The sequence below is a fragment of the Oncorhynchus keta genome, chromosome 11 (assembly GCF_023373465.1).
Source record: "Oncorhynchus keta strain PuntledgeMale-10-30-2019 chromosome 11, Oket_V2, whole genome shotgun sequence".
In the NCBI taxonomy this organism is placed as follows: Eukaryota; Metazoa; Chordata; class Actinopteri; order Salmoniformes; family Salmonidae; genus Oncorhynchus; species Oncorhynchus keta.
In genome coordinates this window covers 44,610,755-44,682,843 of record NC_068431.1, presented here as the reverse complement: position 1 = coordinate 44,682,843, position 72,089 = coordinate 44,610,755, and the positions used below count along the sequence as shown (strand labels likewise).

At 42.6% G+C, this 72,089-nt stretch overlaps 1 protein-coding gene, 2 long non-coding RNA genes and 1 pseudogene across 5 annotated transcripts; 2 read left to right on the top strand and 2 right to left on the bottom strand.

Annotated features, from left to right (window-relative positions):
• The first annotated feature begins 15,667 nt into the window (after positions 1-15,667).
• LOC118390309 (claudin-7-B-like) lies at positions 15,668-24,149 on the top strand. Its single transcript, XM_035780750.2, has 4 exons — positions 15,668-16,189; positions 22,601-22,765; positions 22,862-22,946; positions 23,118-24,149. The coding sequence occupies exons 1-4, from the start codon at positions 15,967-15,969 to the stop codon at positions 23,275-23,277; spliced, it is 633 nt and encodes a 210-aa protein (XP_035636643.1). The 5' UTR covers positions 15,668-15,966; the 3' UTR covers positions 23,278-24,149.
• Positions 24,150-24,252: 103 nt separating this feature from the next.
• On the bottom strand, positions 24,253-30,872 carry LOC118390308 (uncharacterized). The gene is made up of 2 exons (XR_004826932.2): positions 30,044-30,872; positions 24,253-29,806 (listed from the first exon to the last, which is right to left on the bottom strand). It is a non-coding gene; the product is annotated as an uncharacterized LOC118390308 (long non-coding RNA).
• Positions 30,873-40,719: 9,847 nt separating this feature from the next.
• LOC127906191 (uncharacterized) lies at positions 40,720-42,719 on the bottom strand. Of its 3 annotated transcripts, none has more exons than XR_008060596.1 (3): positions 41,421-41,497; positions 41,008-41,197; positions 40,720-40,854 (listed from the first exon to the last, which is right to left on the bottom strand). It is a non-coding gene; the product is annotated as an uncharacterized LOC127906191 (long non-coding RNA). The 3 variants fall into 3 exon arrangements; XR_008060597.1 differs by lacking the exon at positions 40,720-40,854 and adding an exon at positions 41,809-42,719 and having other exon boundaries at positions 41,036-41,158; XR_008060595.1 differs by lacking the exon at positions 40,720-40,854 and adding an exon at positions 41,809-42,719 and having other exon boundaries at positions 41,076-41,197.
• A 9,885-nt stretch (positions 42,720-52,604) lies between these two features.
• Positions 52,605-54,120, top strand: LOC118389704 (UDP-glucuronosyltransferase 2B31-like; annotated as a pseudogene).
• The last annotated feature ends 17,969 nt before the right edge of the window (positions 54,121-72,089 follow it).

Below are 72,089 nucleotides of genomic sequence, written 5' to 3'. Positions count from 1 at the left end.
CGACTGAGTCTGCCGATAAGAATATGGTGATTGACAGAGTCGAAACCTTGGCAAGGTCGATGAAGACGGCTGCACAGTACTGTCTTTTATCGATGGCGGTTATGATATCGTTTAGTACCTTGAGTGTGGCTGAGGTGCACCCGTGACCGGCTCAGAAACCAGATTGCACAGCGGAGAAGGTACGGTGGGATTCGAGATGGTCAGTGACCTGTTTGTTGACTTGGCTTTCGAAGACCTTAGATAGGCAGGGCAGGATGGATATAGGTCTGTAACAGTTTGGGTCCAGGGTGTCTCCCTTTGAAGAGGGGGATGACTGCGGCAGCTTTCCAATCCTTGGGGATCTCAGATGATATAAAAGAGAGGTTGAACAGGCTGGTAATAGGGGTTGCGACAATGGCGGGGGATAGTTTCAGAAATAGAGGGTCCAGATTGTCAAGCCCAGCTGATTTGTACGGGTCCAGGTTTTGTAGCTCTTTCAGAACATCTGCTATCTGGATTTGGGTAAAGGAGAACCTGGAGAGGCTTGGGCGAGGAGCTAATTGGCCGAGGTTGGAGTAGCCAGGCGGAAGGCATGGCCAGCCGTTGAGAAATGCTTATTGAAGTTTTCGATAATCATGGATTTATCGGTGGTGACCGTGTTACCTAGCCTCAGTGCAGTGGGCAGCTGGGAGGAGGTGCTCTTGTTCTCCATGGACTTCACAGTGTCCCAGAACTTTTGGAGTTGGAGCTACAGGATGCAAACTTCTGCCAGAAGTAGCTGGCCTTAGCTTTTCTGACTGACTGCGTGTATTGGTTCCTGACTTCCCTGAACAGTTGCATATCGCGGGGACTATTCGATGCTATTGCAGTCCGCCACAGGATGTTTTTGTGCTGGTCGAGGGCAGTCAGGTCTGGAGTGAACCAAGGGCTGTATCTGTTCCTGGTTCTGCATTTTTGAACGGAGAATGCTTATCTAAAATGGTGAGGAAGTTACTTTTAAAGAATGACCAGGCATCCTCAACTGACGGGATGAGGTCAATGTCCTTCCATGATACCCGGGCCAGGTCGATTAGAAAGGCCTGCTCACAGAAGTGTTTGACAGTGATGAGGGTGGTCGTTTGACTGCGGCTCCGTGGCGGATACAGGCAATGAGGCAGTGATCGCTGAGATCCTGGTTGAAGACAGCGGAGGTGTATTTGGAGGGCCAGTTGGTCAGGATGACGTCTATGAGGGTACCCTTGTTTACGGAGTTAGGGTTGTACCTGTTGGGTTCCTTGATGATTTGTGTGAGATTGAGGGCATCTAGCTTAGATTGTAGGACTGCCGGGGTGTTAAGCATATCCCAGTTTAGGTCACCTAACAGAACAAACTCTGAAGCTAGATGGGGGCGATCAATTCACAAATGGTGTCCAGGGCACAGCTGGGAGCTGAGGGGGTCGGTAGCAGGCGGCAACAGTGAGAGACTTATTTCTGGAGAGAGTAATTTTCAAAATTAGTAGTTCGAACTGTTTGGGTATGGACCTGGAAAGTATGACATTACTTTGCAGGCTATCTCTGCAGTAGACTGCAACTCCTCCCCTTGGCAGTTCTATCTTGACGGAAGATGTTATAGTTGGGTATGGAAATCTCTGAATTTTTGGTGGCCTTCCTGAGCCAGGATTCAGACACGGCAAGGACATCAGGGTTAGCAGAGTGTGCTAAAGCAGTGAGTAAAACAAACTTAGGGTTGAGGCTTCTGATATTGACATGCATGAAACCAAGGCTTTTTCGATCACAGAAGTCAACAAATGAGGGTGCCTGGGAACATGCAGGGCCTGGGTTTACCTCCACATCACCCGCGGAGCAGAGAAGGAGTAGTATGAGGGTGCGGCTGAAGGCTATCAAAACTGGTCGTCTAGAGCGTTGGGGACAGAGAATAAGAGGAGCAGGTTTCTGGGCATGGTAGAATATATTCAGGGCATAATGCGTTTAGACAGGGGTATGGTGGGGTGCGGGTACAGCGGAGGTACGCCCAGGCACTGGGTGATGATGAGAGAGGTTTTATCTCTGGACATGCTGGTTGTAATGGGTGAGGTCACCGCATGTGTGGGAGGTGGGACAAAGGAGGTAACAGGGGTATGAAGAGTGGAACTAGGGCTCCATTGTGAACTAAAACAATGATCACTAACCTGAACAACAGTATACAAGGCATATTGACATTTGAAAGAGACATACAGCGAGGCATACAGTAATCACAGGTGTTGAATTGGGAAAGCTAGCTAAAACAGTAGGTGAGACAGCAACAGCTAGTCAGCTAGCACAACAAACAGCAGGTAAAATGGTGTTGACTAGGCAACGGGGCCGACAGATAAAACAAACAAGCAGAATGGAGTACCGTTATTAATGGACAGTCCAGCGTGCATCAGCTATGTAGCCAAGAGATCAGTGTCCAAGGGGCAGCGGTGGATGGGCAGGGAAGCTGGACTGGCGAGTGTTATCCAGGTTAAAAAAAAACTAACAATGACTAAATAGCTTGTCGCTAGTTAGCTGGTTAGCGTCTGGAGGTTCTTGAGTGTGTTCTAAAAAATTAAAAACAATAGCGATTCCGTATCACAATGGGTGAGGCAGGTTGCCGGAAGGTACAAACAATTTAAAAATCTAAAAGAGATAGAAAGTAAATATGGGTCCAGAGAGTGTTTGGGACGCTGCGATACAGACGGTTAGCAGGCCTGTGCTAACAAGCTAACAGTTCGTAGGCCCGAGCTAGACAGGGTAGCAGGGGTGTGCTACAGGTGCTCTGGCCGGGCTAGCTTCAAGCTAAGTGGGTGGAAACGCTAGCCAGGGGTAATCATCCGGGGTTGCAGTTTAGCTAGATAGCTAGTTGTGAAGATCCAGCTGAAAAATTTTCAGTTTGCGGTGGGAATCCGGGGATGAAAAAATAAATAGGTCCGTTATGCTCTGGTTAGAGTCGCGTTGTTCGAACTGGCGAGAGCTTTCCGGGCTAAAGGTTAGCTGATGACCGGTTAGCTGAAGACCGCTAGCATAGCTGGTGGATTAGCTGGCTAGCTTCAGTTGAGGGGTTTCGGTTCCGAAGTAAATATAAATAGTTTAGGAAAAATAGCTACATTGGGTGAGGCGGGTTGCAGGAGAGTATTTGGAAGCTTAGATTTAGCCAAATGTATTTAAAGAGGTATGCAAAGAAAAATATGTAAAAAATAAAAAGACGCGATATATACAGGACGACTTACTGCTTACTGCTACACCATCTTACTGCTACGCCATCTTGGAAATAAGTGTGAAGGTGAACGGAAAGGCACTGGAACAACGAAACGCCCTTGCTGTCTCTGCCTGGCCGGATCCCCTCTCTCCACTGGGATTCTCTGCCTTAAACCCTATTACAGGGGCTGAGTCACTGGCTTACTGGTGGTCTACCATGCTATCCCTAGGAGGGGTGCGTCACTTGAGTGGGTTGAGTCACTGACATGATCTTCCTGTCCGGTTGGTGCCCCCTTGGGTTGTGCCGTGGGGAGATCTTTGTGGGCTATACTCGGCCTTGTCTCAGGATGGTAAGTTGGAGATATCCCTCTAGTGGTGTGGGGCTGTGCTTTGGTGAAGTGGGTGTGGTTATATCCTGCCTGTTCGGCCCTGTCCGGGGTATCATCGGACGGGGCCAGTGTCTTTCGACCCCTCCTGTCTCAGCCTCCAGTATTTATGCTGCAATAGTTTGTGTCAGGGGGCTAAGATCAGTCTGTTATATCTGGAGTATTTCTCCTGTCTTATCCGGTGTCCTGTGTGAATTTAAGTATGCTCTCTCTAATTCTCTTTTTCTTTCTTTCTTCTCTCCTCTCTCTCGGAGGACCTGAGCCCTAGGACCATGCCTCAGGACTACCTGGCCTGATGACTCCTTGCTGTCCCCAGTCCACCTGGTCGTGCTGCTGCTCCAGTTTAAAATGTTCTGCCTTCAGCTATGGAAGCCTGACCTGTTCACCGGATGTGCTACCTGTCCCAGACCTGCTGTTTTCAACTCTCTAGAGACAGCAGGAGCGATACTCTGAATGATCGGCTATGAAAAGCCAACTGACATTACTCCTGAGGTGCGGACCTATTGCACCCTTTGCAAACATTTCTAAAAACCTGTTTTCACTTTGTCATTGTGGAGTATTGTGTGTAGATTGATGAGGGAAAAAAACACCTTAATCCATTTTAGAATAAGGCGGTAATTTAACAAAATGTGCAAAAATTCAAGGGGTCTGAATACTTTCCGAATGCACTGCATCATTCATTTACGAATCCAGTGAATTGTTGAGTGCAATTTTGGAAATAGAAATGTAGTCAATTCTTGAATAGCTTTTCTTACTTTGAAAAAAAAGTCATAGTCTTTTGTAGCTGGGAATAATAACCTCCAGGTGGCCTGTAAATTATTTTAGAGATAAACATTTTCAGCCTCTTTGGACATTTTTATTACTACATCTGTCACTCTTATCGAATGTATAATTTAGGTCATCTGCTAAAATAATAGTTCCTGTCTGGATTTGAATTCTATGAACAAACACACCAGATTTGCCCGTGGTGGGATATACAATGAAATCAATGTTGATTTTCCACCATGTAAAGGAACAATTCAGCCTTCTTGGTCCATGTGCTTAGAAATAAGGGGAAATGGTGTATTCTTATTTATCAGGATGTCTACTCCACTTTAAATGTTAAATTACTTTTTTAAAGGAACTCTTGCAAGAAAACCACATTTGCTGAAATCTCTAAGTGTTTAAGAATGTTATTTTTTCCCCATTATGGAGCCTGTGCATATTCCATGTGATAAGTTGGATTTTGTTGGTCTTTACTTTGATTCTAAGGTAAACTTATCTGTTTTGTCTATCATTGAAGAACCAAGTAAAACATTTTAGCAGGCATGACATATGAGGTTGGTGGGCATCCCAATAGTATTGGAGGATCATAGTATAAATGTATAGATATTGTATACATTACATATAGACCATGTGGGCTGAGCAGACATTACATAAAAAATAAACATCATGCAAAGTACGTCTTTGTACTTGAGGCACTATGCCTTTTTAGGGCTTTTTAGTTACAACTCCTCTCCTAATGAACCCCCAAAAAAACTGTGGATACATACATTGACATACATTTGAAGAAAGACTGCCACTTAAGTACGGTGGTTGGTTAGTCTTACCTTATAAATGAAAGTATAGTGGTTGGGGGCCCCAAGCACACCTCTGAGAAGTGTCTGATGCCTTCCCAGTCACCCCATCCCAAGCCCCCGGACATAGCCCCTCTCCATTCTCACTAAGAACCACTATGAAATCTTAGTTGTAATGACAAACAAGGAGTGATAATGATTAGGCCTCCTTTCCTAATCTGTCCAGAACTCTTATTCATTTTACAAACCAAATCCACCCCTCTCCACCCAGTGGTGGAACTAGTTTTATACATGGGGTGAGCAGGGGTGGCCCAGGCTACTTCAGGGGGTCCATAGACCATGACAGAAAACATGTGTGTTACGCTAACCTGGTATCTAAGGAGCATGAATGAATCCTATGATTGCTGATTAGAGGTAGAAGTGATAATTCACTTAACCCAGAGTTCTTCAATGAGGCAGATAGAGTGGTCCAAAAGGGTTACTTCACTAGAATTATTTAACATGAATAGTCAGTGTCTCTACCTCGGAATTTTCTTTCTTTCTCTCTCTCTCTCTCACACACACACACACACACACACACACACACACACACACACAGTACTGTACTCACATACTGGAGACACTTGGGTCACTCTGTTTTCATGAATATATAATCTGGGTCTGTAAGTGTTGAACATCCAAAATATTTTCAGACTATAAAGCTCAAGCACCAAGGAGATAAGAGCATGTGTGTGTTACATGCATAGTACACAGTGCAGGTTTTAATCATGACCAGAGGGACCACCTAAGTGCCAAATTATCCTAGGTAGATTTAAAACAGCAATATTCTGCAGTTCTGTTGAAAACTGGCAAAATGTTTCACAACCTCATCCATGTTGAGGATGCGAGCACTCCTTGACTCAACACTGAGAATTCCGAGGTGACTTAACCTGTCATCAACCATTGTTGTCCTAAGGGTTTTAATCGGTTGTAAAGCTTCTCTCGCAAGAAGCACTGCTGACTGGTGTAACAACAGAAATCTTCTAAAGTGGAAATAGCTCATTGAAGACCTCTTTATATGGTTCTACAAACACAACAAAGTTAAGGAGACTAGACGGTCTGTCCCTTCCACTTTACTCTCTCCTATCAAGAAGCCGCTTGGTTTGATGAACCTCATGTTTGAGGTCCTCTAAATCTGACGAGAAGATCTGAGCAAAGGCAAACATAGGCTCCTCATTCAAAAATGTTGTGCTCTTTGGGTTGAGAGACTGGACCCCTTGCATTATCTCACAATACTTCTTTGAAAAACGCCTCTGCAGCTCAGCTGTGAGACTGGCAAACACCTGATAAAAGATACAGTGCCTTGCAAAAGTATTCATCCCCCTTGGTGTTTTTCCTATTTTGTTGCATTGCAACCTGTAATTTCAATGGATTTTTATTTGGATTTCATGTAACGGACATACACAAAATAGCCCAAATTCTTGAAGTGAAATGAAAAAGGGAACGTGTTTCAAAAAACTTTTTTTTTTAATAAATGAAAAAGTGGTGTGTGCATTTTATTCACCACTTTGCTATGAAGACCCTAAAAAAGATCTGGTGCAACCAATTGCCTTCAGAAGCCACAAAATTAGTTAAATAAAGTCCAGCTGTGTGCAATCTAAGTTTCATATGATCTGTCACATGATCTCAGTATATATACACCTGATCTGAAAAGCCTCAGGGTCTGCAACACCACTAAGCAAGGGGCAGCACCAAGCAAGTGGCACCATGAAGACCAAGGAGCTCTCCAAACAGGTCAGGGACAAAGTTGTGGAGAAGTACAGATCAGGAAGTGGGTTATAAAAATATACCCGAAACTCTGAACATCCCCCGGAGCACCATTCAATCCATTCTTAAAAAATTGAAAGAATATGGCACCACAACAAACCTGTCAAGAGAGGACCACCCACCAAAAATCTCTGACCAGACAAGGAGGGCATTAACCAGAGAGTCAGCAAAGAAACTAAAGATAACCCTGAAGGAGCTGCAAAGCTCCACAGAGAAGATTGGAGTATCTGTCCGTAAGACCACTTTAAGCCATACACTCCACAGAGCTGGGCTTTAAGGAAGTGTGGACAGAAAAAAAGCAATTGCTTAAAGAAAACATGTTTGCTGTTTGCCAAAAGGCATGTGGGAGACTCCTCAAACATATGGAAGAAGGTACTAAAACTAAAATTTAGCTTTTTGGCCAAAACGTTTTGTCTGGTGCAAACTCAACACCTCGCATCACCCCGAGAACACCATCCCCACAGGGTCAGAATTGAAGGAATGATGGATGGCGCTAAATATAGGGAAGTTCTTGAGGGAAACCTGTTTCAGTCTTCCAGAGATTTAAGACTGGGACGGAGGTTCACCTTCCAGCAGGACAATGGCCCTAAGCATACTGCTAAAGCAACACTTAAGTGGTTTAAGGGGAAACATTTAATTGTCTTGGAATGGCTTAGTCAAAGCCCAGACCTCAATCAAATTGAGAATCTGTGTTAAGACTTAAAGCTTGCTGTATACCAGCAGAACCCATCCAACTTGAAGAATCTGGATCAGTTTTGCCTTGAAAAATGGGCAAAAATCCCAGTGGCTAGATGTGCCAAGGTTAACTTCTTATGGCTGCAGGGTCAGTATTGAGTAGCTTGGTTGAAAGGTGCCCAGAGGTGCCCAGAGTCAAAAGCCTGCTCCTCAGTCCCAGTTGCTAATATATGCATATTATTTTTAGTATTGGATAGAAAACACTCTTCAGTTTCTAAAACTGTTTGAATGATATCTGTGAGTATAACAGGCAAAAACCTGAGAAGAAATCCAAACAGGAAGTGAGGAATCTGAGGTTGGTCGATTTTCAACCCAGCCCCTATTGAATTCACAGTGGGATATGGATGTAGTTGCACTTCCTAGGGCTTCCACTTGATGTCAACCGTCTTTAGAAACATGAATGAGGCTTGTACTGTGTTGTGGGGCTGAAAGGGAGCTGAATGAGCCAGGTGTCTGGCAGAGAGCCAGGGGCTGGTCACACGCAATTCACGTGATAGTGACCTGCGTTCCATGGCTTCTCTACACACAACGGAATTCTCCGGTTGGAACTTTATTGAAGATTTATGATAACACCCTAAAGATTGATTCTATACTTAGTCTGACAAGTTTCTTCGACCTGCAATATCATTTTTTGACGTTTTCGTCCGAAGTTCGGATGGACCTGCACGAGCGTTTGGAATTGTGTACTAAACGCGCAAACAAAACTAGCTTCTTGTACATAAATAATGGACATTATCGAACAAATCAAGCATTTATTGTGGAACTAGGATTCCTGGGAGTGCATTCTTCTGCTTCATGCTAAACCGCTGGCATCACTCCAGATCCTTTGGTGATACATCCACATCAAGCTCCTCCGATATCCGCTTGATCATATAGGTGGGAAGGTCGCCATTTTCCTTGACTTCCGGTAGGGACAATATTCTCATATGATTTGTCTTCTAGCTGATCCAGTTCTTTATCTATCTAATTATTCACACTTTCATTCATTTTATTCATATATATTTATTTATTCCTCCAATATGGTTATGAGGTGGTGTCAATCAAATGTATGTGGGTGGTATCTAACACACCATTGCGTTTGTCTGGCTCTGATGGTCTGAAAAGTAAATAATCAAACTACACACTTGAGAGATGTACAACAGGTAGATAACTATAGCAGCCCAGTTATCCTGGTAAGTAGTATGGCTGCTATTAGGCCAGCGGTAGCCAGAGACTTGAAAGTGCTGGCGAGGTGTGGCCTGATTAATATAGGTGGGACCATTGTCAGAGAATTCGTGCAGCACACCAGTGGGTAATTCAGTAAAGTACCATTTCCATTGAATTACACATTGAACACCATTCTGTCATGTTGAATGCACCCCAGGCAAACACAATCAAGTAATGCGCCGTGACATTGATCAACCAATGTCGTGTTAGATACCACCCACATAAGTTTGCTTGACACCCCTTCATTATCATATTGGAGGAAGAAATCCATTAAGAAATTAAGAAATAATATCAATTAATAAAAATAATGAAAGTGGGATTCTTTATTTAAATAATGATTTATATATTTCTGTGTGCATTCATTCATCCATATTCATTCATCATGCAGTTTAGTTTTGGAATAGTGTAATCTGTGTAATACCTTGAATTGTATGAGACAATGTCTGGAATGAATGGAGCATGTGTGGATATACTCCAAGCTCTCTTCCGAGTCTGCCACCGAGATGTCAGTCCCTAGTTCTTCCTCCCATTTTGCCTTGATGGCATCTGTAGAAGCTGTGCTAACAGATTGAAAAGCATCATATAGACGCGAAATGAGTTTATCTGAGGTGGGGCATATTTTTATGCATCCGTCAAACATGGAAGGTTTAGCATTCCCAAATGTTGGGAGGTGTTTTCTTAACGTAGTCTGTAATTTGTAGGTATCTCAAAAAATTACTTCTGGGAAGATTATACGTTTTCCTCAGCAACTCAAAGGATGCAAAGGTCCCTTCTATGTATAAATCCCCTATGGTACTTATCCACAACTCTCCCCATCGCTCAAAGGTGTTATCAAGGTTAGAGGGGGCAAAGGAGGGATTCCTGGCGACAGATTCGGACTGTGCTATGTATAATAGGATTGTTACAATAAAGTGACATCTCCAGATTGACAGGCGACAAAACACAGTGCCAATGGAGAAGGGGTGACACTCCTCACGCTCCATACTAAGCCAGCTGGATGCCGGAAGTGAGTCATCCAGCAGAAACGTAACAATGCGGAGGTTAGCGGCCCAGTAATAAAATATAACATTTGGGAGAGACAATCCTCCTTCCATCTTGGATTTACAGAGGTGTTTTTTTACCTATCCTGTGTGTTTTATAATCCCAGATGAAATGATTGATAATTGAGTCAAGTTGTTTATGAAAGGATTTAGGTATGTATACGTATAGGGAAATCTTATTTAGAGTATCTTTAGTTTTATAGCCGTGTATTGCTGCATGAGATCTAATCGTCTAAGCGAGCGGTTCGATAATTAGGGCGAAGAGCATAGGCGACAGCGCACAACCCTGCCTTGTCCCCCTGTAAAGGTTCAATCGGGGCGACAATGATTGGTTAGTGAGTATTCTGGCACAGGGGTTCCTATATAAAAGCTGGATCCAATTTATGAACCCATCTCCAATATTAAATTTCTGTAGGACCTTGAATAGATAGGGCCACTCAATTTGGTCAAAGACCTTTTCGGCGTCAAGAGATATGACGGCAAGGTCCACGTTGGGTAACCTCTGAGAATACATAATATTGAAGAGGTGCCTGAGATTGAAGAATGAGTTTCTGTTAGGGATAAAGCCGGTCTGATCCGAATGGACCAATTTGCCAATTAAAGTGCTAAGCCTGTTAGCCAGAGTTTTTGCTAAAATCTTTTGGTCTGTATTAAGGAGAGATATTGGTCTGTATGACCCTACCTCTTCTGGATCTTTACCCTTCTTATGTATAACTGTAATGAACGCTTCGTCCAAAGTAGAAGGGAGAGCTCCATCCTCATTGGCCTGAACCAACATTTTGTGCAGGTAGGGAGAGAGCATGTTGCTGAATGTTTTATAGAATTCATCAGGGTATCCATCTGGGCCCGGGGTCTTGCCACTCTTTAGAGATTTAATTGTTTCTCGAATTTCATCAATATATTTTCTTATTCAGGAAGTTAGAATCTTCCTGGTTCAGGGCAGGAAGATTACAGTCCTCCCAAAATGTTTGCATAATTAAGGGGTCCGTTTTAGATGTATATAGAGTCTCATAAAACTGCCGGAATCTGTCATTGATGTCTTTGGGGGAAGAGAGTAATTCCCCCAGATGCAGATTTAACTTTGTGAATCATTCGGTCACTCACAAGTTGTCTGGCGAGTAATTTGTGTGGTTTGTCACCAAACTCAAAATATTTTTGCCTGGCATAGAGAAAATATTTAGCAATTGTAGCTGAGAGAATCTGATTATATTCAAATTTTAAAGAGGTAATTTTGTCATGTTTCTCCATGGATGGATGGCTAGCATTCTCCTTATCCAGTAAGTGAATTTGTCCCTCCAGTTCTTCCAGTTTTCCTCTGTTTTGCCTACTCCTGGCAGCCTGAAAGGAGATGATACATCCTCTCAGATAAGCCTTCAGTGTTTCCCACAATAATGCTGGGTAAGTCTCTGTGTTGTCGTTGGTATCAAAGAAAAATGTAATTTGGTCTTTAAGAATGTTGGTTCTGTGAGGAGCTGAGGATTCAACCTCCAGACCCTCTCGTTTGGTACAATGTCACTCAATCTCAGGGAGAAGGTGAGTGGACTGTGGTCCGAGATTATAATACCTCACATTACAGGTATAGGGGAGTAGTCTAGCATCCAACAAAAAGTAGTCAATTCGAGTGTAAACCTTGTGAACATGAGAGTAAAAGGAGTATTCCCTACCCGTAGGGTTAGCGATCCTCCATATATCAAATAAGTTAGAATTTTTTTATGTAGGTATTCAAGAATTCGCTTGAATAGGAGGTAGGGGTTCGCCGGGTAGAGGATCTATCCAAATATGGGTCTAGCACACAGTTAAGGTCCCCTCCAATGACCAGGTTAGTATGGGAGATATCTGGAATCAGGGCAGGGACTCTTTTGAAAAAAGAGGGGTTATCAATGTTTGGCCCATAGATATTTAGTAGAGTTACTGAGGTAGAGTGGATTTCTCCTATTCGATCACATACCAACCCTCTTTATCCGCAATAGTGGTTTTATGTAGAAAGAGAATTCCTTTCCGTACCAGAATCGCTGTGCCTCTCATTTTGGCAGATAAGTTAGAGTGATACACTTGCCCCACCCACCTACACTTAAGTCTGCTATGAGAGTTATTCTTCAGATGGGTTTCTTGCAAAATTATAATATCAGACGAGAGTGCTTTCAAGTGGGCTAGGACCTTGCCTCTCTTAATTGGTTTGTTTAAACCCTTGACATTCCAGGAAGTGAATGTAAGCCCCGCCCTCCTCTCGTTTGTAGTTCCTATGGTGTCCTGCATAACACGTAACTTGATAAAAAGGTAAGAAAGCGCACCAAACCATCACGATCAGCATATGTAGCACCTACACCCGAGCAGTATCCAATCAACCCCTCCCCTTTGCAAGCACCTTTACTTCCCACCCTGTTCTGCTACTTTCCCCATCACTTACCTCCCCCATCAACCCACATTTAACAGGCATGCACAAACAGGAGAGAAAAAATGCCAACGAAGCACTGCGCGACCTCGAACAAGAGGTAAAACTCAAATAAAATCCCAACTATACGTTCACCTCTCACTATCCTAGAACTTCTACTAACATATGAACTGAGGAGGCTCCCGCGAATAAAGTGTTCAGTTAGCATCTAATAAACCTAAAAAGAATAAGTTGCAACTTAAACATATTGCGCATTTAAGCATCATCCTGTGTCAATCCCAGCGATAAGCAAGATATCGCCTCAATATTATATTGCTAAGCACTGCCGGTCAAAAAATAAACCATCCGCAACCGACATAGTCAGCCGTACCTTTACATACTGTGGGTCAGGAGATCGGAACAAGGATTTGCTAAATTAACATACATATATATATACCTACACATACATACACACACATACATATACACATACATACACATACATATACATACACACATACATATACATACACATACATACATATATACAAATACACATATACACATACATACATACATACATACATACATACATACATACATACATACATACATACATACATACATACATACATACATACATACCCACACAAAAAAATCATATATATATTTAAAAAATATGTATATACATCCATATGCACATATAAACATACAAACATTCATACACCAGAATAACAATCTACACTGATTTAAAATATACACATACATAATACTAAAATGCTAAGAGAAAATTGTAATAAAATACAAATAGTAATTATATGTACGCACACCTACACTGACATAAGCACTACAGAGGGCTGGTGGGACTCTAGTCGGGAGAGCGGCCTACGGCTAGACAAAGGCAGAACGGCACAAAACATCAACTTGCTAACCAGGTGTCTGCGTCTGCCCCTTCCCAACCATCACCCCCAGTCCCCTGCAAGCAATAAATAAATGGTATGGTAGTAGGAATAATGTAAGGATTGTAAAATAAATAACGATACAAAACAAAAATGGGGGAATAAGTATATCCATCCGAAGGTGTCAGTGATCAAACCTGGAAGTAAAAATATGCATCGCTCTGAGCACAGCCGGGATGAAAGTGAATTTAACGTTAAATGAGAGCTCTGACCGTCATCCATTGGTCTGCTCAGCGTCTTACATGTTCGGTAGCCCTTGTTGAGCCCGTTTAATACGGTTTCACCCAATATGGTATAGTATGGATTCGAGTCCATGAGCAGACCCTAACACACAATGACAAGGCACTCTACCCTGTACGGGGGATTGGTGTATAACCCCGGATAAACTTCTCTGCGTCCAAAACCGAGGAGATCCAAATCTTCTTACCGGAAGGCGGGGTAATTCTTAGTCTTGCAGGGAAGAGCAAGGCTGGGCGAAGATGGAGTTTGTAGAGTTTGGTCATGACATCTCTGTTGTCGGCGTGGTGCTTTGCCACATCGGGCGCATAATCCACAGGTTGCCCCTCATTCGAGCTTCACACAGGATAAGATCCTTGGTCTTGAAACTGTGACAACAGATGATTACTGGGCGAGGACGTTGGCCCGGTCCAGGCACTGGGTCAAGCGAGCGATGTGCACGGTCCAGCTGGGGATCCGAATCCAAAACATCCGATCCCATTGCATCCTTCAATAGCTTGGCGAACAAGTCGGTGGGGCGAGAGCCCGCCTCTACCCCCACTGCCAGACCAACAACGCAAATGTTATTACGTCTGGATCGGCCCTCCAGGTCCACCACTTTCACAGAAAGCCTCTGCACACTATCCTGCAATGACATGCATAGCTTCTCTAACTCGTTGATCCTACCAGCGTTGAATTCAGAAGCTTTCTCAAGGTCCACAATACTCTGGCCATGCGACTGTTCGAATGATGCTCTCGATTTTGGTGTCCAGTTCAGCAATAGTGGCCTTAAGATCCTCAGCTATAGCAACACGTAGCTCCCCCAAAGCCCAGGTAAGTTCTGTAAGTGTCACATTGTTGCATGTGCCTCCCGCCATGTCTGTCTCGTTGTTTATTGGGGAGTAGGCCTCTGCTGTGGATTTATTGTCCTTTGGTCGCTTATTACTCGGCATTTTCATATAAAAAGTTACAATCTTGTATTAGAAAGAAACGTTTGTTGTAAAAAGTGCCATAAAGTAGGTTCAATTAGATTAATGGATTATTTAGTTGCAGGAGCCTCTCACGCACAGCCGTTCACTCCAACATGCTAGCTCTGCCCCTGACGTTATGCAAATATGAGTAGGTCTAGGGTTTCTGGGATAATGGTGTTGATGTGAGCCATGACGAGCCTTTCAAAGCATTGAATGGCTACAGCCATGAGTGCTACAAGTCAGTAGTCATTTAGGCAGGTTATCTAAGTGTTCTTGGGCACAGGTACTATGGTGGTCTGCTTGAAATATGTTGGTATTACAGACTCGGACAGGGAGAGGATGAAAATGTCAGTGAAGACACCTGCCAGTTGGTCAGCGCATAATCGGAGTACACGTCCTGGTAATCCATCTGGCCCTGCGGCCTTGTGAACGTTGCCCTGTTTAAAGGTCGTAAATCACAGTGGCCGCGGAGAGCTTGATTACACAGTCGTCCAGAACAGCTGATGCTCTCATGCATGTTTGAGTGTTACTTGCCTCGAAGCGAGCATAGAAGTTATGTATCTCGTCTGGTAGGCTCATGTCACTAGTGTCTACTAGTGTAGTACGATTCGATCTTAGTCCTGTATTGACGCTTTGCCTGTTTGATGGTTCGTCGGAAGGCATGACGGGATTTCTTATAAGCTTTTTGGTTAGAGTCCCGCTCCTTGATAGCGGCAGCTCTACCCTTTAGCTCAGTGCGAATGTTGCCTGTAATCCATGGCTTCTGGTTGGGGTATGTACGTACAGTCACTGTGGGGACAACGTCATCGATGCACTTATTGATGAAGCCAGTGACTGATGTGGTGTACTCCTCAATGCCATCGGAAGAATCCCGGAACATATTCCAGTCTGTGCTAGCAAAGCAGTCCTGTAGTTTAGAACATGCTTCATCAGGAAATAGAATGGTGTACCCATTTGTCATAATTTAATAAAAGTAAAGATACCTTCACAGAAAATGAGTCACCCAGTAAAATACTCCTTGAGTAAAAGTATTTTTTTTAAATACAGTTGAAGCTCGATTGTCCATTGTTTGTAATCTATGTATGCTTGTGTTCCCTCATGTGCTTTATGTATTGATTTGTTGTTAATAAAAAAAATATTTAAAAAAAATATTTAAAAAAATAAAAAACCTGTTGATGACTCGAAACTGTGCGCGTCCCCCGCCCCTTCTGAGGAGGAAGCTACTTTAAAAAACGCCCATTCGCAGACAAATCCTCATTATATTCAAGGTGCGGCTATAAACAGGTGTCTGAGAAATAGTCCCTTTTGCATTTTAAAGGAAAAACTACCAAATTGGTTTTATATTTCGCAGACTACTTTCTAAAACAATTTTACAACAACAGCTTCTTTTTTCAAGACATCCATTGTGTGAACGCGTGGAGGGCTGCTAGTCTCAACCAGGTGGACAGTCATTTATTTTTTTGTTCCTACAAAACAATTAGACTTTCTACAGGTTTTACAAGAACAGTGACTTTCCTAAAACTCAGTTTGAGTCAAGGAGTTCATAATGGCCAACTCGGGACTCCAGATTTTGGGGTTTGCTCTGTCGCTACTGGGTCTGATCGGGTTAATTGTAGGCACAATCCTGCCCCAGTGGAAGATGTCCGCCTATGTCGGGGACAACATCATCACAGCAGTGTCTATGTACCAGGGATTATGGATGTCTTGTGCATTTCAGAGCACCGGCCAGATCCAATGCAAAGTCTACGACTCAATTCTGCAACTTGACAGTAAGTAGGCTAATGCATTTGTTTTAATATATAAACGTGTGTGTATTGAACGTTTGCCTTGCCCCTGTATGGATCTTAGAGCTATGAGTGCAATATAACGTATTATGTTGAACATGCTGTATGAATGTTGAAGGCGACGGAATTAACACTGCTATGTGGATGAGGCATGCACCTTGCCCAATATTGGACTAAAGGAAACTAACGTCAAACCTTTGAGGAGTTTACATGTTATGTTTTTAAAGGGCGAATTGGCTCGAGGCCAAACCTGCCAAATACTCCATCTAAACGTGAATTGACTTAATTGCGCTATTGTTCTAGAAACACAAATTCCTCTACTTCCATATCAAATCAACTTCAGAAATGCAAACTACACACTTACTGTATACTTAACACTTGCAGCAGACTATTTTTTTCTATTCAAAAAATGGCTGGCTTCTCGTTTACACACAGGTGTTCAGACAGATAATTAGCACAGGTAGTCAAATATTTGTTTTCAATAAACAAGCGTTGTAACTTAGGACAATGGTCGTGAGGGAACCCTAAAATTGTAAAGGTGTATGAATTTAGTTAACCTTTTTGTTTTTGAAAATAATTTCGCACCGATTTATGAAATGTCCTTATGCTCCCAAAACCTACTGCAAGCGATGCGTGTTAATGTTCTGCCCCCTACAGAAGATTCCTTCTTTGACACTTATGTAATTTGATGGAACAGATTCATGACAAGGGCTAGCATGCGCCATGCATGATTGGAAACCTGATAATATTATGCAATTGACACACCTTGTTGCTGGATTTATGACTCATATTTAGTGTCCATGCTCAATTGTAAACTTTTGGTTGCTTTGTCCATTTACTATTCAACTCAGACCCTCTGTGTGCTATCCATCTTAAACATTTACATTTTTTATCCCTTTCTCTATGGGGTTGATATATTTAATTTTTAATCTCACTTTCAGTTCACCATCTGACCTCTGAGAACACAGCAATCTGGGGATATAATCAAACACAGGCCACTGAATGAATGACTTTTCACATTAGTTCGTGGCTATGGCTGGTTTGTAATGTTAACACGGTAATGATTATCCGGGCTATGCCATGTCCTCTTCTGCCTGTGGGAAAAACCCTTATAGGCTAGTGCTCCATGGGCGTGTTGCAGACTAGTCTCATAGATTAGACGTAACATGGTAAACGTAAATCTGGAATGCTCAAATTATTATGCATTGAGCTGGACACTCTGCAACATTTTTCTGTACAAAATAAAAGCAAAGTCTTTAAAATGTCACCAGTTTATTTTTGGAATCAATGTTCAGACATTTACAGAAGCGACATAATAACACTGTTCTCATCCAAACTGGAAAATGTAGGCAACATTTGTCATAGTGCTAACTGTGGAAAGTTGACAGAAACCATAATATGAATTAGCTAATAGCAATTACTAGGTACTGTTCGTCACATCACGGGTGAGCTCAACAGTCATCAAAATCATTGAGAAGCACTAAAAATGTCAAGTAAGCCGACGATGGGTAGTTTGTGCGCACCACCATGTTTTAATTTTTTTATGCATCAACCAAAGGTTGCAAAATGATTTGGGTCTGTTTGCAGCATGCATGTTGAAGGGGGTATGTCATCTACCATCTTTCACTTGCCTTCACCTCATTTTGTTATACATCTTTGTTCTGACAGTTTGTGACAATCAGAATGCTTTGTATGATGTCAACAAACATGGCTGTTAATTAGTTCATCATAATTCGTACAACCTTCAAAGTATTTTACACACGTGTCCATTACAATCTCTGCAAGAATCGGAATGCAAGATTGGTCAACATTACTTGAAAACATGTTAACACATTATTCTCCAAACATATGGTGTGCTAGAATAGAAGTGACAACACCAATATACACGAATTAGAATGATCACATAATAAGGCACTTACTTTGATGGCAACGCACATGTCAAAAGCTATTGTTAGGAAGGAAAACAACAATGAAGGCAATGCGTGCGCCACCTGGAAAATGTGCAGAGGGGGGTTGCAAGTTCTGAATGATCATGCTGTTTAATCAGTGTCTTTGTCACACCTGTCAGGTGGATGGATAATCTTGGCAAAAGAGAAATGCTCACGAACAGGGATGTGCACAAAATGAGAAGCTTTTTGTGCGTAAGTAAAATTTCTGGGATCTTTTTTTCAGTTAATGAAACATGGGACCAACACTTTACATGTTTTGATCAGTATACTTAACATGTTGGATAGCCTTTCCCCAAACTTTTAATCTTAAACCCAAACCCCTAGAGCTGGTTAACATTAGCCACAACAAATTGGAATATTGTACAGCTTGCGATTTTTAACATGCCATATGAAATGGGTAATGGACATCCACAAATTAATACATTCTATTCGAAACGTAATATATCATACTAAATGGAGTGTCTTGGATTTACATATAAAATAATAGGAAATACTGAGACCAAGTTGGTGATCGAGGGTGTGCGAGCTGCAGGCATGGGGGTAAATATCATGTTTATCGTGCTCTGTTTAGTCAACACGCCAGTGAATAGACTCAATATGCAGGGGTGGCACTGTATGAAACTGCGTGCACAGAGAACTGTTAGCAAGGACCACACATTATACATTCTATAACCTATATTGAATAAAACTGGCAGCAATGTTCTCCTTTTTCATCCTACCCCACTAAAAACCAAGATCAATTTAGTAGGCGTATGATCTGATAATGACCGGGGCCCGGTTTCCCTAAAGTGATGGCGCTTCCTACAACGGCCGATGTAACATGCGTAACCCAAAACTCCACGTAGAGAGAGGTCGCTAAGTGCGTCATTGGAGCATGTCGATACTGGTAGGATCGAAAGAAAGTGAGCGCTGCTTTTGGATCCATTTTCTCCCGTAATCTTTCCTTAACTTCACAGTACTGACAACGGATCAGTTTCCGAGAGATACCACCCATGGCTGCAAATACTGAAGCTAATTGTAAAGCTTAGGCTACCCAATATCAAATGCATTGAATCACCGGCACGCTAGGCTACACATCGTGAAATGTATTGAGATAGTGTACCTACAAGTAACAAAATATAACTACATTGGTTGGACACTAAATGTAGGCTATTTCAATGATAAATGGACCTATAGCCTACTGTTTACATTAGCCTAATTTGAAGCAACTTTGTATTAATTGCAAAGACATTTGTGACTTTGTCAACTTTGTTCTGAAGTTATCGGCTTTCAGAGGGACTGAGTCATGTTTAGCGTTGCGTAGTGATGCGGGAGGGTAAAAAAGCATCTAATTGCGCACTTCGCTGTTCTACGAGTGGCGAGACAGGCATTTGATTACCAATGTTTTGAAGTGCAACGTTAGTAACTTAATAACAATGGTTTTGGGGAAACAGTGCAGAGATTTAACATTGCTCCGACAAAGGTTATAACGATTTATTTAGCCTTAAGATACTTTTGGGAAACCGGGCCATGTTGTATTATGGGGAGAATTAGTACTCAACTCAGTGTCCAAGGGTAATCGTACACCTGCTCGTCCCTTGTTTTTCAATAGCCCGCTCACTTTTACAGCCTTTCCTCTGCACCGTCTCTTCAGATAAATGTCCGGGCGTGTTAGAATATGATTAGCCTATACCAAAACACTAAATCATGACATTGCAATATTTTAGACATGGAGCTACAGCTACATGTTAGCCTCTGACTACAGTACACTTACTGACCACTTCCCCCTGATTTTTAAATTGCTTGATCCTTTATCTTATCAATTAGTCTTGCAAAATGTAAATGTATCCTATGGTCTTTTCTCCACTATATCGCAATGTAAAAATGTGTCCTCCATTACTCTTCATCAGTATACACCCTGTGCTGTCTAGATGTAGAGTTAAGTGTGTGGCTTACTGCGGGTGTGCCATCTATTCCACTCATGTCTTCTGACACTTCACCTATGGTACACCTGTGAAGTTCCCTATGCTCCCAGACTCCGGCTGCTTGAGTTCCCTAGACTGTTTATGGTAGTTTTTTTTTGTGGCTGTAAAGTACTTTGTTTGACTTGTGTATCAACAACAGCTTTTGATAAGGCTGTATTGTTTTCGACTCCTTATCGCTTACTCTCTTTTGCTTGTATGCTTTATTGTATCTGCAAACATGAACACAAGCCAGTTCTGATAAGCACTGTTATCAAACCAGTGGTCGGATGTGACAAGTCAGAAAATAATAGCTTGATATCAATTTCATTGCGCTGATAGCCGGGAGATTAAATATGGCCAGATATGAATAAGGCGTTAGGTTGTGCCAACTGCTTACTTTAATGTCATGTTGTCCTGGTAAGTGAAGATTGCAGAGTATGCCTACAGTTTTTCTCATGCCAATACTGATTGGAGCTTTTCAGAACCACAACCACATTTTAATAGTAGTTTCAAATGTTGCTATGTTGTCTAAATGGTTCCTGAATTGTATAATGCAATATTGGAGAACTTTGCTGACTTCAAGGCAGCCATTTTGATTTGGGCTCTTGTGAATGTGCTCAATGTCAGTTGTAAGCTAAATCCATATCTATCTGCTGTAAGAGGGTCTAGCTAGCCAATAGAGGAAGGAAATGTTTTTAGCGGCATGGAGAGGGAGTGTCTCCCTCAGTGAAACCCGACTCCCCCGGGCTCAAGACTGGTCTGACCTGTTCCTGACTTGCTGACTGAGCCAGGGAGGGGTTGCACACAAACACACAAACGCAGGTCATTCTTACGGAACTGTAAAAATGAAGATGTATTCTGTCATTTTTCACAATTTCTTCTTGAATTACTGAGATTAGGATCTTTACGTAACTATTTCATAGTTTTTAGTTTTTATTTTATTCGGGTAATATGCATTTTTCCACAATTCTCATTACATAACAAGTCCAAAAAAGTGAAACATCAGTATTTCTAATACTTATATTGCTCCCCTAATGAATCAAATCAAATGTTATTTGTTACATCTACACAACCTTACAGTGAAGTACTTACAAGCGCTTAACCAACAATGCAGTTAAGAAAATGCCCTCAAATTATGAGAAGGCCTGAGTTAAACACAAGACTGAAAAAATATATATTTCAAATGAAATTATAATATAACTTTTTCCCAGTTAGAGATTTTTAGTGGGGTGAAGGTGGTGTTTGAGGATAAGAACCTTATTCTAAAGGAATATAAGCAGATAACTATAACTCACTGTGCTCATCTAAGGGCTACTCCTAGATGATGCATCATGGGTGACTAAAACTTAATTAGAAACTGATTGGAGTATTTTACAGGAACTTAAGTGTTGTGGCAATGACACGTTCACACCGTTTGTAGGCATAAATATTAGTTTCACGTAAACTTCAACTAGTAAACCATTTTTATGATTTATGGATAAACTACAGCAACATATTTGGTGTTTTATTAAAATTAGGTTTTTCTAAAGTGTTAAAAAAAATACCTGAGTTTAAATCCGGACGCTTTACGGGAATTTGAGGTGGAATTGTACAATTCAGGCACATTTATGTATTTAAAATAACACTTTCCCTAAAATGAGATCTTAGTCCTCCAGAATGGGAGTTGATTATTTGCAGATGAATCACGGTTTGTTTCTCAATTTGCTACAGACATTTTTTAAACTGGTTTCATGAGAATCACCCACCCACACACACTCCACCCTTAAAAGGTTTCCGTTGGATATGGTTTCAGTTGCACCCATAGAGATTTATAGAGATCGCAATGTTGTAGCTGTGACTGCATGGGCAGCACCATTGACGCAGTCTAATTCTAAAAGTAGTACATCTTCTTTTGATGTTTGTAGCTAATATTGGTGACTTACCACACCACCTGCAGTGCTGGAGTTTTGAACCAAATCTTGCCATTAATTTATTGCGGCCACTAAACAGTGGACATATCGCTTAAAGCCATTTACAAACTAGGCAAAGCAATTTGAAGAAGAATATGCTCTGATCATTGTCTGATCACTCCCCACCCACTTGACAACTTTAAAATGGCGGAAGCTCTCAATGGCAATGTTCATGCAAAACCGGGTTATACATCTGCCTACATTGGGAGAGAGAGTGGTTGAGGCAGAGACGAGTTCAGTGTGGAAGAGTTTCAGTGGCTACTGCTTTCTGGTCTTAATAACCTGGCTATTAAAGCTAAACATGCCTATAAAATCAAGTTGAGCCTTTTATTCCTATGACCAAAACAACTTGTCGCAGAGTCCTCTAAAGTCTGTGTGGATAAATCAAACATTTGTCAACTAACATGGTCATTCATTCACTAGACCATTGGTACTTCTCCTTCCTCTATAAACTATAACTCGTCTCTGTTGAAAAGAAGAAAAAAAAGTTTAGTAGGGCATATCACCCTAAAGGGATAATCTGGTGTATTAACTCTGTCCTTCCCACCTCTACAGGTGCGCTCCAGGCAACGCGTGCCCTGATGATTGTGGGCATCATTGTGACCGTGGCTGGACTGGGGGTGGCAACCATGGGAATGAAGTGCAGCAACTGTGGAGGAGATGACAAAATAAAGAAGTCTCGCATCACCATGACTGGTGGCATCATCCTGCTGATTGGATGTGAGTTACCTTGAAATTGGCAGATGCGTCATTTGCTCTAAATTATCTGTATGGTCGGATATTTTAACCTCTAACATTTTTCCCTCCTCTCCATAGCTCTGTCTGCAACTATTGCCTGCTCGTGGTTTGCTCATAACATCATCAAAGAGTTCTACAATCCATTCGCCCCTGTCAACTCCAAGTAAGTACTGCTGAATCCCTCTATGGCCTCCTTCTGTTCTTTATTGCCCCTCTAGTTACCTGGAATCATTAACTCACCGTCTTGGAGTTGGTGAATGATATAAGTTGCGGTCCATTTTCTGTCACGTATGTAATTGTACTGATTACCAACACAAACCCTCTTCTCCTCTAGGTACGAGTTTGGTTTAGCCATCTTCATTGCCTGGGCAGGAGCCTTCCTGGACATAATCGGCGGTGCCATGCTCGCAGCATCATGCCCCAGGGGCAAACCTACACCCAAATACCCAATCGCCGCCACCCGCCCCCCTAGCAGCACCAAGGAATTCGTCTGAGCAGGAGACCTCCCCCCTCTCTCTCTCTCTGCCCTGCTGCCTGGAGGCTGAAGGAAAGGCACCCACATGTACTGTGCATCAGTCCAACTCAACCTGTCATTTGGTCTCTGCCAAGTCCACCTAGATAGCATTGTCTTTTTTTGAACTACGTATGTTTTACATTTCATCTGCCGTGTACCCTCAATTACTGATATTGTAAGGCTGTAATTTTAAGATCTGTATTTTTTTTTTATGTGACTGTTTCTGAGGACTACTCATGATATTTACTTGTAAGGGAGCGCAGACGGTGAGTGTCTGCCTCTGTGAGAATGTTTTATATCCCCCTCACACCATTACTCCACTTTTCTCCCATGTCTATTACTGTAGGCTACATGGACAGGCCAGATGATTGTAATGATGAAAGGGTCACCATGATTTGGTATTGCATTACAATAGCCAAACCTCCCACAACATCTTCTAGGAGCCAGATGGGACATCTATTGTCTGACTTAATGTTTATGCTAGATATTTTTATTTCAATGCCTAAGACAACACATACTATGAGGTACTTGTATGATTTGAAGGTCTGGGACGGAGTCCCTCAAATCTTTACAAGATTGACAGACTATTTGCTGTAGTTCAGTTATTGCTATTATCAGTGGTAAAGGAAATCAGTGTGACACATTTGACTCCATACTCTCCCTTTGGTCAAGTACTTGTTTGTTTTATTAGCTAGTAGCCTACAGTAGGTGTGCTTCAAAGATGGTAAAATTGTAATCTTTTCTGTCACATTCAGAATATTCAACTTGTTTTTTTGTGTTTATTTTAAGAGATATTATTTTAGTTATTGTTATGAGATTTGGTGTCTGTAAATAAAGTTGTGGTTTTGGGCATACTTTGGGATTCAATACAAGGTATGCAGAGCTGTTGCTATAAGTCTTATCCTGACTAGCTAGGTTGCTTTGTAACCAACCAGATGTGAACTCGGCTGAAATATTTTATTTAACCAGGTAGGTCAGTTGCGAACAAGTTCTCATTTACAACCGCAGCCTGGCCAAGATAAAGCAAAGCAGTGTCCAATTTGTAAGTCGCTCTGGATAAGAGCATCTGCTAAATGACTTAAATGTAATGTGACAACAACCGAGGTACACATGGGATAAACAAAGTACAGCCAATAACACACAATAGAACAATCTGTATATAGTGTGTGTGCAAATGAGTTAAGGCAATAAATAGGCCAATAGTGGTAATGTAATTACAATTTACACTGGTGTGATATGTGCAGATGAGGATGTACAAATACTTGTGTACAAAAGAGCAGGAAAAACATGGATGAGGTAGGTAGTTGGTTGCACTGGGTATTTACAGTCTGTGTACAGCTTCAGTGATCAGTAAGCTGCTCTTAACAGCTGATGCTTAAAGTTGGTGAGGGAGATAAGTCCAACTTCAGGTATTTTTGCAATTCGTTCCAGTCATAGGCAGCAGATAACTGGAAGGAAAGGCAGCCAAAGATGTTGGCTTTGGGGATGACCAGTAATATAAACTCAAAAAATGAAACATCATTGTCAACTGTTTATTTTCTGCATACTTAATGTGTAAATATTTGTATGGGGAGGGGTCAAAATCAAAAGTAATCTGGTGTGGCCACCAGCTGCATTAAGTACTGCAGTGCATCTCCTCTTCATGAACCGCACCAGATTTGCCAGTTCTTGTGAGATGTTACCCCATTCCTCCACCAAGGCACCTGCAAGTTCCCAGACATTTCTGGGGGTAATGGCCCTAGCCCTCAGCCTCTGATCCAACAGGTCCCAGACGTGCTCAATGGGATTGAAATCCAGGCTATTTGCTGACCATGGCAGAACACTGACATTACTGTCATTCAGGAAATCACTCACAAAATGAGCAGCATGGCTAGTGGCATTATCATGCTGGAGGGTCATGTCAGGATGAGCCAGCAGGAAGGGTACCACATGAGGGAGAAGGATGTCTTCCCTGTAACGCACAGCATTGAGATTGCCTGCAATGACAAGCTCAGTCCGATGTGACACACCGCCCCAGACCATGATGGACCCTCCAAATCGATCCAGAGTACAGGCCACGATGTAACGGTCATTCCTTCAACGATAAACACGAATCTGACCATCACCCCTGGTGAGACCAAACCGCGACTCGTCAGTGAAGAGCACTTTTTGCCAGTCCTGTCTGGTCCAGCGATGGTGGGTTTGTGCCCATAGGCGACGTTGTTGCCGGTGATGTCTGGTGAGGACCTGTCTTACAACAGGCCTACTACAAGCCCTCAGTTCAGCCTCTCTCAGCCTATTGCACACAGTCTGAGCACTGATGGAGGGATTGTGCATTCCTGGTGTAACTCAGGCAGTTGTTGTTGCCATCCTGTACCTGTCCCGCAGGTGTGATGTTCAGATGTACCGATCCTGTGCAGGTGTTGTTACACGTGTTCTGCCACTGCGAGGACGATCATCAGCTGTCCGTCCTGTCTCCCTGTAGTCTTAGGTGTCTCACAGTATGGACACATCTGCAGTTCTCATGCCTCCTTGCAGCATGCCTAAGGCACATTCATGCAAATGAGCAGGGACCCGGGGCATCTTTCTTTTGGTGTTTTTCAGAGTCAGAAGAAAGGCCTCTTTCGTGTCCTAAGTTTTCATAACTGAATTGCAGTGTTGTCTTGTGAGATCTTCTGAGCTTTACCACAAAGTCATTCTGTCCTTATAAAACTTTCACAAAATACCAAGCCATTGGATATAAGAGAGGCAAAAATATACATGTCTTGTCCAAAATCAATCCTGAACCTATTCCTTAGGCACTTCTTGATCCAACAGAATTGTATGCAGTTTGGCTGTAACTCACCCTTTGCAAGGCAAGTTTCCATAACATATTGTACACTCCCATATGTATTTATTTAGACTGTGAAGATAAAATATTCATTTTGCTCTATACTCCAGCATTTTGGATTTGAGATCAAATGTTTCATGAGGTGACAGTACAGAATGTCACCTTTTTATTTTAGAGTATTTTCATATGTTTTACTGTTTAGAAATGAAGGCACTGTGTATATAATCCCCCATATTTGAAGGTGTCATACGTTTTTGAACAAATGTATTTGTATTAAAGTAGTCAAATGTTTACTTGGTCCCATTGTTCCTAGCACTATGTCACGCTTGTGACTACGAACTTGGATGCATCTGCAGTTTGTTTCGGTTGTGTTTCAGATTGTGTCAAATAGAAATGAATGGTAAATAATGTATTGTCATTTTGGAGTCCCTTTTTCTAGTTCCTCAGACTTTCTCATTATTCACGATTCATTCATTATCTGTATCATGGTAGTATCCACATTAATGGAGAAGTGTTCAGAAACCTATTCTTTTAATAAAAGTGACTCCAAAATGACAAAATACAATTGTTTACCATTAGTTTCTATTGAGCACAATCTGAAACGCAACCAAAACAAACTTCAAAGCTTGATATAGTCATTGTGTGCTAAGAATATGGAACCCAATACTAAACATTTGACTACTTTATAGTATTTGGAATTTGTCCAAATATTTATGACACCTTCAGATGGGAGGACTAGATAAATAAAGTGCTTGATTTGTAAACGGATACACTATATCCAAAAGTATCTAGACACCCCTTCAAATTAGTGGATTCGTCTATTTCAGCCACACCCGTTGCTGACAGGTATATAAAATTGAGCGCACAACCATGCAATTGCCATAGACAAACATTGGCAGTAGAATGTCCTTACTGAAGAGCCCTGACTTTCAACGTGGCACCGTCATAGGATGCCACCTTTACAACAAATCAAGAAATGGGTTTCTATGGCCGATCAACCACACACAAGCTTAAGATCACCAATGGCAATGCCAAGCATCAGCTGGAGTGGTGTAAAGCTCGCCTCCATTGGATTCTGGAGCAGTGGAAACACGTTCTCTAGACTGATGAATCACGCTTCACCATCTGGCAGTCCAATGGACGCATGAAGAACACTACCTGCCCCAGTGCATAGTGCCAACTGTAAAGTTTGGTGGAAGAGGACTGAAGATCAGGGGCTGTTTCTCATGGTTCGGGCTAGGCCCCTCCAGTTTCAGCATGACAATGCCCCCATGCACAAAGCGAGGTCCATACAGAAATGGTTTGTTGAAATCGGCGTGGAAGAACTTAACCCTATCAAACACCTTTGTGATGAATTGGAACGCCGACTGCAAGCCAGGCCGAATCGCCCAACATTAGTGCCCAACCTCACTAATGCTCTTGTGTCTGAATGGAAGCAAGTCCCCGCAGCAATGTTCCAACATCTAGTGGAAAGCCTTCCCAGAAGAGTGGAGGCTGTTATAGCAGCAAAGGGGAGACCAACTCCATGTTAATGCCGTTGATTTTGGAACGAGATATTTTCAGAGCAGTGTCCATGTACTTTTGGTCACATAGTGTATATATGACAAAATGCATCATGGGGGGCACGCATCACCGGGTGCACACTGCACTTGGTGTCAAAGGAAGGCCAATAACATCATCAAGGACCTCAGTCACCCTTCTAGCAGAGACCGAGAGACTGAAAGAAGCAGTTTATCTCCATGTCATCACTGTTGAACAGCCATCACTAGCCGGCTGCCTGCCCGGTACTCTGCCCTGCACCTTGAGACTAATTCCCCATTTACAGAGTCATTGAACACGGGTCACCTCATATTCTGTTGTTTACTCACTGTTTAAGTATATACTGTATTCTCGGGTTAGCCTTGGTAGTACGGCGCCCCTGGAGCAAATTAGGATGAAGTGCCTTGATCAAGGGCACATCAAAATGTTTTTTCATGTTGTCGGCTTGGGTATTCAAACTAGCGACCTTCGGTTACTGGCCTAACGCTCTAACCACTAGTTTACCTGCTGCCATAACAGCTGCAAATCTGTGTATGCAACCAATAAACTTTGATTTGAAATACCCTCAAATAAGAGGTGACATTCTGTTCTGTCGCCTCATTTGAAACATTTGATCTCAAAACCAAAATGCTGGAATATGGAGCCAAGTTAAATGTTTTAGCTTCACTGTCCAAATAAATAAGTAGGGGAGGATACATCCACAAAGTTCTCTCAGATCTACATTTTGCCAAAATAACACTTCTCCTCAAACCAAAAATGGTCTCATTGTCTTCAACAGTGATCTTATTTTCCAAAAATAGGTTCATTTCAAAGACTACCCAAACAGGTTTTTATTCCAAATGAATTACAAGTCTGTACTCGTTGAGTGAGACAAAAGTTCCAGGCAGAGCACTGTGTTCCTTGGACTTTATCTCCATCTGCTGGTACTATCACTGTACAACAGCATATCACATTCCAAGAAGTATAATCAAGGTTTTACAATAACACATGCCACTTATCAGACTCTTTCATGCAAAGAGTACAAAAACACACACTCACTTTAGTATCAGTCCAAGCATATCATTTATTTTTGTTTTACTGATAATTGAATTACTGTAACTGGAGTTGAAGTAGGCCTAACCCTTTTAGTGATATAATTGTATAACTTTACAGCTAGAGGGAAAAAGTCTGAGCCAAACTGACCAATGGTTCCATATCAAAACAATGTATTTCTCACAGCTCGGTCAGTCATGCACCAAATACCACATTTCTCCTCCATGTTGCGATCTACTTCATCGTAACTGTGTTTTACATGAACCACCAAAATGAATGATACTCCATACTCCAAGAGCAGAGGTAGGCAACTTGTCTGAATGTCATACGATTTTTTTTTTAGACCAGATTAGATTATTATGGTGATTGGTGAAGGACATTGGACAAGAAGCTAATTAAAAAAATAAAAGAAAATTGTCTTTTACACCTCTATTCAGGGATACATAGAAGTTCACTAGTTCACAGTGAGAACTCCTTTGTCTAGTAACTCAAGGGTAAAAATGAAATACATTACAACATAGGCAGGGTATAGGATTACTAAGCTTCTAATTAGGACGTGCATGACAAATGAAAGTGTATCAGTGTATCTATCTATCATGTTTTAGAACAGATTTTACAGACACTTCACTTGCACCAAAACGAGACAGTGTTGTCGACCATCAAAGGCTAGAATAAAGTGTATTTGTCAAAAGAATATGTGAAACAATGAAAAAGCATAGGTCAACTCATTTTAAAGGGGCAGGTCTTGATGGGTAGGGCCTTCTCGTGTGTGCTTATGTTTCAGACTGTCCGGCTCCAAATCTATCCAACTTGCTCCCCTCCCGTTCAAAACCAGAACAGCAGCAGAGGTGCACCATGTTCTCTCTATTTCCTTGGGACACCCACCTTCCCTCCGGGAAGAGCTAAACTACTGGTGATGCGCATGCTGCTATTGTAAACTTTGCAATGGGCACCTGAACTGGGTATGGTCCAGAACAAGTGGTACTCGCCTCAGAATTTCACAAATGTGCACGATAGCTTCTTGAGGTCTGGACAGTCTGAAGTGTTTAGGCAACAGGATAGATATTGATTGATATGGGGAGGCCATTGTTGTTCATGACGTCATCCAAGTCCTCATCCTCTATCACCACTGTAAAAAAAAAAAATATATATATATATATATTAAAAGCAGGAGAAAATACATACAAGGTTCGTCTGATTCTGTATAATCATACAATTAAAATAGGTACATATTCTGGTCAGACTAACTTAGTTATTTTATCGATAAACCTATAATGAAACTATATTTTAGACCAACTATATTTTCAGTTTCTTTCGTCTCAATTCTCGTTCCTTATCTTTTGCTTGCTTTATCTGCCGCACTCACCTCTCTTCGAACGTCCTATTTGCCCTAGCTTCGGGGCCCGTTGGCCTCGTCTCCGCTGGGGGGAGTCAAAGCTCAGCACACCCCTGTTGAATCGACTCCCCAAACCAGGCACCTCACCATACTCGAGTGGGATTACTGAGCTGGGCTGGAGTACGCCAGAGGGGGGTAGAAACTCGGGTATTCCCGCTATTCCGTACATTTCCAGTGGTTGAGGTGCGCTTTCACGGTTCTTTCGGTTTTTCTCTGTCTCTAGAATTCTCGACACCTCAGCAGCGTCCGAGCGCTGCTTCTCCTTGTCCTTGCTTCCACAACAGTACAGCATGCGGGATACCGGCAGATATTTTAGTGTTGATGAGATAAATGTCGTTGTTCTTGGCTGAAGACGTAGTTAAAATGGAGAATGTGGTACATAACAAAACTCATAAAAATCAACTGAATACATTTTTCACACTTTGCCGGCACAGTATCCCTGCTGATCCACAACACATTTCTGCCATAAATGTCAGACTATTAAATTACAACATTCTAGAGGCAAATCAAAACGAAAAATATCAGCTCGTGAAACTGTCACACTAAATGTGTTGACGTCTGCAGACCAAGACGCTTGCTCGACCATTGCGCAAAACTTATCCCAAATGCATTTCCCCATCAATATTGTTTCAGTATGATTCACTTTTCAGTTAATCTGGTAAAATATTGGTGTAGATTATTTCAAACCTTTTCTATAACTAGTGGTCATTGAAGAGAGTCCTCTTCACATACACCCCAATTGCGATGTGTTGTTGTGATTTTACAGTTGAACATATCCCCACTCCCAGTACGCACAGTTTCGACGTCTTAAAGGTGTAGACCGTCAATGATAAATGCGTTATCACAATCCGGGATTTCCCAAACCCGCACCTGATAGCGTCATGATGAACGAATTGAAGTTGCAGGAATGGTGGCAACATGTAAAATGAAATAAAAAATCGATGTATGAGTATGAGATTACTCACACACTCGTATTTATGGAATTCCATTACAAACAGGCAAATAATAAAGAGACTAAAGAGGTTGTGAATCTGATCATAGTCACAGCATTAAACAAGTGCCTCCATTTAGCTGACTGGGTGGAGTTAGAAGAGACATTGTTCGGGCAGACAGTCACAGAATAGGCCTGCATATTTCAGACATCTGGCCTTATTCATTTAGATGTGTGAAATCGGTCTTTCTGTTTGTATGAGTCATCAAACTTCTCTGATGAAGGTAATATCCTGCTTGGCATGGTGAGAGAATGTTGGAAAGACTTGGTGTAGTACATTGCAGGACTAGCTGTTTTATTGTTGTTGTTGCAACACACTAATGTCCAACACTGTCTGTCCATTCACTCCCCTGCTGCAATTATAGCCCACGTGTGAAAGGACTTGTCAAAGTAGTAGGACAGTTCTATGTTTGATTATCACATCTCCATTATTAATGTCCTTCCTGGACATCCTCAGTTCCTGGAAATGAGAGGTCGATGAAAGGGGAAAATGCAATGAAGTGTTTTGGTGTTGTGACCCTAATATCTTCCTGAACATGTTGGGTGCACAAGAGTTAAAATGCTAATCAACATTTTTTAAGTCACTCGAATAAAATGATTATGAGGTAAGTTGATCAAATATTTGGTCATTTAGAAACATGTATTTATAATCAGTTACCCTGGTACGCCCCTTTTCTAAAAACAACATACTTGTACCAGCAATTGGACATTGTTCTTAGGTCAGACTAGTTACCAAGTCTGGTTTCTTTTACTTTTACATCCTTTAGCAGTCACCATTATCCAGAGTGACCTATAAGAGCAATTAGCGTTAAGTGCCTAGTTGATCTGGGGATTTGAACCAGCAACTTTTCAATTACTGGTATAGCACTCTAAACCGCTAAGCTACCTGCTTAGCAGTTAAGAATAGATGCAACATAGTAAACATAAATCAGGGGCACCCAAATGAGTACGATATTTAACATGAACGACTAGCAACCCAAAGGTTAACGTGTTCGAATCTCGTCACAGACAACTTTAGCATTTAAGCAACTTTACAACTACTTTAAACTTTTTAGCTACTTTGCAACTACTTAGCATGTTAGCTATCCCTTCCCCTAACCCAGGGGTGCCCAACCAGTCGTTCGCAAACTACTGGTCTATCGTGGATTGCTTGCCAGTCGATCGTGAGATGATTATATATCTACTAAAATTCAGCCACACAATGCCTATAATCTCTGTTTTAATGTTTCGACAATCCTCCATTCACAGCAGTGTCTGAAAAGTCACATGATTTACGTAAAATATGACCCGTCTCTGCCCACTTATTTACGTATACTTAGTTAACGTGGTCAGATGCCACCCGCCAACTCCAAGTCGAGGTAACAGTGATGATAGGCAGCTAGCTAGCAAACTTTGTAGTCAGATTCGTTGTTAAATTGTTCTTAAGTTGTGTGGTCGACAGCACCAATAATGAGTGAAGGGTAGAATAACAAAGAAACAATAGAAAATGGGTAATTTCCACAAATTATTATTTTATTTTATTATTATTTTTTCGTCATGTCAAACTCAAAATGTGTGTGTCTCATCTGCCAAAATAGCATCGTTATCCCAAAGAAAAGTAACATAGAACAACAGTTTAAAACCACACAAAACCCAGGAAATAGATTTTCCAGCAAAGACTGAATTACGAAGAAGAAAGGTACAAAAACAAAAAAAACAACTGACAGCGCAGCATTTGGGAAGGCGGCAACATCTTATCGTGTGAGTCGCGTTCTTGCTAAGCATAAAAAGTCATTCAAAGATGGGGAGGCAATCAATGAAGCATTTATTGAGGCTGCCATCAATGACATTCAGTTGTCCAGAAAAGCGATGACAAGAAGATGTGAGGGAATAGCAGAGAACCTCGAGAATCAACTGAAGAAGGATATTGACAACTGCGAGTGTTATTCCCTCCAGTTTGACGAGTCCACAGATATGGTAGATGTGGCACAGTTATGCACTTAAAAAAAAAATCATTCTCACCCCCAATTTTTCAGTTTTTGATTTGTTAAAAAAGTTTGAAATATCCAATAAATGTCGTTCCACTTCATGATTGTGTCCCACTTGTTGATTCTTCACAAAAAAAATACAGTTTTATATCTTTATGTTTGAAGCCTGAAATGTGGCAAAAGGTCGCAAAGTTCAAGGGGGCCGAATACTTTCGCAAGGCACTGTAACACAGCCCGCATCCAACTCGGAAGCGAGCCGCACCAATGTGTCGAAAGGAAACACTGTACACCTGGCTAGTGTGCACTGCGCCCCTGGCCCGCCACAGGAGTCGCTAGTGCGCAATGAGACAAGGATATCCCTACCGGCCAAACCCTCCCTAACCCGGACAACGCTAGACCAATTGTGCGTTGCCCCACAGACCTCCCGGTCGCAGCCGGCTGCCCAGAGTCTCTGGTGGCACAGCACACAAGGGGCAAATATATTTTTCAAGCTTTTATGAGGTTTGCTAACAAATTCCAAATGCCCATTTTGTAAGCTTGTTTTCATTCCTACCTATGGGGCATCCGCTATGGTTGACCGCATTAGTGGGTTCGTTGCATTGTGCAAACAGGATGATTCATTCCCGGATTTCCTTAGTTATTACTGCGTAATTTATCAACAAGCTTTGTGCAGGAAGATGTTAAACATGAAAAAGGGTGATGGATGTTGCGATGAAGATTGTGTGTTCTACTCAAGCAAGAAGCCTACAGCGGAGGCTATTTCGGGCTCACTTAGAAGAGACTGAAGCGGATCACACAGGCCTGCTGCTGCACACAGATGGTAGCTGAGCCGAGATACATTTTTAGGGAGATTCAGTGACTTGATGCCTGAAATCAAGGAGTTTCTCAAGGTCTCCAAACATGCAGAATATGCACAGCTAGAGGACACACAGTGGCTCCTGGATTAAGCTTTTCTCACTGGCCGAACTTACATGCTTAATGAATTAAATGTAGAGCTGCAAGGAAAAGGCAAACGTAATCAACATGATCTGCTCTGTGAACACTTTTAAATGCAAACTACAAGCTGCAACGTAAGGAGCTGCACTTCTTTCAACACATGCATTCAGAACTTGAACGTCAGGGCAAGGACACAGCACAGCTTGACAGTGCATGTTATGTGGAGCAAGTCCAGAGCATCTTATCTGAGTTTGACAGTCGTTTCACTGACTTTGCATCACTTGAGCCTATTGCCACTTACAGTACATGTGCTTTCCGTTTGGCACAGACATAAATCTGGAGGTCATTGAATCCAAAATGGAATCACCTTTTCAGTTGGACACAACAATAGCAGAAACTAAATTTCTCACCCTTCAAAATGACATTCAGCTGAAATCCAGGGCAACCACTGAGAAAGGAAGAGTTCAGGGAGCTACTGCTAGAGGAGAAGTATACCAACATAAGAAGATGTGCTCTCAACGTATCAGCCCTTTTTGGATCAACCTACCTCTGTGAATCTGCATTTTCTCACATGAAGTTAATAAAGTCCAAGTACAGATCTACTATGAATATTGACCACCTTCTGGCCTGCATGAGACTTGCAACAAGCTGCTTACAGCCCTGACTATGAAACCTACTTGCCTCCACCCAATGCCAAAAGTCACACTAAGGTACGAAATTAAATGAGTTCCACTTATTTGTGGAAAACATGTTATTGGTCCAAATTATATTTGGGTACCAAATAGGTGTCATAGCAGCAGGTCCATAATCAGCGATGTGTTGCGTTTCATACATTTTGTTGGTTAGTTTAGATTTAGAGACTGGTAGATCTCATCAGGCTGGTGCAAATGAAAAAGTAGATCGCACGTCAAAGAAGGTTGGGCACAAATGCCATAACCCTAACCCCTTAACCTACAGTATGACATAACTACCGTCATTACGGTCTAAACTTGCTGTAGACTGGCTTAAACAATAAATATAAATAAACAAAGTCCACAGTCTCTCTGACTTATATATATACTTGACTGGAAACTCCAAGGAAGAAAGCAAGCTGTGGCTTCTTCCACTGGAATTGTGATACAGAGAACTTTAAGTGAAATAATCTGTCTGTAAACAATTGTTGGAAAAATTACTTGTGTCATGCACAAAGTAGATGTCCTAACCGACTTGCCAAAACTATAGTTTGTTAACTAGAAATGTGTGGAGTGGTTGAAAAACAAGTTTTAATGACTCCAACCTAAGTGTATGTAAACTTCCAACTTCAACTGTAGACAAGATCTCCAACAGTGTAAGTCCCCTTTCTCATATATTTTATTTTGTCTCTGCTGAGCTGCTCGGAAATGCTCCCTTGCAGTTCTTTGTGCTTCCTTTAGACCTTCTCCAGGTTGTAGAGGAACGCTGGGCCTTCCATCCTGTCATACTTTACCTCTGCTGCACCAGACCAGATATCCTGAGGTTGATGGATATCTCTTCCAAGCATCAGCCGGTTTTGGAATGAACCCAGTGATTGCCTAAAGGGAGCTGGGGTACGCTGACGTCAGGAGCTGCAAGTGTTCATCCCAGTTTTGCTGATTCTGGTCCACGTAGCAGCAGATCATCTGGAGTAGTGTGCGGTTGAACCGCTCAACCTGACCGTTGGAAGCCGGATGATAGGGGGTTGTCCTTGCCTTTGAGATCTGCAAGAGCCTGCACACACTCTTGAACAGAAAACTTGGTCTGTGTGCACTTCGAGTTTGGCATTGAAGTAATATACCAGTCTCTTAATAGCCGTTTTAGCTCCTTAGTCAGGAACAGGAAAAGATTCAACCCACAGAGTAAACTGGTCGATGATGTTGAGGATGTACTTGTTTCCGAAACTGGATCCTGGAAATGGGCCTAGCAAGTCCACATGGAGACGATCCAGAGGTGCTCCAGCCTGTTAGTTTGAATCTTGGCTCTTTTAATGGGACTTGCAGATTTATGAGAATTGCAGTGCTGACATCTCTCTATAAACAGGTGGACATCTCCTCCCATTCCATACCAGTGGTAGCTCTGGCGGATAAGGGTCGTGGCAAGCTTGCAACACTTCAGTCTGCATTGAGGCTGGCACCAGCAACAATGAAGATGGGCTGAGTCGACCAGCTTTCTCCCAGTGGTAGTAGAGAACACCTTGGCATAGTTCAACTTGAGGCCAGCACAGCCAGTACTTTCTTAGTGCAGGGCTCTCCAGGGTAACTTGATCCTTAGTGGGAAGGTTTCCTGACTCTTCCACTGGCGATGGATGGAGAGGAAAGGATCTTTATTTTGCTCTTTGGCTAGTTCCTCACTATTAAGTGGCCGAAGCCAGTTTACAGTTGGAGCTTCTAGCGTTGGCACATCTGGCTAGCTGTCTTCCTGTGATGGGTCGCTACTAGCACTGTTGGGCTCCTTGTTCTCAGTCTCTCCAAGTCCAATGCACTGTGGTTTGAGGCATCCGTGTCAAGGATGTACTTCCCTTCTGCAGCTGGATACCCTAGTATTTGGGCTGTTCTCAGTTTTTCCTTAAGCTGATTGAAGGTATTCTGGTGCTTTTCTCTCCACAGGAAATTAGCTTCCTTCCTGAGGAGAATGTTGAGTGGGCTGGCAGAGTTCTGCAAAGGCTGGAACGAACTTGCGGTAGTAATTGCATAACCCTATGACGGCTTGGAGTTCTTTCACATTACTAGGAGGTTGCCAGGCTTACACATGCTTGATCAGAGCAGGGTTGTGACTTCTGCCTTCACCACTCACGACATGCCCTAAGAACAGGACTTCTTCCTTGAGTAGGTTGCACTTGGATTACATCAGCTTCAGTCCGTAGCTGTAAAGGGATTGGAAGACATCTGCAAGCCGTTCTAGGCTCTCGTCAACTCTTCTCCCCAGGATTATGGTGTCATCCAGGTAGAGCAGTAGGTGTTTCCCATTAGGGTCCACAGAGGACGAGCTCCATGGCCCTCTGAAACGTACTTGGGGCATTGCAAAGGCTGAATGGTATAGAGGTGTATTGGTAGAGCCCATATCTAGTGATAAACACCGTCTTCTCCCGGTCCTTTTCATTGACTGTTATCTGCCAATACCCGGATTGAAGATCTAATGTGGAGAAGACATTTGCTCCGCCAAGGACGTCAAGACATTCTTCAATCTTGGGCAAGGGGTATGCATCCTTGGCTGTCAGGTTGTTGAGGCGGTGGTAATTGCCACACCAGGGGACTCCACCATCCTTCTTACAAGCTAAGATGATGGGGGATACCCACTCTGAGGAGGATGGTGTGAAGACTGTAAGTCGCTTTGGATAAAAGCGTCTGCTAAATGGCATATACATATACATATACATAAGACACCTGCTTCCAGCATGGCTTTGAGGTGCTTTTCCTCTTCTCCTTTGAACCCAATAGTTGTCTGTCGAACCTGTTGACGTACTGGCCTAGCCACTCCAGTGTCTAGCTTGTGGGTGACAGCAGACATGTAACCTAAGTCAGTGTTGGTCATTTCAAAAAGGGACTTGTACTCCACTGAGTTTGTTGCTTGAAGCAGCAAACATGGCCCGGAGATGTTCCGGTAGGTCTGTGGCAGCAGTCACTCTTCTCATTTCTGGTCGCTGGGCACTTTCTGCTCAGCTGGACAAGATGGACTGGAGGGGTCATCAGTGAATGTTTCGACCAGGAAACCAAGGCAAGCTCCTCTTGGTAGAGTGGCCTTGTTGCTCGAAAGGTTGCAGAGCCTGACAGGCACCCTCTGCTCCATGGTTGTGACGACACTTCTGGAGGACACAACTTCGTTGATACTTATAGGCTCAGGTACAGTAGAGACACTGGGCTTTGGATGGTCAACTTCACCCCAGACTGAACATTCACATTCTGGTAGGAAGGTTGTGTCTTTCTCCAGGAGCACCCGAGCTACGAAGTAGTCTGGTCTGTCGCTTCCAACGATTTTGTCAGGCAAAAGTTCCCCCTCGATGAAGACTCTTCCATTGGCATGAATAGTTACATTTGCAGCTCTCAACAGGTCCAGGCTGAGGAGGAAAGTGTCATGTATAGGGGCCATGTACACCTCCCTTTCAAATTTTCTGGTGCAGATCTTAAATATAAGTTTCAGTCCACCCATGGCAGTCATGTCTTTCCCCGATTCAGCATTCCAAATGTCTTCTTGAGTGCTGTCTGCTCACTCACAGGGAACTGCTGGTAACGGCTCTCAGAGAGGATTGTTGTTTCAGCTCCAGTTTCTACAACAGCTTGGACTGGGATGCCGTTGACTGTCAGAGATATCTGCAAACTTGGCCCTCTGTTTGTAGTACAGCTGACTTGTACAGTAGGGGACTGGCTCCATTGGCTGACAAGCCCACCTGCAGAAGTAGCTTGGCAAAGTTCTTTACCACCCCGGGTATTGGGAGGGGTTAAGGCTGAGGGGCCTCACACATTCTCTCCGGAAGTGTCCTTCCTCACCACAATGGTAACACGGCCCTGTAGCAGTGCGGGTGGGACTTGATGAGCGGACTCTCGTCCTGTTAACCTGCTGCAGTGCTAAACATCCTTGTCTCCTCTCCTGACTCTCAAGACTGCTGACCTCGAACTGCCTGAGAGAGTACTCTGGGAACCCCTGGATCCTGTGGTCCACAGCGGCAGCTTGTTTTAGCTGTAGCTTATTCATCTTCTGCAAGTCTCTGAGCCTCCACAAGTGAGCTGGGATCTTGATTCATTACCTTATAAGCCACATTCTGGTTCCTGAGGCCCTTGGGGAATGCGTTGGTTGCTAGTTGATCTCGCAGATCTAGTTTTTGATTTGTTTTGATTCATTAGACTCCCCATTAGCTGACGCCAAAGGTGACAGCTAGTCTTACTGGAGTCCCGACATATAACGAAAAAGACATTGCAGACAAAATACTTTACAATTTACATATGTTCAAAAGCATTAACATGTAGTGTGTGTGTGCGCATCTATCAGTTCCACATACATGTCAGTACATACACACAACAAGTAGGTCACATAGGGAAGGAGAGGCATTGTGCCGTGAGTGTTATTTAATTATTTTTTTAAACCATGTTTGCTGTTCACTTGCGCTATATGAGATGGAAGGGAGTTCCATTCAATCACGGCTCTGTATTATACTGTACGCTTCCTTGAATTTGTTCTGGACCTGGGGACTGTGAAAAGACCCCTGGTGGCATGTGTGGTGGGGTAAGTGTGTTCTGGACCTGGGGACTGTGAAAAGACCCCTGGTGGCATGTGTGGTGGGGTAAGTGCGTGTGTCAGTGCTGTGTGTAAGTTGACTATGCAAACAATTTGGAATTTCCAACACATTAATGTTTCTAATTTAAACAAGAACTTGACGCAGTCAGTCTTTCCTCAACTCTTAGCCAAGAGAGACTGGCATCCATAGTATTAATATTAGCCCCCTGATTACAATGAAGAGCAATACGTGCCACTCCTTTCTGGGCCAGCTGCAGCTTAATTAGGTCTTTCTTTGCAGCACTTGACCATATGACTGGACAGTTATCAAGACAAGATAACTGGAGCGTGCTGGATTTGCTTTGTGGAGTGTGGTGTCAAAAAAGTAGAACATCTCTTGATTACGAACAGACCTCTCTCCACCTTTACAACCATTGCATCTAATATTTTTGGCCATGACAGTTTACACCAGGATCGGCAAGTGTGACCAGCCAGCACACTTCCTCTGCAAATTCAGCCGACTACTCATTGGATTGGCAAAGCTCTCCCAACTTCCTTCTGACTGTGGGCGGGGGGTTCCACTAACCAAAAAGCTGGTTCAGCCGCTCCTTGAGAAGGTTATAGTCCTCCCGAATTTACTCAGGCAGTGAGCATACATTTCTGATGGCTGATCCCCGCAGGAATTTGTGTAGCCGGTCAACCCGCTTGAGCACCGTTCCAGCCATACTTCCTAGCCTGCCGTTTGAATGGAACAGAAAGGACTCCTCATTTTAATTTCCATCGAACATGGCCGGCTTCGATTTTGTGTCATCCTGTGTGGTGTGATAGTTCTGGTGATTTGCTTTTACTATGTCATGTTACCCTTACTCTTTGACCTTAAGTAGCCTAATTGCCTCACCCTCTTTTTGACTCTGTTCTAGAGAGTCTAACCCTGACCTGGAATGTTCAGTATTGACAGGCTGGTGCGGTTTCTAGGAATGTATCTGAGACATTACTTCATGTCAAATATTCCTCCACTCTTCCACAGCTCTTATTCAGAAAATCCTGTGTCAGACGTCAGTTCAGCTGATGTCATCAATGGTTCATTCTCAAAGCTCTCTCTCGCAGGTAAGAGGTGGCCATCTTTTTGATGTTCAGACTTAGACTATCAATGGACTTTTATTTTTTACATTAATTATATTTTATCAATAAACATTTTAAGATAAAAATGCACTTGTGAGATTCAATAAGGTTATATGGAGAGGAATACTAGTTGTGTATCAGATAATTTATTTGCCTCCATAGTTTACTCTCTAATCCAAGTCATGTTTTATCAGTTATGGTTGAGATCTAATTTGATTATGTTTTCCTGATGGAAAAGGATGTTGTGATCATTCGGTAATAACAGAAGACCAGACACTTTTTGAATTATTTTTTGGGATTGAAGTTTGATGGAATGATTAATGAATGTGATATCTTTTGGCAATTAGGAATTGTCTGATTGCTGGCATTAGTTCTGTACAATGATGAGAACAGCTTAAGAACTGTCTCTCAAAGCAAACCAAAGCCATGAGTGGTTTATTGAAGATGTCCTCTGACCTCTGTCTTTGTAGGTAAGAAGTCATCATGCCTTCATTCGTCATTGATCAGCCTCTGCCCGTCATGGAGTCCAAGGAGTCTGACCAGTGGAGTTCCGGAATCTGTGACTGCACCGATGACATGGCAGACTGTTAGTGTGTGTGTGCATGTTTGTGCGATCACATTTGTTTGTGTATATTTGTATGTAAGACTATTAGTGCGCGTATCATTACAATTCATAGTTTATGTAAGTGTGTTTTCTCGATTGGTGCTTCATTCACTTTGGTCAGGCTGTTTTGGATTCTGGTGATGTCCCTGCCATGCCTGTATACATACAAGGGAGTACGGACAGTGTCTTTGTCTCCCTCTGCTGGACATCTTCGGCATCATCCCACCCGTCACAATGTCCATGAGGGTGTCCATGCGCCAGCGCTACGGCATCAAAGTAAGTACATTTAGAGTTGGCTGCTTCTGGAAAAAAACATTACATTACCGAACTGAAATAAAGTACATTATTATACACCACCAACCACCTACCTAGTGCACTGTGATATTCATAGGTTTAATAGTTAGTGAACATTTTCCCTTCTCTTTTCTGGTGCTTGGCCATTCCAATGTCTGCTATATGACCATTGTTGTAAATTTGCTGACTGTGTCTCCAGGGCACTATCTGTAACGACTGTGTGAACGCCACCTGCTGCAACTGCTGTGTCTGGTGCCAGATGTCCAGAGAGATGAAGAGCCGCATCATCCCCATTGTCCTGGTCAGTGCTAGGAAGTAGGAACGAATGACCAACATGTTACCATAACCTCAATATCACCGTAGTCATCCCAATACAGCCATAACCTTTTTCAGAGTCATGTTTCTGTGTTTATATAATGTGTATTTATTCCTACATGCCCGAATTGTCAGATTGTTTGACAAGAAGTCATTGTAAACAGTGTATATTAAGACAATATTTATACATGCTTAAAATTATGTATATACGTCATTCTATGAACTATTATGCCCCCAATAAGGACATATTATAAATGTTTTATTCTATAAAATATACCACATAAATATATTTACAAATGCTAACATTTTTCCTTCCTGTTATCTCTGTTCATCTCTGTTTGTTTGAATATCTTCATATGTGTCTTTTGTGTAGAGCGAAACACAGTTTAGTTTCTCCATCTCTCTCCCTCTCCCTCTTCTCTTATCTCCATCCATCCGTTGGTGCTGGATTGAGGTGAGCGCTTTTCTCCCTGATGGATCGCCGCAATGGATAAGCCGAGTTTCAATAGGCACAATCTTAGTTACAACACCCCTCTCATTATCTCTCTCTCTCGTTGTAATTTTGCAGTAGGCCTTGTTACAGGCTTTGGTTTAACCATTTATATTTAGAGGTTGAACATTAGCACGTTGGGCACACCGATTGGCATCACCTCATTAGTCAATATGTATTACATCTGTGCTAGCTTGTCATCTCGTTAGTCAGAAGGTGTTTCAGCTGTACTGGCACAGGTGATATTTAAGAGTGGATGGCTCTCCCTATTTGATTTCTAAAATCTCTGTTTTCATTTTGCTCTCCTTTTTTGTTTGCTTCCTTTCTTTAAATTGTGTGGGTTTTAATTGTTTGCCTCTACTTGGGCAAATGTAGTGGGCGTTCATGGTGGGTGTCTTAGGTTACAGTTGTTGTTGCTCGTCAACTTTCAGTGGACACCCCCGAGTGTCTTTCAGAACCCCTCCTGTTTCGTTTTGGTTGTTAGTGACTCTGTTAGTTTCCCCTTCTGTTCGAGCGACATCTTTTGGTTTCTTGCTAGGGAACGTAACAGCCTACAAAGAAAAGTGCACTATTTCATAACAACGTATTCCTAGGCAGCATGAGAGTTTCAAGTTTGGGGAAGACTTAAATTTCAATAACTTTTTACTTTCTTAATCATTGTATCGTGGTTAATAATACAAAATCAGAATTAAAATGATAAAGCTAATTTCAAATTCCACTAATGCGAGAGCACCAGCCTCTGCCATATGGACACATTGATTTACCAAGAGCCATTGGCAGCTGAAGAAGTAGGCTAGGCCAATGTATCAGTAGGCCTATAACCTCCATTGTCAACTGAGTCAAAATACATAAAGCCAACAAATAAACAGAAAACATTGGAATGATGATACAGGTTCTTTAAATCACATTAATCTCTATTCCTCCTGTCTGGCTCCCTTTCTATCTGTCTTAACGTTTGCTATCGCTAGTGAAGTGCAATATTGTATGAAATCAATCAAATGAGTGTGGGTCCGGCCCAATTACTGTGCAGAAAACATTAAAGAAACACCTTCCTAATATTGAGTTGCCACCCCCCCCCCCCTTTGGCCCAATTACTGTGTACAAAACAAAAAACACCCTCTTAATAAATAATACGTTGACTGCATGCTCTTTGGGTGTTGGACTATTCTTGATACATACAGGAAACTGTTAAGTGTGAAAAAACTAGTGTGCCTAGCACCAACTACCATACCACGTTCAAAGGCACTTGAATCTTTTGTCTTACTCATTCACGCTCTGACTGGCACACAGACATAATCCATGTCTCAATTGTCACAAAGCTTAAAAATCCTTCTTTAACCTGTCTCCTCCCTGTCATCTACACTAATTTAAAGTGGATTTAACAAGTGATATCAATAAGGGATCATAGCTTTCCCTTGGATTCACCTGGACAATCTGTTGTGGAAAGAGCAGGTGTGTTTTGTACACTCAGTGAACACTACGGGTAAAAAGTTTTAGAACACAAGGGTTTTTCTTTATTTTTACTATATTCTACATTGTAGAATAATAGTGAAGACATCAAAACTATGAAATAACACACATGTAGTAACCAAAAAAGTGTTAAAAATAAAACATGTTCTATTTGAGATTCTTCAAATAGCCACCCTTTGCCTCAGCTTTGCACACTCTTGGCATTCTCTCAACCAGCTTCATAAGGCCTGGAATGCATTTCAATTAACAGGTGTGCCTTCTTAAAAGTTAATTTAACTGGAATTTCTTTCCTTCTTAATGCATTTGAGCCAATCAGTTGTGTTGTGTCAAGGTAGGGGAGGTGTACAGAAGATAGCCCTATTTGGTAAAAGACCAAGTCCATATTATGGCAAGAACAGCTCAATTAAAGAGAAACGACAGTCCATCAATACTTTAAGACATGAAGGTCAGTCAATCCAGAACATTTCAAGAACTTTGAAAGTTTCTTCAAGTGCAGTCGCAAAAACCATCAAGCGCTATGATGAAACTGGCTCTCATGAGGACCGCCACAGGAATGGAAGACCCAGAGTTACCTCTGCTGCAGAGGATAAGTTCATTCCAGTTACCAGCCTCTGAAATTGCAGCCCAAATAAAAGCTTCACGGAGTTCAAGTACCAATTCAAAATATACTCAAGACACATTATCTTCACACATATATTAGATGCATTGCATTTCACTGACAGCTTCAAATTGTTGGCTTCCTAGGCATAGGCTTCCTAGGCATAGGATTCCTAGGCATATAGGCATATAGGCATATAGGCTTGAAACATTCCACCGCTTTAAAAGAAGCGGTGGAAATCATGCTGTCTGGAAAAGTACTTTGAATTATTACTTATTTCTGTATAGAGTAATTAAGCCTATATCATTTTGGCAAATGTATTTCAATTTGCTTTAGGCTGCAGTGATACTGTTACGGAATTTTGTCCTATGCTTAGGCTACTCATCACATTAGGAATTTTATTTAGCCTGCAACTACTTAATTATAAAGAGGATTTCCCCCCTGCACTCAGCACCCTCTACTCAAAACATCTTCCTTGCACTCAGCACCTTCTACTCAAAATATCTTCCTGCACTCAGCACCCTCTACTCAAAACATCTTCCTGCACTCAGCACCCTCAACTCAAAACATCTTCCTGCACTCAGCACCCTCTACTCAAAACATCTTCCTGCACTCAGCACCCTCTACTCAAAACATCTTCCTGCAGCTATGGCTTTACCCTTTTCTTTTCAGGACAACCAGGGCTACAAGTAGAACACAAAACATTTTGACATAAACAGTTGCATTCATAAGTTTTATTGACAGATCAAATAAAAATAAAATAATGTTTAAAAAAATGTTTTAAAAAATAAAGCAAAAACCTGATAAAGTAAATGTATATGAATGCTGTTAAGTACAGAAATTATTTGCCCACTGGGAAATGAATTCCGCCCTTGTCTCCCAAACGCAGCTCTAACCTCGTTAATCACACAGTCTAATTGTATCTATGGATGCGGAAGGGATAAACACATTCAATTGTTCAACCCAGAAGTCTTTAGCTCAACCATACAATGTTTAAAAAGAGTTAGAAGTCCAAAGCGCACCAGAAATACGGTGGGACTCATTGGGTTAAGCGTAAATCAAAAAGATTTAACACGTTAGTAAACAGGTATGACTAAAATTGTGAGACAGTCATTCAGTGCTTGACAAATTGTGAGCCTATTATAAGCTTGGTTGAATAATGGTTTATAAATTCACTTAAAATGGTCATAAGACAACCTCTTATTTCATCATGGAACCTTGCAAGGGTTTCACGGTTGAGGAACATTCTCGCTCTTGGATGGGATGCATTGGCGCACTTATATATTTATCCCAGGAAATAAGGCATCACGCCACGATCTGCTCATCTGTGCAACATGCTAAAAATAAATATTACGTGCCCACAATGTATGTTGATAGTGCATTGTGACAGTGTGCAAAATCCAGACATGAGATTGTCATGAAAGAGAGTGTTGTAGAGGAGACACAAATGTCCACAAAGAGAGATGCAATTTGTTTGGCTTTTTGAATACAGAAATTGTGCTGAATGATTTAGCGTATAGGTAGATAGCGTTTGCCATCTATCTAGTCAGGTGTTGGCTAGCTAACTAACAATAGCTTGCTAGCTAGCTAGCGAACTGCTTATGTTAAATCATCCAGCATAATACCCAAGCTAGCTAGCAAACATTAGCTGCTCTTTTTGGTAGGCCTACCAACTAGGCTAGCTAGCTAACTTAGGTAAAGAGGTTGTAGTTCGGAAAGTAGTGCTCATGAGCCAAAAGTGGTCCCCAAAATTGCGTACCACATCACATGTGTGCACCACATCATTGCTCTCTCTCTGCTGTATGTGCATCTTGCTAGCTGTCACTCAAATGTCAAGGGGCTGAATCTCATTGGCTGGAACTCAAATTGCTAGGGGCTGTCCCATGTGGGGGAAAATGGTGCCACACAGCTTCCAATAAATAGTCACTTTCAAACTAGGGATTTTGTGTCTAATTGAGGTAAAACAGTAATTCTGCTCATAGATTACGCATGTATGAACTAAATTCCGGAGCATGGCTTTAACATATACAGAATATACTTTCTATGCCTTGACCGCTAACATTAGCTAGCTACCAAAGGTTAGCTAACTGGGCTCAATGGTCTTATTTTCCCTTGAACCTTGTTCTCAGGGTATCAGACACACCCAGCATGTTAACGTTAGCTAGCTAGCTAGCTACTTGTGTCAACACTAGTATTAGGAGTAGTTCATTTGAAATGTAAACAGTAGCGAGCTTGTTAGTGTTAGCAAGCCCCATTATTAGTATAACGCTAGCTGGATAACACAACTGGAATTAACTGCAGGCTATATGCCTAAACCCTAAAGGATAGAAATCATAATAATGATGATAACAGAGATATTGGAGGAAGGTTTCTATATTGTCTTGGATGCTAGCTAGCTAGTAGGCTAATTGTAGGGTGTCATCAAGGCAAAGGTTGGCTACTTTGAAGAATCTCAAATATAAAATATATTTTGATTTGTTTAACACTTTTTTGGTTGCTACATGATTCCATGTGTTATTTCATAGTTTTGACGTCTTCACTATTATTCTAGAAGAATAATAGTCTAAATAAAATATTCAAAATAAAGGAAACCCCTTGAATGAGGTGTGTCCAAACGTTTGAAAGGTAGTGTATATATATGTATTTTTTTTGTAATTAAAAAAAAACATTTTCTATAATCTTTCACTTTGAAATTGTGGAACCCCTGTGTGTCAGCTATGTCTGTGTACAATATATCTGTCTCTGTTTGCAGCTCAGTAATGACTGTCTCTGCCTGTCAGTCAGTTTCTCATTAAGTCAGTCAAACTTAAATATCAATGTGTTTGTCTCTCCCTCCTGCTGTTAGGCTGCATCTTTTCATGATTAACTTAAGTATTAGGCTGGAGTGTCACTATGTAAGTAACCCATGCTGATACATACAGTTGAAGTTGGAAGTTTACATACACTTAGGTTGGAGTCATTAAAACTTGTTTTTCAACCACTCCACAAATTTCTTGTGAACAAACTATAGTTTTGGCAAGTAGGTTAGGACATCTATTTTGTGCATGACACAAGTCATTTTTCCAACAATTGTTTACAGACAGATTATTTCACTTATAATTCACTGTATCACAATTCCAGTGGGTCAGAAGTGTACATACACTAAGTTGACTGTGCCTTTAAACAGCTGGGAAAATTCCAGAAAATTATGTCATGGCCTTAGAAGCTACTGATATGCTAATTTACATACTTTTTAATCAATCGGAGGTGTACCTGTTGATGTATTTCAAGGCCCACCTTCAAACTCAGTGCCTCTTTGCTTGACATCATTGGAAAGTCAAAAGAAATTAGCCAAGACCTCAGAAAATAAATTGTAGACCTCCACAAGTCTGGTTCATCCTTGGGAGCAATTTCCAAACGCCTGAAGGTACCACGTTCATCTGTACAAACAATAGTACGCAAGTATAAACACCATGTGGCCATGCAGCCGTCATACTGCTCAGGATGGAGACGCGTTCTGTTTCCTAGAGATGAATGTACTTTGGTGTGAAAAGTGCAAGTAAATCCCAGAACAACAGCAAAGGACCTTGTGAAGATGTTGGAGGAAACAGGTACAAAAGTATCTATATACACAGTAAAACGAGTCCTATATCGACCTAACATGAAAGACCGCTCAGCAAGGAAGAAGCCACTGCTCCAAAACCGCAATAAAAAAGCCTGACTACTTTTGCAACTGCACATGGGACACAGATCGTACATTTTGGAGAAATGTCCTCTGGTCTGATGAAACAAGAAACTGTTTGGCCATAATGACCATCGTTATGTTTTGAGGGAAAAGGAAGAGGCTTACAAGCCGAAGAACACCATCCCAACCGTGCTGCAGGAGGGACTGGTGCACTTCACAAAATAGATGGCATCATGGGAGGGGAAATTATGTGGATATATTGAAGCAAAATCTCAAGACATCAGTCAGGAAGTTAAAGCTTGGTCGCAAATGGGTCTTCCAAATGGACAATGACCTCAACCATACTTCCAAAGTTGTGGCAAAATGACTTGAGGGCAACAAAGTAAACGTATTGGAGTGGCCATCACAAAGCCCTGACCTCAATCCTACAGAAAATCTGTGGGCAGAACTGAAAAAGCTTGTGCGAGCAAGGAGGCCTACAAACCTGACTCAGTTACACCAGCTCTGCCAGGAGGAATGGGCCTAAATTCACCCAAATTATTGTGGGAAGCTTGTGGAAGGCTACCCGAAACATTTGACACAAATTAAACAATGTAAAGGCAATGCTACCAAATACTAATTGAGTGTATGTAAACTTCTGACCCACTGGGAATGTGATGAAATAAATAAAAGCTGAAATAAATCATTCTCTCTACTATTATTCTGACATTTCACATTCTTAAAGACAGGGAATCTTTACCAGGATTACATCTCAGGAATTGTGAAAAACTGAGTATAAATGTATTTGTCTAAGGTGTATGTAAACTTCTGACTTCAACTGTAGGTATGTATGTCTGTATCTGCAGGAAGATGTCCAGGGGGGCCATTTTGTGACAATGATTGCATAACACCTTAGAGGCGTAAAACAAATTGTTTCCCCACCTCTCTAAAATTTATGTTTCTCTCCATTGCCTTGGAGTTGGCATTCATCTTGACTATGTCATTATGTTTCTCAACTCAACCCTCTCATTTGCATAGTATTTTCATGCCGGCCCTGGTTCCGTCTTTTGGCCTTGTTAAAACTGATCCTTTCTGTATTTCCTGTTGGATCATTTGAATGATCCTTTTCATGGAGAAATAACTTAATCTGTCGTCCAGACATTGAATCAATGTTGTTTCCATGTCATTTAATTGAAATTACATTGAACTAACGTGTTTTAGTCATTGAATTGACGTCTGTTCCCAGTGGCTGGCAGATAGGCATAGTATGAATACTGCTCGAGTCAGGGCATACTGTATATATCCGTCATTGGCCAAGTCTGCTGTTAATCTCCTCTGCCACAATGCCCTCTCAATCAAACTACATTTGAATTTATCTCAGTTTAAACAGATATGAACTGATCTGAACTTTATTTGTAAACGCACTTTTTATACATTTATACTCAAAGCACCAACCTAATTCCAGTTGTAACACTTTTGTTTTCCGTTAATCAAAACGAAAGACCTTCATTCAGGTTTTGCAGCTTTTGTGTGAGCTTTTCATTAAGTAGCTTGCATACCTGCAGTTATTCCAGACATATTGTATTGTGCTTCATGACTAAGTCAAAGTCGTCTCCTGTCTTCCCAGCTAACAATTCTAGGGAGAGAGAATGTATTTGTAATGTAACCCGTAACCCGTAATGTTCCCCAGATGTTTGAGTGTCCAGTTTTCTATTAGTTGGGATGTATGGAAGCAAAAACCTCAACCATGTTTGGTGGGACGTTGATGGAAAATTCTTCTAGCCCTCAGAAAACTGGAAACCTCGTGGACCTCTCCTCGTGGATTGCAATGTAATCGGCCATAATCGGTGTCCAAATAGGCCGATTAACGGTTGATACTAAAATTAATGTTTTTGCAATGTTCTCACGAAACGTGTCCAGAACATGATCTTATATTCTGAGAACATTGCAAGCGACATGGCAACCACGTTGATGGAATATTCTCCTAAAGTCATGTTCTCAAATTGTTCAGAGAACTTCAAGAAACAACGTTCTTAAGTAGAACCACATGGGAACGTGTGTGGAGTGTTTTGTGTAAGTACTGACATTGTCTTAGCACAATCCACACAAGTTCCCATGTGGTTCAATTTATTGTCATATTTTTACAACATTTTTACTAAATCCTGGGAACGTTCTCAGAACGTTCAGAGAATGTATGGTTCTCTTTTATGTCAGTTCATGGCAATATTCGGGGAGTGTTCTACAAAATAGAAGTGTGCACATTAACATCAATAGGCTTTAAATTCCATTCTCAGATGGTGAAGAAAACTTAACGAGCGTTCCGAGAATGTTCTAAGAATGCTATTTAAAAACATATGTGTTCCGTTCTCAGCATTAACTAATCCTGGTGCCACAGTGTACTAATTCAATGGATAGAGACCAGAAAATCATAGCTTTGATTCTCACTGATGCTGTGTCACAATAAAAAATACATGTGTTCACATGATTAATGCCTAAGGAAATGCATTCCCATGTGTCCTATCTGTGCTTGGTTTTCAAAAAAGTGAACCCAAAATAAGCTAACAGTGTTATTTAAAGTGTTATTGAAACATTCAGTGAAGGTTTTAACCTCCAAATAACCTATAATTGAATTTCTGTGAGTGTTAATAAAAACCTCCCATTAAACGTTCAAGTAACAAGAGTAAAACATTCTCAGAAACTCCATTCAACCTAAAAAAAATAATCATTCCCAGAACAGTCAAAATGTTCACTTCTGTTCTCAGAATGTTTTTTTTTTTTTTACAAATTCAGTTTTACCAGTCAGGAAACTTATGGCTTCATTCCCACAAGCAATGTGAAACCAAAAACACACGTTCCCACAACTTCCAAGGAACCGAATGTGCTAGCTTGGTATAGATCCAAAAATGTAAATAATTGATAATAATGGATAATAGTGTAAAATGGGTAAAAAGGGTGCGGGTTACAGCCGGACTGTGAATGCGTAAACAGGAAGCCACAATTGTGTCACGCTGCTATACATTCCTGGCAACGTTTTTACGAGTTTTCTTCTGTACACTGTAAACAAAAAACATCTGAGGGGGGCGAACTAAATAGGATTTAGCAACTAGTTACTCACAGAACAAGTTTATTTTACCAAGACTCACAATTTAAAATACTGTGTTGACTTAAGATACATGAGTTTAATAAACATTTTGCCCATTGTGCCTTTCAGCAAGTACTTTATTTTATTCAATTTACTTGTTAAGGAACATTTACAATTCAAAACATAGATATCAGTTGAAATATGATGCATTTAACCAAAGAGCAAGAATGGGGATTTGTTCTCATTATTAGTGATATTTTTTGCACCTGTTTATCTGCTTGGATAGATTTGACAGAACCCTCCATCTGGTCCATGATTGGACCATGACTGAAGTTAGAAAGGAAGTGGATTCTATTAGTAGAACAGTAATTTACTTTTATTTTGTATTTATTCTTTATCAGTCATCTGTCTATCACTTGCTATTTCCCAACTTGTCTCATTGACTCAGAAAAAGTGTTGGTGAAATGTGAATTACATGCAACACAAATGTTAGGTGAGGTACAAAAAGAAGTGGAACTCGATATTTTTGAGTTGGACCACCTTGAATGATTTACAGCGCAGCCAATAATTAGGCTTGAACTTGACGCTGAAAAAAACATTTTAAAAAGCCAAACCAATCCACAAGATGCCAGGTATGTCCTGCTAGATCTCAGAGAACAATACAAAGTTGACATTTAGAGCCTGAGGAAGCATACTACTGAGGCATTGAAGCATGTTGAGGCAATATCATGTGAACATACAACTCAATATCAGCGCAACAATTAAAACAATACTTATTTTGAAAATATTGAAGGCGTCATGATGCTGCTACTCTATCCAGCTTTAATGTTACCTTTAGGTGGTTTAGGCTTGTTAACAGCATTCCAACCCCATCCATTTTTGTTCCCTCAACCATGCTGATGCTATGTAATCAAAAACAAAATCCTTGGGTCACGAGTAAAAAGCCAACAATATACAATATACAGCATATGTAAAGTCTGTTGTATGTCGCTACTTCTGTGTTATTACAAGACATATTTCCCCCCACAAGAAAAGGACTATTAAGAGTGTTGTCTTCCGTGTCATTGTGTCTGCAGGCAGGTCTGATCACCATGCAGCAAATATCATAGTCCATCAGCAGGTGGCAGCACCTTCTCTGAAGGGCGGGAATACTTGCCTCTTCGACTGCTGTCTGGACATTCCTTCCTGTGAGTATCCATTGGAAATCATACCCCATCAGTCCCTATGCTCTGAGTATCCTTCACAAAGCCAACACTGCAACACTGATGAATAACAGACACGATCAGGCTATGACTGTTTTCACTCCTTGTAGTAAGAGTTACAAAACTAATAGTCTCTCAAAAGAGTGGTATTGTTGTTGCTCTCTCTGTTGATGAGGTGTGTCTGACTGTTTGTGTAGGTTGCTATGGTTTCTGGTGCTGTCCTTGCTTTGCCTGCTCCACCTTGGGAGAGTTTAGATAGAGTACCTGTCTGCCTTTACTGGAGCTCATGGGCCCTGCTTGGTTGGTTGCTTTTCAGGTGCACATCTGTGTGCCACCCACAAGTCTGTCCTAGCTAGAAAAACCTAGACAACACAGCAATCAAAATCAACATACAGAATGTAATCTTTCATTTGTAAGAATGATATAAAACATTGAAAGTTTATTTTACAACTCATTCCAACCTTCCAAATATATATTCTACACCTTAAAATACTGTACTTGTACTACTATGAAGCATTGCATGATTATTTTTTTGCTATTAAAAATAAATACACTTTTGTGTAAATTATTTCCATTTCCCATGACTATGATCTTGTTTCTATTCAGGTGAAAGAAATGTCTGAGCGTGTGCTGAAAGCCCTGGTCCTACCCACCTTTGTCTGGCTCCTCCTCCTGTTGTTGCTCCTCCTTCTCACACCAGCCCCTAGTTGCCATGGCAGCAGGATCCTGGTGTTCCCTATGGATGGTAGCCACTGGGTCAACATGGAGATGCTGGTGAAGGAACTCAATGGGCGGGGCCAACAGATGACCGTCATACGACAGGCTGACTGCTGGTTTTGTCAGGGAGACCTCACCCCACTACACCTCAGTCACGGTGAAGCCGGAGGATACAGAGTTCGACCTTTTTGAGCAGGCTGTGCGTAATGTCCTGGAGGGACACAGGCCTGATCCAGATCAGAGAGCTGCCGACAGTGCCACCATAACCATGCTCTCCGGGCCCTGATGGCAGAGCTCAAGGACTCAAGCTTTGACCTCATGCTCACAGACCTTGGCATGCATGCTGGTTTCATCTTAGTGAATTTCTTCAACCATGCTCTACAATGTGTACTGAATGAGCTTTGGAGAGGACCATTTCTACAAAGCATCCTCTCCTATCTCGTATGTGCCTGTACCAGGCTCTGGGCTCACTGACAACATGAGTCTCCTCCAGAGGTCACAGAACCTCCTACATTACATCATCAACCTCCTCCTGTTGTTCCAACCCATTTACAGTGACACACTGGATCAATATTCCCCCGAGGGAGTGACCTGCTGCCCATGCAGCAGTCAGGTGATGTGTGGCTGATGAGGGTGGACTTGTGTTTGAGTTTCTGTGGCCCAGTATGCCAAATGTGGTCTACATAAGGGGGTTCATGCAGAGCTCTGGGGAGCAGGGTGTGGTTGGGTTGTCCCTGGGAACCTTCATCTCTGCTCCAGCCTAAGGAGGTGACTGAGGCTGTCGTTGCCACCTTCACCCAACTGCCACAGGAGGTGGTGTGGAGGTTCATGGGAGAAAAACTGTCCTCTCTAGGGAACAACACCCTGCTGCTGGACGGCTCCTCCAGAATGACCTCCTGGGCCACCCAAAGACCTGTGCATTTGTGGCCCATGGAGGCACCAACGGTGTCTATGAGGCCATTTACCAAGGTGTCCCTGTGATGGGCCTGCCTCTGCTGTTTGACCAGCAGGACAACCTGGTGCGTTGGCAAAGCCAGCAGGGCGGCCCGGTTGCTGGATGCAGCCACGCTCACTGAATGGGAGTTCCTGGAGGCGCTGCAGGACATCCTGAAGAACCCCTCTTACCAGCGCAGCATGAAGAGACTCTGCACCCTAAACCGGGACCAGCTTCTCCACCCCCTGGACCGTGCTGCCTTCTGGGTGGAGTATGTGATCAGGAACGAAGGTGCTGCCCACCTCCGTACTGAGGAGAAAAAAACTGAGAAAACCCAGATAGTGAAGAGCAAAACGCAGTGAACTGGGAGACCTGGTCCTAAGATACAGATGTTTTGATGCAGATTTTAAAAACTAAGTCAAACTAAAGTTGTACTGTATTTCTCACTCACAATTCTCTGTGGATCATATGCAAAAGGTGGTTTTAGGCTGGGTTTCTGTATAAGCACTTTGTGACATCTGCTGATGTAAAAAAGGGCTTTAGAAATTGATTTGATTTGATAAACAAAACGGGTACATAATACAGGTTGCATAGTGCATTGTCCCATACATTTGATTGCTGTCACTTTCAGTTGTTTGCTGAAAGAAAGCTTATCTCACCAGTGACAAAATACCTGTCTAAAAAGTACAGAGCAGCATGGAACGTGCTGGAAATAAGATTGTCTAGTATTGTTTTGTCCAAGTTCTAAGACAAATCTAAAAGTAAAATGATATGTAGAAACTGATACATTTGTTTCTGAGTGCATGAATATTAAAAAAATCATAATGGGATTTATGTGTTTTAAGTCAATTCATGATGGCTTCACAATGCATCTAATAATATCCGAAGTAATTGTTTACGATTTCAACAGTGGCGGTCAGTGCCGTTTATGATGAGGGAGGACAATATTTTTCTCATGAGCATGGCCTTATTTCTATTACAGCATATTAGATGACTGTCATTCATATTCTATTCACCCAGTTCAATGTAACATCGATCGGTTTAGGCTACTACGTGATACTCTAATTTCCCCTGCACCCATCATGAGGTTGTTACAACCTAGCCGATAAATGAGAGTTTACAATGTCGTTGCACACAGGCGGAGAGAACATTTTGAGGTTACAGACAGTGACAAGTGGAAAGACAGTGACACATTCAATACTGCCTCTTCTAGCTGTATGTTCATCCGTGTTTTGTTCCGTTTGCTTCCGTTTAAGAAATGTTTTCAACAGAATTGGTGGAATAAATACACCCCTGATCAGGCATAAACAGAGTTAACTTTCATAGCAGCCACTTTGCATTCCTTCTCACATTTATGCTCTCTCCTGCTCTCACATGTTCCCTTTGATTATGGACTTCAATGCACAGCACATCAGCTCTATGTAACCAGGTGAAAAAACCTTTCCAAGCCAAACCATATCATAACCACTACACACAGCCTACATCGTTGTCACCATACTAGCTAAAGTAACGTCCTAGTCAGCATAGCTAATAGAACTAATGCGTTAGTAAATCCGCTGCAATCATGCAGTTACATTACAGTTACTAAGCAGTTTAGCGGTTAAACTGTCAGACCCCTGTGGCAATAAATTCATAAAACTAAAAGCTTACCTTGACTTGGAAGAGTACCCGTGTTGTGTTGGATAGTCATAGCCAGCTAGCTAACTTAGCATCCCTCTGTTTGAGCAGGGTGTTTTGAGTAGATTAAACTAGCTAGCTGCATTTGTTAGCTAAGTGAAACTGAAAGTGAAAAAAATAATAACTCTCTCTCACTTCTCCTTCATTTTTTAAGAAATGAATTTGTTCTAAACTGTTCAACTATTATTGTCTTTCTGTCTTTGAGTCATCTGCTCACCACATTTTATGCACTGCAGTGCTAGCTAGCTGTAGCTTATACTTTCAGTGCTAGATTCATTCTCTGCTACTTTGATTGGGTGGACAACATGTCAGTTCATGCTGCAAGAGTTCTGATGGGTTGGAGGATGTCCTCTGGAAGTTGTCATAATTACTGTGTGAGTCTATGGAAGGGGGTGAGAACCAAGAGCCTTCTAGATTTTGCATTGAAGTCTATGTACCAAGAGGAGGACGGAAGCTAGCTGTCCTCCGGGTACACCATGGTACTACCCTACGAAGTGCTGTTGAGGCTACTGTAGACTGTTCTTGCAAAACAGTGTGTTTCAATCAACTATTTGGTGACATGTGAATATATTTCGTATAGTTTTATCTAAAAAGTATAACTTTTTAAATGTTTTACTATTTTTATTTTTATGAAATTCACTGAGGAGGATGGTCCTCCACTTCCTCCTCTGAGGAGCCTCCACTGCTACTGCATGAACATTGCTGTGTCGTCTTACTGAAAATGAAGTGTACATCGTGGTTCTCATCTCTCAGCTGCCACAATCACCACAGTCAGTTTGGTCTTTGATATCTACACCTATTTTGCATTAATCAGCGTGATAGTTGACCATGATCAGTTATGTGGTAACTGGTGTTGCATTCACTTGATTCCTCAGTAAAGTATCTCAATCTTTTCTCTTTCTTTCTCTCTCTCGCGTGCGCCCACACACACACACACACACACACACACACACACACACAAAAACAGTATGTGTTAATTTTGAAATTAAAGACCAGTCAAAATGACGTGATTGGGGGTTGTCGAGAAAGCATGTTTATTGTTGCAGTACTCCATATTGACCGTTCAACTCTTTGTAGCATCCACAATGGCACTAATTTCCCTCACCTGTTGTCTTTCTGACTCTACAGTACTCATCATCTCTTACTGCATCTCCAAGGCTGAATATTGACTCCAGTATGTGTAGTAAACTGGTATATTTATGTTTACTATTATGGTACTATTAAGTTTCAATCTACGAAAGTATCCCAAGACACAGATAGGGACAACACAGTGACAGGTATACTGTATGTCCATATAGAGCCTGTTTATTCTCTATTTTGGTTAGGTCTGGGTGTGACTAGGGGGGGGGGTGTTCCTATCTAGGTGTTTTATTTCTATGTTGGCCTGGTATGGTTCCCAATCAGAGGCAGCTGTTTATTGTTGTCTCTGATTGGGGATCATTTTAGGCAGCCATTTCCCCACTGTGTTTTGTGGGATCTTGTTTTGAGTTAGTGCATGTTGCACTGCTTATGTTACAGTTCCTTGTTTGTTTCCTTTTTGTTTTGTAAGTTTCACAAAAATAAAGGTGTGTAACTCAGAGCACTCTGCGCCTTGGTCCGTGTCTCCACACAGCAGTGACACTGTATCTCAGAGCACATCAGAGACCTGAGCACTGTCTGTAAATGGAATGTGCTTTGCAAGTACCAATAACAGAAACTACACAACGACAAAAGAAAATAAGAACCTATGAGGCGTCATAGGTTTTCTCTTGGACATTTGTAATTCCCTATTTTTTTTTCAGTCGTTTTGACACCTCCAAACATTCTTCAAGAAGAGTGTGCCCTAGTTGAGGTCAATGATGTCTGTTTGAGGACACACCCTGAAGTCACACCATCCATAATGTGTGCTGGATGGACGGGGAATGGCATCTGCTTTGTTAGTCTATCGCTCAGTGGAGAAATGATTGATTGATAGTTACTGAGGGGAGAAAGGCATGTATTTCTTATGCATAAAATATACAGTGATTGCATCCAATGTATAGGTACGATACCAATGCAATGCATTTATTCTCCTTTCATTTTCCGGTGTGTGTGTTATACTGTATTTGCAGGGAGACTCTGGGGGACCTCTGATTTGTCAAAATCACTGCCATTTTGTACTGGCCAGGATTTCAAGTCTTGTAAGAGGCTGGGGAGCAAATCTGTCTGTCTACACCCGTGTGTCAGTGTTCAGAGATTTCATCGACAACACCAACCGACGCTTCTCACCGGAGCAGGGCTAAAACCTGAGAGGAACTCTGCTTTGTGAGTGTTATGCTGAGTGCTATGAAATGCTTGTCTTGGCAATCCCTATCAACTTAAAACTATTATTTAATCTTATCTAATACTTCAGTGAATATTTTTTCACTTTCTTCCAGTCTCTCCATCCTTGTCCCATTCCGTTTCCTTTTTCTCCCCTACTTACCTTAGTTTCTTGTTAGTTTTTTTCCCCTTTTCCTCCCTTCTCTAGTTCATTCACCCTTACATACTCTACTTGTCCCTCTGTTATGCAGCATCACCTCTTAAGGTTGCTTTTGTCATTACAAATTGAACTCAAATAGAATAATCAAATTACAGCAAGCATGAACTCACTCTGGTCTTAACCTTAACCACGTTTTCAAGTTCGCTATTTATGGAGAGTAAAAACATTAATCATTTAATGACTGTTCAAGATTCTATGAAACGTGATTTCAGATATGAAAGTGATATTTGTGTTGTCCTTAAATCACAAGCAGAGGGAGACAGAGTAACACATCAGATGAGATCCATACACTGAGCTTTCTTCTTTCATAGTCAAACATGAATTGTACCTTTATTTAACTTGGCAAGTCAGTTAAGAACAAATCCTTATTCACAATGACAGCCAAGGAACAGTGGGGTAACTGCATTGTTCAGGGGTAGAAAGACAGATTTTTACCTTGTCAGCTTGGGGATTTGATCTAGCAACCTTTCGGTTACCAGTCCAATGCTCTAACCACTAGGCTACCTATCGCCCCATCTGTTCATACATAGATGGCTAGCCTGGATGAAGTGTTCATACAGCACAGAGAAAAATACATATGGAAAAAAACACATGCAAATAAAGAGATTGAAGGATGTAGAATGAAGAGGTAGCGCTGTAGCTAACTGAAGATGTACACTGAGAAGGACTGTAGTCACTAATGTACGTTTCTAATGACTCCTCTTATCTCATTATAAGCTGTCTCTCCCTCCCCCCTCCATCCCTCTATCCTCCTCCTCCTCCTCCCCTCCTACCCCCCGGTTGGTTGGCGATGATGGGAATAGCAATGAAGACGCTGCTCTCACAAATTGCTGTTTTCATTAGCTCATTAGTCTTCAGAGAGGGAGAGAAAGTGGGAAGGGACAAGTCCGCAAGTAGGCACAAACACAGATAGAGAGCGGGGGAGAGGTAGAGAGAGAGAGAGAGAGAGAGAGAGAGAGAGAGAGAGAGAGAGAGAGAGAGAGAGCGGGGAGAGAGAGAGAGAGAGATGGTCTTAATAGCAGTTTAAGATAGCAAGGTCCTTAGCCTGTACTCAAGCGATGAGGAATCCTGCAGGTCACGGAAACGTATTACAGCAGCCTACTTAGTGCTAATCAAACTGCCCTAGTTGTTTGAACCATGAAGAGATTAAAACTGAAAACCAATTTGAGTAAGACACCACGATCAAACCCTTCCCTCCAAGCCTGACCATTCATACCGCCACATTGATCTTCCCTGTCACTCTCAAAACCCTTTCACTGACTGACACACACGCACGCCCACACACACTCACACAAACACACCTCTTTTATCCTCGCTCAGTATTACACGTCTGTCAACTGTTTCCATAACAGTTAACTTGTTGTTGATTTGTTTCTCACATGAAATCCTCCTGTCTAAATTCCTTTAGGGCCGCTCACTGTCCCAAAACAAGTCATCCTTACTCCTCATTTCTCCTCTCCTCTTCAACTGCCCCCTCTCGCCCCATTTCCATTCCGCTCTTCTCAACGTCCTTGCGTTGAAACAAATTGGGCTCTTCACTTCCCTTAATGTGGATGGTGTCTGGTATGAGTCTTACGAGAGAGCGGTAAAAATAATTGACTCGAAGTCTACTTTCAGCATGTTCTCTACCATTCTTAAGCTGTGCCTACTGTCGTCCTGATTTCATTTGTTATTATGAGGAAGAGATGTGAAGATTTTTCATTTCATGTTCCATGGTCTAATAATGTGCTCGCTCTCACTCTCCGAGATATTCACAAACATTACTCCACACACAGTGTTAAATGTCATTCATGTCCACCCGACTGTGCAGGTTCAGTGCTTATCACACAGAATGTAAGCCACAACACACTAACACCATTCTCTTTGTGCTTTTCAAACATGTATTTTTATCAAGATCTGTTAGATTGAGTTGAGGCATGAAATAGCTCATATCTGAGCACCTCTCTCTCACACACACACACACCCGCACGCACACACACGCACGCACACACGCATGCACACAACACACACACAGACTAGCTGAACAACTCAGATACTATTACTGATTATTCACCAACACCAGATGAATGGTCTACACCCAAATTGGCATCCCTTAGACATAAGACCCTCCCCTCTTCCTTTCTTTCTCCCTCTAGTCGTTTTCCCTTCTCTTTCTAGAACACACCGGTCTTTGTCTGCTCTCTCCGTTATCCATCCTTCTTTTCTCTGGGTCGTCCTCTCCTCCTGCACTGTGTCTCGTCTCCCCCCTCTTTGTCACTGTGTGTCCCGGGGTTATGATTCTTATGATTTATAAGACCCTGCAGTCGCTCTTTTTCTCCCTCCCTCTCTCTCTCGTTCTCTCCGTCTTCCTCTAATCGTTCATACTTGCATCCCCTCAGGCCGATCTCAGAAGTAATAATGAAAATGATTTAACCCCTATGTGGCCAACACCTCTGACCTCAGTCACACACATGCATGCAAGCATACACACACACACACACACACAAACACACACACACACACACACACACACACACACACACACACACACACACACACACACACACACACACACACACACACACACACACACACACACACACATACACTATACTACTACTCATCTCCTATTTAACTATAATATGAAGAGCAAAATATGCCTTATTTTGGCATAGAAAACGTCAGGATTACCCCTCTTTCTTTGTAACTAACTTCAGGGTTGGGTAGGTTACTTTCTAATTGCAAGCTCTTACAGTTACTAGTTAACTGTCCAAACATTTGATCAGTAATGTAATTTTTGGATTACCAAATTGTAGTAATGTAATCTGATTAATTTCAGTTACTTTTGGATGGCTTTCCCCTTAAGAGCCATACGAAGAAGACAAGAAGGATCCATCAAACACATTAGATGTGTCATCATATTGGTCTCTGACATCATAGTGGTCTCTGACATCATAGTGGTCTCTGACTTGTGGTCAGACTCGCTCAGGGGTAACAAATTGGCACCTTTTTTCAATCCTGAATTGAATGTCATTTTCGAAAACAGAAATGTGTCATAATGTACTTTCTTTTCTTTCTTTTTTTCACAAACATCCTTTCTGAATTAGTAATCCAAGAAGTAATCATCTAGTTTTGTTTAAAGCATCTGTAATCTGATAATACATTTAAAAAATCAGATAGCATGTAACTGATTACATGTACTTGGTTACATTCCTATCCTGGCTATCTCTACAGTCTCTCTGTCTGTCAGCTGCCAACTGAGGAGTCCATACATATCAGGTATCCTCAGAATTGACGATTTTCCTCATTAGGAACTGTTAATTACACTTTTGGACTAATGGGCTTAATTACCAGAACATAATTTGCTTTCAGATTCACAACATACCTCCCTGATTTAGACAATGATCTGTTTAGTAAACAACACGACTTAATTGCGTACATTTGCATAAACAAATGAACTAATTAATTACAATTAAGCTCATCCTGATGAGTCTGTGTACAATTAGAGTCTTCTTATCCCTGGCGTGAGACCCTCACACAACACGTTACGCACAAGAGTGTGTGTGAGCACAAGATGGTGAGAAAACATAACCAACACATTCTTTTGAAGACTTGACTTCGTCATTTTTTCTTTCTTTTCTCTTCCTTCCCTCTCTTTTCCTTTCGGCTTTGGAGATGGAGGGACCTCTCCCCTCCTTTTCTGTGTCGGAATTTAATATGCAACTTTTTATTGGAAAACAATTGCGCGTGCCTGCGTGAATCCTGACCGCAATATATCTGTTAGCGCCCCTAATCCGATCAGTACAGGGAGGGCTATTTATCACCGCAGATCCAGGGCATTTCAGCCTTCTTTTTATTATTTTAATATATTTCTGAGCTATTAAATCACTAAATGATGAATTAGGGCTGTCCGCCACCCTTTCACCAGCTTGACAGGAAATGATGCACTACCCAATTTGAGTGGTCATTTGGACTTTTAAAGACAAAAAATGAGCAAAGAAAAAGTCCAATACTTTTCAGTTTTCTATTTTTTTCTTGCCCACCCCCTCTGTGCCTTTCAACTGGGTGTTTCTTAATAATACTGCTTATTTGGGCTTTATTGCCATGTTAGTGAGGGCAGCACCAAAACTATCTTCAATATTCAGCCAATTACTAAACACACACACAAACAATCTCAAGACAAATAGCACACACGCACTCTGTATTTCTCTGTTTTGCTTTGTTTCCTTTCACACTTGTGAATTACATGCATTGATTCACTTGGTACACACCATCGCATCAACTGATCTGTTCATACTTTGATTTCAACCGGTTTAAACAAGTTTTCATTTTATTGCCTGATGATGCGATTTGAACACCTTGTTGGAGATGAAGCTGAGGGTCTACGTACAACCCATACTTTCCCAGTCATGTTCAGACATTTCCCACAGAACAATTGTTATACATAGATAATAAAGGTTATATCCTTCCTGTTTGGCCCTGTCCGGGGGTACCGTCGGACGGGGCCATAGTGTCTCCCGACCCCTCCTGTCTCAGCCCCCAGTATTTATGCTGCAGTAGTTTATGTGTCGGGGGGCTAGGGCCAGTCTGTTATATCTGGAGTACTTCTCCTGTCTTATCCGGTGTCTTGTGTGAATTTAAGTATGCTCTCTCTAATTCTCTCTTTCTCTCTTTCTTTCTTTCTCTCTCTCAGAGGACCTGAGCCCTAGGACCATGCCTCAGGACTACCTGGCCTGATGACTCCTTGCTGTCCCCAGTCCACCTGGTCGTGCTGCTGCTCCAGTTTCAACTGTTCAGCCTGCGGCTATGGAACCCTGACCTGTTCACCGGACGTGCTACCTTGTCCTGTTTTCAACTCTCTAGAGACAGCAGGAGCGGTAGAGATACGCTGAATGATCGGCTATGAAAAGCCAACTGACATTTTCTCCTGAGGTGCTGACCTGTTGCACCCTCGACAACCCCTGTGATTATTATTATTTGACCCTGCTGGTTGTCTATGAACGTTTGAACATCTTGACCATGTTCTGTTATAATCTCCACCCGGCACATCTAGAAGAGGACTGGCCACCCCTCATAGCCTGGTTCCTGTGGCCTTTCTAGGGAGTTTTTCCTAGCCACCGTGTGCTTCTATTCCTGCATTGCTTGCTGTTTGGGGTTTTAGGCTGGGTTATTTTACAGCACTTTGTGACATCAGCTGATGTAAGAAGGGCTTTATAAATACATTCGATTGATTGATAAACTCAATTTAAGTCATCAAATGTATCATTCACATGGTCTTGTTTGCGGTACCCCATTTCTGTAATTTACCTGATTCCATCATAACATAACCCTCATCTGGTTTAATTAACCTGCTCATTTTTGTCTAGCCTCTATAATCACTGTCATTATTACCAGACCGTTTAGTTTATGCACAGGTGGCTCCAGTGGATTTAGTTGGTTTCAAGGCCTGAGTCACTATTCAGATCATCACAAACAAGATCTTTTAAATTCTTCTTATTCTCTTCTCTCTCATTCTAATCTTTATTATTTCACTCTCTGTCTCTCTGTCTGCCTGCCTGCCTGCCTGCCTGCCTGCCTGCCTGCCTGCCTGTCTGTCTGTCTGTCTGTCTGTCTGTCTGTCTGTCTGTCTGTGTAGCAGTTCTGCGATTGGGGCAGATCTGGGGTTGGGGCAGTTCTGCTCCAGCCCAATAGAGGGCGCTGGTGTGGCCATGTCACAGTGAGGGAGTCGTCCCCTGCCACCCTACTCAGGGACAGCTGTCTCTCCCCTCCGACCACCCCCAGGAGTCCTCACACCAATCAGCCCTGCCCAGCCAGAATCAATTAGCACCGGGAGGGGGGTGGACGAGATGGGGAGAGGGGGGCAAGGACCCACAGAGGACGACTGTCCCCACACATGGCCCTGTCTCTGGACACTGTCTCACTCCAGCACCCCCAAAGCCTCAACGCAGCACCTCGCCTCACTTTCCTGTGATCCAACCTCCTCTCTCTCTTTCTGTCCTCTCCCTCTCCTCCCTGATCCCCATCTGTTCTCCTCTCCTCTTCCCCCTGTTCTATCACTACTGTATCTTATCTTCCCTCTCTAATGATCTTATTTTTCTCATCTGTCTTTTCAATTGTTAACAATCTCCCTATTTCACCCCCCCATCTCTGTCTTCATTAATAATGGTATGAAAGAGGAAAATATTATGAGAGGGGAGAGAGATGAAACTGAAGTATAGAGTCAGAGTGTAGACCTCATGAATTACCTGAGATGAGAGGAAGACTTGAGGACAGCGGAGGAGTGAACATGAGAGAGATGGCTTAAGGAACACTTGGTCTTTATTGCTGCTGAAAGTACAATTGAAACCAGTTAAAGATGTGTGTTAATGAATGTTAAATCATCTTTCAGAGAACAGCTAGAGGGCCTGGAGTCGCCTCTCTTATTGCTTACCCATCCGCCCAGCTTCCTCCTCTTTCCATCTCTCTGTCCATCTCTCACTCTCTCACTCCACCATCTATCTTTCCTCTCCTCTTTCATTCTCACCTTGGTCCATCTCTCTCTCTCTCTCTCTCTCTCTCTCTCTCTCTTTCTCTCTCTCTCTCTCTCTCTCTCTCTTCAGAAAGCGAGGGATGAATAATTTAGCTTGCAAAGGGACTTCCAGAATTCCTCCATATCCATTCCTTGATTTATTTTACCTCAGCAATATGTTCCTATGTGTTGCATCTCACAGTAACTGTAACGCAACTTGCATCATACTTTGGTAAAGTGCAGCTTCATGAACAAGTGATAAAGTATGGTAAGTGGGCAGAGAGCTGGACTCTCTCTCTCTCTCTCTCTCTCTCTCTCTCTCTCTCTCTCTCTCTCTCTCTCTCTCTCTCTCTCTCTCTCTCTCTCTCTCTCTCTCTCTCTCTCTCTCTCTCTCTCTCTCTCTCTCTCTCTCTCTCTCTCTCTCTGTGGATTAAGATGGTATTGATCACTCAGGCCATTACTGGGTGATAATCACTTAGACGCTCAGAGATCTACTGACCCATTAACAAACACACTAATTGACAAGCTAGGATGCAGTGGCTGACAGAGAAGCACAGGCAGAGATCCACGTAACGCTCAATTAATATTGACGTGCCTTAGAGAGGAAATCCTAGCACTTACTGCAATACTACAGAGGACCAGTGGGTGTCAGTCCGTCTGGGGCAGTGCTCAGTTTTTCTGCTCCACATATTCTCAGGAGAAGGGCTGACGCTGGTGGGACAGAGGGAGAAACTCAGCATCAGACAATATGCACTGACAATATTTACACAGTGTATTTCCAACCAATATGGAATATCTGAATTCACATTTTTGAGGAAGTGAGAGAGAGACAGAGAGCGATAGAGAGAGAGAGAGAGAGAGAGAGAGAGAGAGAGAGAGAGAGAGAGAGAGAGAGAGAGAGAGAGAGAGAGGAAACAGGACATCGTTTTGGAGGAGGAGAGGGCGAGGGATTTTGAGATAGCCCTCTCCCACTCATACTGCACTAATTGCGTTTTCCCAGAGTAGAATTGAGTTCCAGAGGAAGAGAGAAAGGCCAGAGGCTTTTCATAATTGTATCGACAGGAAAATGAATATGATGAATCGCGTTCATTCAGAACGTCCTGGATTTATTGTCTTTTCCTCCGGGCATTAATCGCTGTGAGAGGGAGAGAAATAAAAGAGGAAAGGAAAGAGGAGAGAGAGACCCCCCCCCACACACACACACACAAAACACGCTCGCACACACGCACACACGCACACACACACACACGTTGAATCAGCAGCAGACTTAAGACCCAGGCTTCTTAGGTCCTTTGTAACCAACAGTAACTGAGTTTTCATTGCCTGTTCGTGTCTCTGAGACCCAGTGTTGGCGGAGACTAGATGAAACTTTGTTCAGGCAAAGTTCAGTGGCTCAGTGATTGAAGAGTCATGCAATGTCGACCCTACTCTCCTCCCTTTCTGCATCCTATGACTCGCACTATCCCCTTTCCTCCTGGCCAGTTCGGTCCTCCCCTTCCTGCTCCATAGCTGAGTGACTATTTGCTAGCTTACAGAACAGGGCTGCTGAAAAACTCAACTTCCTGAGACTCTATCATCCTTTCTCCCCCACCTCTCTACCATCCTCTCCCCCCTCAATCTCTGCGGATGACTTAGTCAACAAATTTGAAAAGAAGGTTAATGACATGCACTCCTCATTCACTCAGCCTACTGAGTCCATGGGTCTCACTCACACAGAACTTCCCTATGCTTTGACCTCTTTCTCCCCTCCTGTGACTAATGAGGTCTGGCCACCCGACAACCTGCCCGCTCGACCCCATCCCCTCCTCCCTTCTTCAGACCACCTCTGGAGACCATCTCCCGTTCCTCACTTCCCTCATCAACTCATCCCTGAGTTCCCTCTAACTTCAAAATGGCCCCAGTCCCCTCCTCAAGAAACCAACATTCGACTCATCTGACATAAAAAACAAGACCTGTATCCCTTCCTTCTTTTCTTTCCAAAACACTTGAGCGTGCTCTGATCAACTCTCTCGTTATCTCTCCCAGCTCGATCTTCTTGACCCTAACCAGTCAGGCTTAAAGACGGGTCACTCAACCGAGATGTCATGGAGACTCTCCGCACTTCCAAAGTTGACTCTCTCTCCTCTGTTCTCATCCTCCTAGATATATCCGTTGCCTCCGACACCATGAACAATCAGATCCTCCTCTCCAACCTCTCAGGACTGGGCGTCTCAGGCTCTGCACACTCTTGGATTACATTCTACCTGGCAGGCCACTCCTACCAGGTGACATGGAGAGGATCTGTGTCTGCACCACCTACTTTCACTACTGGTGTCTCCCAGGGCTCGGCCCTAGGACCTCTCCTCTTCTCTCTATGCACCAAGTCACTTGGCTCCCTCATATCCTCACATGGTCTCTCCTGTTATTACTATGATGATGATACTCATCTACTTTTCTTCTTTCCCCCTTCTAATACCCAGGAGATGACACACATCTCTGAATGCCTGGCAGATATCTCATGGATGTTGGCCCACCACCTAAAACTCAACCTCGACAAGAAGGAGCTCCTCTTCTTCCCTGGGAAGGCCTGTCGGCTCAAAGTCCTCTCCGTCACGGTTGACAACTCCACAGTGTCGCCCTCCCAGAGTGCAAAAAACCTTGGCATGACCCTGGACAACACATGGTCGTTCTCTGTAAACATCAAAACATCAAACCCTCGCTCCTGAGGGTTCATGCTCTACAGCATCCGTAGAGTACGACCCTACCTCACACAGGAAGCGGCACAGGTCCTAATCCAGGCACTTGTCATCTCCCGTCTGGACTACTGCAACTCACTCTTGACTGGGTTCCCCACTTGTGCCATCAAATCCCTGCAACATTCAGAATGCTGCAGCCCACCTAGGTTTCAATGGCAAGAGGACCTGCCATTGACTACCGTCAGGCTATGCTCAAACCCTACACCCGAGCACTCCGTTCTGCCACCTCTGGTCTCTTGGCCCTCCCACCCCTACCCCCTACCCTCCCGCTCAGCCCAGTCCAAGCTCTTCTCTGTCCTGGCACTCCAATGGTGGAACCAGCTTCCCCCTGAAGCTAGGACTACAGAGTCCCTGCCCATCTTCCAAAAACACCTGAAACCCTACCTCTTCAAATATCATCTTAAATAATCCCCCTCCTCACCTTGACCCCCCTTCCAGTGTGGACTTCCCTGATACCTACTTTATTGAGGAAACATGCTCTTATTATGCCTGTGATATGTGGTTGTCCCACCCAGCTATCTTAAGATGAAAGCACTAACTGTAAGTCGCTCTGGATAAGAGCATCTGCTAAATGACTCAAATGTCAAATTTACATAAGTCAACCAAGTTACACACTGCCTCAGACACACCAGGGAAATGGCTAGTCTCAGAACAGTAGGTAGTCTTTAGGAAAAGCATTTTGATGTATGAGTCCAAATACTCAACATAAAGTGAAACATGTTTTTTTTTTTCATTTTTCTGCATTTTTGTGAACTTTCAAAAAAAGGTATTCTGCATTTGATCTACTAATATCTCTGGCTATTTCCTAAGTCCTTACCCCTCCATTCACAGCTACAACTACCTCCCTCCCTCTCTCCCTCTACCAGAGTGCTCTGACTCCAGATGAATCCAGAGCTCATAAAGTGTGTGTTTGAGACCCATCCATCATGCTTGTGTGAGAGAGGGAGGGGAGGAGAGTGAGACAGGACTAAAACAAGTGTGGGCGGTGTGTGTCTGTGCGTGCGTGCGTGTGTGTGTGTGCACGTGTGCATGTGTGCACGTGTGTCTGCTTGCGTGTGTCATTGGGGTTGTGGTCGACTCCATTCCTGATATGAAAGTGTCTGTGTTTTGAAAAAGTGATGTGTACGTACCACAGGAGGCTGCTGAGGGGAGGACGGCTCATAATAATGGCTGAAACAGAGCGATCGATTTATTTGATACCATTCCACTGATTCTGCTCCAGTCATTACCACAAGCCCGTCCTCCCCAATTAAAGTGCCACCAACCTCCTGTGGTATGTACATATGAAAGTACATTTGTGTGTGCCTGCAAACCTCAAACGCAATAAGCAGGTGATAGCTGGTGATATCCTGCATTTACAAAACATTATCGGTGGAGTTCATGGCTGGTTGTATTGGGCTTTAATGACTACTCCATCCATTTAGTATGATGATATTCACAAAACCCCTTATTTAAGAATATTCCCAGTCACAAATCTCCTTCACTAACCTCTGCACCAGGTTAGGTGACTAGCCCCCATACTCTTACACACACACACACACACACACACACACACACACACACACACACACACACTCACACACACACACAGGATCCAAAATCCAGAGTGTTTGGATGGACTGACGTTACCTCTATCAGATATATTAGCCATCTCTCTCTGAGGGATATTTCAAGCTAAGAGGAAAAATGGAGGGGAGCACTGAGAGAGAAAAGGGGAGAGAAAGAGATGGATGAGGCCTATCGTAAACAAACAAAGCGCTAAAAGGGTGGAATAAAGAGTGTTTATGAGTAGATGGAGTGCGAGAGAGAGAGAAAGGAGAGAGATGGATGGATGAGGGAGGTGGTGGGCTACTGGGAGCCCCAGGCGAGGCACTCAGAGAGGGGATGGAGCCAGAAGAGGTAGAGGGCAGGGCTCTGGGCTACTGCCCCCAGGCAGGGCAGGTGGGACAGCAGGGGGAAACTGGTGGCTCAACAGCTTGCTCCACCCTGAGGGCCCAGCAGGCCAGGAAAAAGCAGGGGGCTGAAGTAACGCTGCTGCCAAGGAGAGGGAGGCCACTGCTGGTGGCAGCTGGTCCTGGCTCCCCCCCACCAGCAGGCAGCAGGCAGGGTGAGAAGGTCAAAAGCCAGTCGTTAGGAGGACAAAGGGAGGCACAGCGACAAGAGAGGATAATCGGCTTTTATTGAGTGCCGTTGACAAGGCTTACAGTGCTGCCGACACTGACACCACACACACAGACATCCCTTGCCCCGCGGGTGGGCGTGAGCAAAACACAAACACACGAATGCACACAGACACACATGAACACTCACACACGAGCACGCACACTCGTGCACACACACAATAACACACATTATTGCTCCGTATCTGTCATTATGACCCATCTCCTCCTATGCTTTTCAGCGCACCACCCCACCCCACGACCCCTCACCCCTTCCTCCTTGTTTTTCATTAGCGTGGTAAGCAGCCACGCGTTCAACCATCAGGGGAGCGGTTCTGCACTCCACAGCACTTAACATCGGAGATCTGCGTCATGTCCTTCACTGACCTATCATCGAGAACTACATTCTACCTAAATCTACCTCACTACTCTTTACATGATCCAAATCTACAAATTCAAAAAACGAATGAATCCTTCATTCTCATGTAAAAGCCTTTTCCTACAACACACACCATGTGATCCAAGGATTTATTTTCGTATCAACACTGTACCTCTCGTATCATGCCTCTCACCTTTCCATCACTGTTGTCCCATAACCCTGTCCTACAGACCCAACACCCTTCCCCTCTCTCCCCCATCATGCTCTATTGTGTTACAGAGCTCAGAAACACTCAAACATTTGCATTTTAAAACTAATCTCCACTTACCCAAGTATCAAACTCTACCCAAGTATACACACTACTCTGGGACACTAATCCCTCTTCGACAATGACAACAAGCTGAAAAGGACTGAAGACAAACTTCAATATCCAAATCCGGACAAGAGACATAACCAACCCTGCGTTAGTGTCGTCAATATGCAGAGCATGACGTGTTAAGCCCTCTCACGCGACCGGGCCGTTATGTGAAACCAAAGCCCTGTACCCCTCTGTTTAGTGAGGTTACAAGACACACAATCAACCATGAGGAAGACAAGGAGATCGCTTCCGATTGCAGCTCGTCTCCACAGAGCGTGGCACGTTAAACTCGGCTCAATCAAGCGTGGCTCTGCTGAGCGGTGGGGGGGGGGGTCCAGCCTGGTAATGTGATACACACACACTCAGCCCTGTGAACATGATTGCTATGTTACTGTCTGTCTGCCTGTCTGAGCGTCTATCTCCCCCCGCCAGCCCTCGTACCCTGTCACAAGAGAGAGAGAGAGAGAGAGAGAGAGAGAGAGAGAGAGAGAGGCAGAGCATCTCTCCAGGGGGTAGTGGGCAGAGAGGGTATACATTTCCTCCCTCAGGCAGACCCTCTTTCTGCTCTTTGTTCCTTAAATACTCCCAACTAGCAGGTTACTCTGGAGCATGGACCATTGTCTTAAACAGCTGTCAGTCTCACTATCATTATCTGTCTCCCCTCCACTGTGTTTAGCCATCCCTTTTTTCTTTCAGCCTCCATAATCAAGTGCAGCGGGCATTTCTGCAACCCCAACTGTCTGACTGGACTTTGCTGGAGGCCGCAAATGCTGAGGTCTGCTTCCTCTTATTCCGTCTTCCTCCTCTCCCTCCCCGTCTCTCCTCCTCCTCTCCCTCACCCCTGGGACGGAGTTAGAAGACTACGAGGCACATTTTACCCGTTTTTGTCCATTGAACCATCACCGTCACTGTAGTTGAATTACTCTGTTAACATCCAGGGTAATGGTTAACATTGTTCCCCGGTGAAAACATGACTTGCTGCTAATCTAAATCACATTCCCGCTTTCTTGAGAAAAGTTGAATGTTGGGTTCATCCTTTCACGCTAAAATTTCAAAATCAATTTGAACACATTGACAGTTTACATTACCTTTCAATTCTAATTCCCTTAGTTGACTAATTGTAACTTTTATAACACTTTATAACTATACTCATACAGTACAACCACATGGCACTATGTCCCTACTTTCCCAAATGAACTTGAATGGTGTCCAATGCCTGTATAAACAAGTAATCAGACTGACCGAACAGCTGTAAAACAACACAACTGGTCTTTGTATTATATCCTTCCCTTATGCTTTACAGCCATTGTCAATTATATTTTATTTGTGATACAATTACTAAATGAATGTTTCCGAACACAAATTAAAGCATGTTTGCTAGCTATAACTAACAGGACTGCATATACATTGGAGACATTTATACAATTGAATATATGACCAGAGGTTAGGCCTGCTATTCATTCTTCCTGGAGATTCTAGGATTGGTGTGAACATTTCTGAGGTCCTACATATCCTTGAGGTGTCATATTACCCTCTAAACCCCTCTGTAAACAGGGCAATTTGATTTGTTTTACTCTCAGCATCTCAGCGGCAGATGCAACATAAGATTAGATTTGAAAAACACCATAAATTACTTTTTTTTTTTTGCAGACTACTGTAAATATGAATCAATTAATAAAACTGGAGGACAATTGATGCCGTGAATGTGTTTGTTTTGGCTTTAAATTGTGTGAGTGTGTCTGGTTGCGTGTCATTTGCAGGCCATTAATAAGTAATGGAGGCCTTGTTTTAAGAGCAGATGCTGTTTGAACAACTGTGTGTGCGTGCGTGCGTGCATATGTCGGTATGTAAGTGCATTTGTGTGTGTGTGTGTGTGTGTGTGTGTATGTCTATTTTCTGCTCATGTCTGTGCAGCTGTGAGTACTCTGAGTGAATCCATTGGCATATGTGTGGGTAATGGAAAGGCTGCAACAGCAGCAGATACTTCCAGACTGATGGCCATAGAGAAAACCTCCCTGGGATTGATGACCTCAGGAAGGGCGAGTGGGGGAGGATGGAGTGTGTGTGTGTGTGTGTGTGTGTGTGTGTGTGTGTGTGTGTGTGTGTGTGTGTGTGTGTGTGTGTGTGTGTGTGTGTGTGTGTGTGTGTGTGTGT

Coding starts and splice junctions, on each gene's coding strand:
- LOC118390309 (XM_035780750.2), top strand. CDS start 15,967: ATGGCCAACTCGGGACTCCAGATTTTGGGGTTTGCTCTGTCGCTACTG. Junction 16,190..22,600: donor CTCAATTCTGCAACTTGACA/GTAAGTAGGCTA, acceptor CCACCTCTACAG/GTGCGCTCCAGGCAACGCGT. Junction 22,766..22,861: donor CATCATCCTGCTGATTGGAT/GTGAGTTACCTT, acceptor TCCTCTCCATAG/CTCTGTCTGCAACTATTGCC.